This window comes from Leiobunum rupestre, chromosome 6 (assembly GCF_980474605.1).
Source record: "Leiobunum rupestre chromosome 6, qqLeiRupe1.1.hap1, whole genome shotgun sequence".
NCBI classification, from domain to species: Eukaryota; Metazoa; Arthropoda; class Arachnida; order Opiliones; family Sclerosomatidae; genus Leiobunum; species Leiobunum rupestre.
In genome coordinates, this window is record NC_143389.1 from 11,892,329 (window position 1) to 11,964,417 (window position 72,089).

A 72,089-nucleotide genomic window follows, 5' to 3' on the forward strand; every position below is an offset into this window, starting at 1 on the left:
ATCTCCAGGTGCTCTCGCCGCTGGCGACATTGAAGACGTACTTAATGAACTCTTCCGTGTCAACAGCTTGACGCGAAATGACTCGTCAATTTTTTGATAGTCTTCACACTAGCATCGGCCTACTTGTTGACATGGTCAGAGATTTACAGGGTATGGTCAATACACTTGTTAACGACAATGCCTGCTTGAAAAATGTTATTGGTGTTCAATCTAACGAAATTTCTAATCTAAGGTCTGACCTTATATCTCTTACTTCTCCAATAACCAGCCCTATCAGAACTCCCACATCTATTTCTAACCCCCCACCCCCTTCACAGCCAAATCCTCATCTTCTCCTGTTCAACTAGTTACACACAATCTGCCTAATAACCACATTTCTTCTCCTCAGCACATTCCGGTCATTCTGAATAGTAATCACAATGTTCCCAACCTACCTTTCAGCTCTAGCACTAAACGTGTACGCGCTAGTTTTAAAGGCCCTAAGAATGAATCTAAGCTTAAAGTAGCAACATAGTCATTTAAGCGAACCTAGAAAAATTCTTTTTGTTACCAGACTAGAGCCAAGTCTTTCTGATAAAGAACTCCTAGAAATACTGCTAGACGAAACTAATCTTCAATCTATTAAGTGCACAAAATTAAAAATTAATTTTGACACCTATTCCTCCTTCCATATTAGCTGTATTATTTCTGAATTTGAAAGGTTGTCGCTCTGGTCCGAAAGTTTCAGCGCGGGTTTTTGTTTGAATAATAGTTGGTCCAGAGATGTCGCTCTGGTCCGAAAGTTTCAGCGCGGGTTTTTGTTTGAATAATAGTTGGTCCAGAGATGTCGCTCTGGTCCGAAAGTTTCAGCGCGGGTTTTTGTTTGAATAATAGTTGGTCCAGAGATGTCGCTCTGGTCCGAAAGTTTCAGCGCGGGTTTTTGTTTGAATAATAGTTGGTCCAGAGATGTCGCTCTGGTCCGAAAGTTTCAGCGCGGGTTTTTGTTTGAATAATAGTTGGTCAAGAGATGTCGCTCTGGTCCGAAAGTTTCAGCGCGGGTTTTTGTTTGAATAATAGTTGGTCCAGAGATGTCGCTCTGGTCCGAAAGTTTCAGCGCGGGTTTTTGTTTGAATAATAGTTGGTCCAGAGATGTCGCTCTGGTCCGAAAGTTTCAGCGCGGGTTTTTGTTTGAATAATAGTTGGTCCAGAGATGTCGCTCTGGTCCGAAAGTTTCAGCGCGGGTTTTTGTTTGAATAATAGTTGGTCCAGAGATGTCGCTCTGGTCCGAAAGTTTCAGCGCGGGTTTTTGTTTGAATAATAGTTGGTCCAGAGATGGCGCTCTGGTCCGAAAGTTTCAGCGCGGGTTTTTGTTTGAATATTAGTTGGTCCAGAGATGGCGCTCTGGTCCGAAAGTTTCAGCGCGGGTTTTTGTTTGAATAATAGTTGGTCCAGAGATGTCGCTCTGGTCCGAAAATTTCAGCGCGGGTTTTTGTTTGAATAATAGTTGGTCCAGAGATGTCGCTCTGGTCCGAAAGTTTCAGCGCGGGTTTTTGTTTGAATAATAGTTGGTCCAGAGATGTCGCTCTGGTCCGAAAGTTTCAGCGCGGGTTTTTGTTTGAATAATAGTTGGTCCAGAGATGGCGCTCTGGTCCGAAAGTTTCAGCGCGGGTTTTTGTTTGAATAATAGTTGGTCCAGAGATGTCGCTCTGGTCCGAAAGTTTCAGCGCGGGTTTTTGTTTGAATAATAGTTGGTCCAGAGATGTCGCTCTGGTCCGAAAGTTTCAGCGCGGGTTTTTGTTTGAATAATAGTTGGTCCAGAGATGTCGCTCTGGTCCGAAAGTTTCAGCGCGGGTTTTTGTTTGAATAATAGTTGGTCCAGAGATGTCGCTCTGGTCCGAAAGTTTCAGCGCGGGTTTTTGTTTGAATAATAGTTGGTCCAGAGATGTCGCTCTGGTCCGAAAGTTTCAGCGCGGGTTTTTGTTTGAATAATAGTTGGTCCAGAGATGTCGCTCTGGTCCGAAAGTTTCAGCGCGGGTTTTTGTTTGAATAATAGTTGGTCCAGAGATGTCGCTCTGGTCCGAAAGTTTCTGCGCGGGGTTTTGTTTGAATAAATAACTCTTTGACGCGCACGCGATGCCGTTAATTTCCGCCCCATCCGCCCAACCCCCTTAAAGGGAGAGTGACCGAAAAAAACCTTTGACGCGCGTATTTTAAAATTCACTTACATAATTCTTTTTTTTTTTACTTTTATTTGAAAATATGCTTCCCAATAAAATGTCAAATAAATAATCGCAGTTTGAAGTTTATGTATTAAAGCTATTTATTTTTATAACATACATTAACGATGTAGACGCGCGTATTTTAAAATTCACTTACATAATTCGTTTTTTTAGCTTGTATTTGAAAATATGCTTCCCAATAATATGTCAAATACATATATAATCGCCGTTTGAAGTTTATGTACTAAAGCTATTTATTTTTATAACATACATTAACGATGTATTGAGCTTTGACCAATGCCGTTAAGTAGTATATTAACAAATATAAGTGCAAATGCATTAATATTTAAATATAAAACTGTCCTCCCATTCCGTTATTCGCGGGCCGAACAGTACGTCGTTTGCTTCTTCCTCCTCCATTTCAATCGCTTCTCTCATAGCTCTGTCTATATTTTCTTCTATAATATCTCTCTTGATGGCTTCAAAATCTTCCTCGAACATGTGGGCTTCTCTAATCCACATACATTTGAAATTAACGAAACAAATAAAAATTATCATACTAAATATATTTACGGTTCGTTTTCCATTTCCTAATTCTATGCTTGTCGAATACCTTGTCTTCTTCTCACTAAAGCCTGGTTCACACTATACAATTAATTGGTTCAATAAGGAAGGCGGAATGTTTTCCAAAATAGCGACACTTTGGCGCTTCTCGATTTCGGATCGAGGTACAAAGCCCTTTTGTCAAGTAACCCCCCGTCTTTCTTGGGAATTATTGGAATACTTTGATGAGAGCATGGAGAAAATGGGGTGAAGAGGAAACGAGTGCGTTTTAATACTTTGAAGCTTGAACCAACGAACGGCCCGCGCGAGTGGAGTAATTGACTCCATATTCGACCATTCCCTAAGATTCCCATTGTGTGTAGGGGAGTGATGACTCCGTAGGCCTAGGGGTCCCGCTTCCCCGCTTTCTTCGCACCGAAGTCGTTCACTATTGTCCCCTTAAAGCGATAGCTGCTGCTGTCTTTCCCCCTTGCGTAAAAAGTAATGCAATTGTATTTACAAAGTATTTCTACCGTAAAATGAAGCTCACATGTGGCCATCTCCTTATCTTTCCTTAACCCCGCGACTACTTGTTCTTTCTTAAACTTCTCTAAACATGGTTTGCCAGCGGATTTATAAATGTATCCTAATGTTGAAAAGTGTCGCGTATGTTTCCCAAATCTTGAAGGTGTACCGATGGTACTGTGTTCACCATATGCCAAGAGAATGTCCACGTGTGTGTCCCAGGTGTAAGGCGTGTGACCCCTTCAGCAATTGGGTAATAAAAGGTCAGCCCCTTGCCACGATTAGGTAGGAAAATACGTGGGAGGCTGGCGCTTCGCTATATAATTCATCCTCCTAGCGAGAACCCTACAGGGTTGCCGTTTGGTGATTTTCAAGCCCAATTGGGCTTTTTTCAAGAAATTTATAATTGTGCTGTTGGGCGATTTTTGGGATTTCGCTCTTTCCCTTTCTGTTGAATTACTATTTTTAGTAAATATACATTATTTTTTGCCAAAAAGAATGAGACATCTAGCGCCTTTCGGAAATCGTTATTGCCACGCCTTCGGTTTGCTACATGTTCATAAAATAATTATAAATATTTAAAAACGTATTGGCTAAACATTTCTTAAAGTTGTATTTTTGGGCTGTTTCACAAATATTTATTGTTTTTTGGTTAAAATTTGGGCAACTTTCTTCAGGGTTGCCACAAAATTTTCAGATTCAAATTCCCTGACTATTCCCTGTTTTCCTTGACCATTTTAAGAGATTTTCCCTGACTTATTAAGGGCAAAATTTTTCTTTTATATTTTACTTTTATCAGAAGTTAATAAATTGGGATGGACTTATATTTCAGTAAAAACGTTATTGCAATGTTGAAAAAATTAGCCAAACATTCAAGGAAATAAATGATAATCGTGTAATTTGTCATACATCTAGAGATTTAAATTACCTTCAAAAAGTGCCCAGATAAAATTAAATTCCCTGACTTTTCCCTGAATCTTTACAAATTCTTAAAATTCCCTGACATTTCCCTGACTTTTTAGGCCCATTTTTAATTTCCCTGACTTTTCCCTGATTTCCCTGTTTTCCCTGACGTGTGGCAACCCTGTTCTTAATTTGAATGGCCGAAATTTTGGGCTAGTTTGAAATTCAGGTTTTCTTTCTTGGGCTGGAACTTGGGCTACACATCAAAGATTTTCTGGCAGTCCTGGACCTATACTAAAAGGTGGTTCCTGTGTTGTTTATGGTTTTAGACCTTAAATCGTTCGCAACTATGGCCAACGCGAATTCGTCCGTTGTGATAGAAATGGAGGGAATTCTATATTAAGTTTTTCCATATTTAAATTTATCTATAAGTTTTACATCACTTGGTTAGTGTGATATTTAAACCGTTAATTTTAAAATTATTATCACTCTCTACAGCAATTCATGAGGTGAACGAACCCGAGAATGGCTTACAATTACTCCCTTCACCAATAAATGAGGAGAACGAACACAAAAGTGGCTTCACTGGCTTAAAAGCCACAGCTGATCAAACACAAGGAAGGGAGAAGTCGGACGTTGTGGCATTTCCCGTTAAGCATGGTGAGTAACATAAGCTGTAAAACGCAAGTAGTGTTAATTGTATATTAAGAAGAGAAGTCAGTATACTAAGTCTAAATACATATTTTCGTAATTAAGCAGAATATTATCAAGTAAAATTGCAATATTATCAAGTTAATTGCACTCATACCGGTCATTTTTAAAATTAATAATTCCGACTCGATCATATTTTATCACGAATAACATAGTGTTTGTGTGACTTATGCACGCCACTGTATAAGAATGTAACTTCCTGCCACTGTACAAAGCTTGGTTTCCATCAACGGGCGTAAGAGCACGTCATAAAGTTAATTTTTTGTTGCGCATAACAATATTTGCACGTTTCAAAGTTGAGTGTCGCTTCTTGACGCGCGCTGGTGAAAACCAAACTTAAGAATGTAACATGTAACTTCCTTACATTACTAATTTAGTAGTAATTATATATTTTTTTAGAATTTGCGAAACGTTTGGTAATACTACCATAGTGAAAAAAGAAACGTCAATGTTATTTCCTAGGTAAAGTTCATTATATTTAGTATTTCGATATATAATTAGAGAAGTATATAATATTAATAATACCTTGTCTGAGAGGAAGATCTATCTAAAACATAAAAATTTAGAATGTGCCTTCGCAAGCTTGTTGCAGTTTTTAACAGGCCAACGAAAACGTTGAAATTGTTTATCCATCCAATAAATATATTTATTTTATCTTATAAATAGGCAAATTTCGTGTTTTGACATCGGTGACGTTAAAAGGTACTCCCTTAAAATGGCAACCTATTGGAAGATGAATACGGTTATATAAGATATTAGTTATATACTTCGTCTATACATGACCATTATGTAAATTACTAGTTATGAGAGTTTTATATTGTGTTTCTTATTTTTCAAGCTTGGGATATCCAACTACTCAAATAAAAGAAGAGGTCGCTGACGGTATACTAATATGCCCAAGGTACAATTTATTTATATATACTATATTATACAGTAAAACCCCTTGGGAGGAATGTACATATATAAGTCTCGTTAAAAATCTTGGACAACTATTCTAATATATACAGGGTGTTACGGCTAAGAGTACCGAAACTTTCTATATGCATTCTATGGGTCTCTGTGAGTAAAACATGGGTCCTAAAGTGCTTCGTTTAAACGATATGGGCTCCCAAAAAATACCCAAAAAAACCAGACACAGCCTTAAATCTGGCAAACAATATTCGTCCTTGAACCAAATTGTTTTCATTAAACTATCAATTTTTTTTATCCGTGAGGCGAGAAACTTTAATGACAAATGGCAAAAGTTCATTAATGTCCTTTTAGAAGTAAACTGAGTTTGAAGACAAAGCCATTTTAATTTAGTGATACGATTTTAATAATTAAATTTAAAGATACAAATGTCATAAAAATTCTAGACGGCTAAGAGAAATACAATACATCAAATGATTGTCCTGGATACGTTCCGATTAAGCTGATATTTAATCATACTAAATACTCTCGGACGTCTTTAGTCTTAACGTTCACTCATCCTCGGGATGTTCATTAAAAACCCGACGGATGTCTTAGTACTTGTCCTCGGGACGTTCTTTGACTCTGAGAAAATCAGACATTTGCTCGTATTTTAACCTCCGAGTTACGTCAATATCTCTTACTATATCCATAAATTGTAAAACATCGCAATAACTGGTCAAAATGGCAAGGCCGTACAAATTTTTGAAATGTGGTGGCGCTCCATCGTGCAAGAACCACATTCGCACTCTAGTTGCCAACGCGTCTATTTGGTAAAACCAGTCGAAATATTATTTGTATCTCTCACCAGGTTACATGCCAATCATAAAAAAACAATGTTTGAACTTGATATTTTGGACTTTTTTTCAAATAAATCAATATTTTATATCTGGTAATTTGGGAAACTTATTTACTTTGTAACCACAATTGCGATATTGATGGCACATTTTTCTAACGCTGAATACGCGAATATGCACTTGATGAACAGACGAGCCGAAGGAAGAGGAGATGTGGCCCGGAGGTAATATCAAGAACACTACCCACTAAAAAGGGTACCGAATAGGCGAACTTTTGAAGCTGTAGACCGGCGCCTACGATAGAGTGGGCAACTTCAACCGTCTCGGGAGAGAGTGCAAAACATTCCACTTTAAGTGGAAGAACAGGTAACTACCTCCGTTTATAACTACTTTTTAGTTATGCTTTTTTAACATTTTTCAGTTAAAATGTTAGGTACTCACAATTTTCGATGACGATCCGGGAACAAGTACCCGCCAAGTTGGAAAACAGTTAGGTGTCAATCATGTTATGGTCTGGAGAATTCTACGTGGTCATCGTTTTCACTTTTTCCATTTTCAAAAAGTCCAAGACTTGAACGACAGCGACTATATCCTAGACGTACCAACTTATGTCAGTGGTTTGGGAACATAGTACTGAATGACCCTCACTTCGCAAGTATTATCCTAACAGGCGATGAGGCCAATTTTTCCCGGAACGGCATAGTCAATTTGCACAATAATCATCCATGGAGCCAAAATATCCCACATGGAACTATAGTCGCAACTCTCCAAGAGCGCTTTAACCTCAACGTTTGGTGTGGCATTGTCGGAGACTATTTAATTGGATCATATTTTCTTCCGCCTTGGTTAAATGGAGAGTCATAGCTACGATTTCTTCAGGAATCGTTACCAGAGCTATTGGAGTGCGAATGTGGTTCTTGCACGATGGAGCGCCACCACATTTCAGCCGCGCAGTGCGACATCACCTTGATGCAACATTTCCTTTAAGGTGGATAGGACGAGGAGGAACTATTTCGTGGCCGCCTCGATATCCCGATTTAAACCCTTGCGATTTTTTTCTTTGGGGATGTCTGAAGGACCTTGTTTATAAAACAGATTACCGTGACATTAATGACCACCGTCAACGCATTATTCATGGATGTCAGACTATTCGGAACAAGCCTGAATTGGTCGAAAAGATTCGTCAATCATTAAACGGCGTTGTAATTTTTGTATAGCAGCCCAAGGTGGGCATTTGAGCAGTTATTGTGATGTTTTACAATTTATTAAAAGACAATAATTATTTGAAAATGGATTTTGCGTATCACTTCCGAATAAGGTTTAGCTGGCGTTATCATTAATCTTAACGAATTACGGATTATTTACACTTTTATATTTTAAGTTTATTCTACGTAAACACTAATTCTCCCATACCACCTACAACATTTACAAGCTTTAACAAAGCTGACTATCCTCGTAGAATTGACATTTGTCATTGCCCCAGCAAACCTAATATCATCTCTCCGGCGTCCTATGGACAGTACGCCGGTATATTGCATTTGTCCATGTGATGTCTCGAAAACTGGATGGAGATGGAGATATTGACGTAACTGATAGGTTAACAGACGAGCAAATGTCTGATTTTCTCGGAGTCAAAGTACGTCCCGAGGACAAGTACTAAGACGTCCGTCGGGTTTTTAGTGAACATCCCGAGCATAAGTGTACGTTAAGCCTAAAGACAACCGACAGTATTTAGTATGGTTAAATATCAGCTTAATCGGGACGTATCCAGGACGTTCATTTTAAGTCTTGTATTCTCTTAGCCGTCTATCTACAGACTCAAACGCCAGTCGATCTGATACAAGTCTTTTAGGAATCTACTGCTGGTTGAATCTTTGAGCTTCTAAACCATTTTTCTTGAGCCCGTCCATGCAATGAGCGTTCCTAGACCAATGTGCCATATTAGCTAGAGAACGAATTAGACAATTTAAAAACCATTCCTTTAGAAATTTTATGACAATTGTATCTTTAAATTTAATAATTAAAATCGTATTACTAAATTAAAATGGCTTTGTCTTCAAACTCATTTTACTTCTAAAAGGACATTAATGAACTTTTGCCACTGGTTATTAAAGTTTCTCGCCTCACGGATAAAAAACAATTGATAGTTTAATGAAAACAATTTGGTTCAAGGACGAATATTGTTTGCCAGGTTTAAGGCTGTGTCTGGTTTTTTGGGTAGTTTTTTTGGGAGCCCATATCTCTGAAACGAAGCACTTTAGGACCCATGCTTATTATACATGTTTTGCTCACAGAGACCCATAGAATGCATATAGAAAGTTTCAGTACTCTTATCCGTACCACCCAGTATATATATACACCAAATGTGTTATTTTGGGACCTATTTCTTAATGAATGCTTCCAGTGAAAAACAAGTTGGTAGGGGAGAAGGGAATGGTATGCCTTGGGGGGGGGGGGGGTGGAAATAAGTTAAATTGAACAAATAACGCCGCGTAGTGAGGAACGGAAGAAATATGAGCGTTGGTTAGAGCTAGTGTACTTAATGATTGTTAATCGCTCTATGGGCGACTATGGCGACTTTATCTCTATCTACCTACTAAAAAAGAAACAAAAAGGGCGAACATATATAGTCTTTTACGTGGTCGATCTCGAGTCGAGCATTCATTAAACCTTTAGCATAAGAAAGTACGTTGTCACACTTTCGTAATTATGTCACTTTTGATATATTGTATTGTTTTGTTACTATAGTCCACCGAAGAAGATTAAAGCTGGTGCCTGTGATGTGATAGACTTAACTACTTATGATAGGTAGTTTTTTTTAAATTTCAATAGGCATTTCAATAAAATACGCACTTTTTCGGTTGGTCTGTAAGCGTTTAGGCTGTAAGAAAGCATCAAAGACCACATATAGAATAGCTTATACGGCCCATACTATGTAAACTATTGACTTTATCAAGCATGAGTTAACGTTAACTAAATCCGAGAGAAAGATGACACTCGCAATGACTATCCTGATTAAATGATGAGGATAGAATATAGTTGCAGCTTCATATTCTCAGTTCCGTTAATTAATTCTTAGTTTTACCATAAGTCTATTGTATTCTCCAATAAATGTGTCACTTTGGGAAATATTTTACTAAATATAATCGCCCCTAGCGATGCGCTGTTAAAGGCTATACAAGTATTTCTTGTAACTAGCTCCCAGTAAACTAAGTTGGCTACTTATGTAATAATATTATAAACTTATGGTTTTACTAAAGGACCTATTTCCTATTATTTATATTTAGACTACAATTGCATGTAATTTTCTCATTTCTAGCCTTCCAGAATTAGACTGTATGGATGACGCTTTCCTAAACGATCTCCCAGCTGATATTATTAGGCAGCTTGACAGCTCAAGAGGTGTAAGTGCAACCGCCACATTGGAAAGCGTCAAAGAAAATGAGTCAAAAAATGAAGAGCATACAGGTAAAGATGTAGTCGAAAAATTAGAAGATAAAGACGATAAGAACTGTGAAGATTCTGTCCTTCCATAAACAAATAAACTTTTCTCTGACTGCATTTTAAGCTTTTTGTCATTTTATGTACGTTTATTTGTGAAATTAAGTTTCATTTAATAAATATTTTCACTTTATTAAGATGGCGCCTTAACATATAATGTAGGATAAGAAAAAGGGTAAAACTCTAAACATCGCTGCATCCACATAATTATAGTTCACGTTTTAAAAACAAAAGGATTCTAGCATACCTTAATTTTAAAGCAGCCCACCAGTATTAGTTTTAAAACGAAACGGTACAATAAATGTTACTTCGAGTTGTTAATGCTATCAACGTGTTTCGAACCAACCAGTGACGTAGCCAGAAATTCGTCAAAGAGGGGGGGGGGTCGAAGTATCTGAATGCTAAGAGGGGGTTGAGAAGGGGGTGCAAATTTAGTACAGTCAAAATAAGGCCCAAGAGGGATCTGGACCTAGGCCCCCCCCCCCTTGTCTATGCCACGGGAACCAACAACCGATTGTTACGCCTTCCTCCTTACGGCTACAGTGGCTCCGTTGTACCTGCTGTATACTTTCTACAGCTACTTGAAAGATGGCAGTAGTGCAAAGTGGAGTGCAATTATATTTTTCGTTACATTATTCTAATAGGGTGGGACCATGGAAGAAGAAGGGGAGGAGGGGAAATTACGATTCTTACTTAACTCCCTATCCGCGAAACCACCCTCCCACCGGTAGGGGAAGTCAAAGGTGGGAATCCTGGAGAAACATTATCACGGGTCAAATTCGAGCTGACTATTTGGCACCATCTATCCAAACCAACGGTTCTTGGACCGAATCTTGGCGCGAGATGGCGCGAGCGAGCTATTTTCTTCGAGCCGTTAGTTTGGCGGGAAGTTTGGAAGTTTGGTTATAGTAGGGAATTAATTATAATTACTTATTTTCTAAGCTATATCAATAATTAAAAGAAAAATAATTAAACATGTAACAGGATTAGTAGAAAAAGAATTAAAATACATTAGGATTATTTTGGCGGGAAGTTTGAATATACTGAGAACAAATTAAAATAAAGTGGTTTTTAATTAATCATTTATTTAAAAAATTAAACATTTCAAACAGCATGTTTGTTTTCTCGTTAGTATCCTGGCTATGACGACCTCCGTTGTTATATTCTTGGCGGTTGCGATCTCCTCTATAATTTCGTTTCGCCCTTGCACGCCCCCAGCTGTACTGTTCGGTCAAGCCTCATTTTTCGCGCCGAAGGGGTTTTAGGGATCTTCTTTGGGAATTGAGGGGTTTTTTGTGTGAAAAGTGGTGATCACCAGTTACGCTAGCGGGACTTCGAGAGCTGTTATCAAATTTTTGCTATCTGCGTTTTACTTAGTATTTCATAATTTTTTTATTAAATAATTTCGCGCGTGTATAGTTTAACTTTTATTTGTTTTCGTGTCTTCTATATATTTTTTTTATTTAATTTTGTGTTCGTTCTGCTTTTGTATTTTAAATTTTTGTGTACGTCTTATGTGCTTTTTGGTTTAATATTCCTGGCAATTGTGGTGAATCTTTTAACTGATACAACAAAGCGGGTATAATTGTCACCCTAAATTGGAACTCTTCTAGGTTTGCGTAAGTATTATGTTTAAACTTCATTCCGTAACCTGAGAATATAACATACTACGAACTTCATGAATTAAGTGTTGTTGATAGCGAGGTTTATATACAACCTAGTAATATTTATTTAATAATTTATAATTAATTAAAGATAAAAAAGGTTTTCGCTTATATACAGGGTGTCTCAATTTACTCGATCAGGCCATTTTTCTCACAATGTATTTATGCTAGGGTTCTGAAATTTACAGGGTTTATTTGTTAGGTATGTAAGGCTTTGGTTACTAAATATCAGAAAAATCGAACGATTTTGTATCGTTTTGGAAAATTTATTTTTTCACCGGTAGGTGTCACGCAAAATGTTTCGATAGAAAAGTTGTAGGGCATAGTCGAAAGTGTAAAAATAATTTTCGTTCGGTTGAAATAGACCTATTTTTCACTGAGTTTGGAGGGCGGGGGGAAAACAAGTTGTACTAGCAGGCAATAGCCTTTAACGTAAACAATCGTACATAAGCACAACACACATGTACATTTATTTTAGGGAACTTATGCTTTCAGCTATGTAGTTAATAATCAGATCTGAAAAAAGTTATTGTTAAAGAAAATTATTACGTTCAACACCTAATTAGACAAAGTAGACAAAGACCGCGTCTTCCATTTCGACGTGTTTACGAGTAAGATCATCAAACAAAGATTTGTAGACCAAAAATTACGCTTATTTTTCTTTTGTTGTTTTTGAACGTGAACTATCAATTGTCCGAGTAGTATTTAAAGCGTTTACATTTCCAAGTTAAACATTATCTCAGCTTGTCCGATTGTTGTCCAGTAGGCCTCTTTACACTCGAGATCAGCGCGCTCATATGCTAGAATTATTTTACGGAGAAGGTCGTCATAATGCTACTCTAGTAAATCAGTTATTTAGACGAAGATTTCCCAATGGCAGACCAAGTCATACGACGGTTCTAAGAGTGGTCCGTGACTTCGACAACTGGGGTAATATCAATCCGAGGTTTCGTGGTCGTGGTCTCCAGGACATCGACATGGAAAACACCATACTTGCCTACTTCGTCGCCTATTCTCAAACGAGCGTCAGGACTGGCAGCTTTGACTTAGGGTTGGATCGAAACTACGTTTGGAGAACACTCAAAAGACAGCATTTTCATCCTTATCGAGCGACACTTCACCAAGGACTGCATGACGGTGATAGACAGCGCCGACTCGACTTCTGCAATTGGTTTTGCCTCATGGCTGACGCACACCAGGATTTTCACGATCAACTACTGATGTCCGACGAATGTTCATTCGGAAGAGATGGGCTTTTCAACCGTCAAAACCAACATATGTGGGACTACGAGAATCCACACTGGGGATTTCCTCACCGCCACCAAGTGCAGTTTCGCTTAAATGTGTGGGCTGGTCTGTTAGGTGACAGAATTATTGGCCCGTTCTTCCTGCCAAATCGTCTGAACGGTCAAAACTACTTGGAGTTCCTTCAAAATGCAATATAAAACGTGTTGGGCGACATTCCTCTGGCCGAGTACAGACGCAACTGGTTCCAGCAAGATGGGGCGCCACCTCACCAATATCGTGACGTGGTTGCATATCTAAACGACGAGTTTCCTGGAAGATGGATCGGAAGAACTGGTCCTGTTCGTTGGCCTGCAAGATCCCCTGATCTAACACCACTCGACCTTTTTCTTTGGGGATTCGTAAAGGACTACGTATACCAAACACCTGTAACCAGCGTTGAAGATTAACGACAAAGAATAATCGAAGCATGTCGCCGGGTGACTCCAGAAATGGTTCGGGGTGCATTTCGCAATATGCAACATCGTGCATATTTCTGCATTGCATCAGAAGGTGGCATTTTTGAAAACATTTTGTAGGAGTCATTAAAAAACATTTGTCACTTGGGCTAATTATTATTTGTTTATTTTTCGAAATCTCATTACTGAAATGCATGTTACCTACAATTCGTTAAAGGCTATTGCCTGCTAGTACAACTTGTTTTTCCCCCGACCTCCAAACTCAGTGAAAAATAGGTCTTTTTCAACCGAAACAAAATTATTTTTACACTTTCGACTATGCCCTACAACTTTTCTCTTGAAACATTTTGCGTGACACCTACCGGTGAAAAAACAAATTTTCCGAAACGGCACAAAATCGTTCGATTTTTCTGAAATTTAGTAAACAAAGCCTTCCATACCTAACAAATAAACCCTGAAAAGTTCAGAACCCTAGCATAAATACATTTTGAGGAAAATGGCCTGATCGAGCAAATTGAGACACCCTGTATAGTTTTTGGTTGCGCTAGTGCGCAGCGGCGGCGTTCGGAAAATATTTCTGTGGGGACCAGCCTTGAAAATAAGGTTTTTTTTAAACTGGTCCTTATGACCAGTGACCCCCTAGCATATGAATTATTAAACTGGTCTTATATAAAATGTTCTATTGTTATTTATAAGCCTAAAAAACCTATACTACATGTTCGGAAGTTAGATTATGTTGGTAACATTAACTTTACACGTATTAAAAATAGTTTTGAACACATCATGGTGATGGGGATTTCATTCAAATATCCAAACGCCGCTTATTGAATAAGTTGGTCGCGTTCTTCTATTTTTCTTTTTATTTTCTCTAATATTCAGCGGAATTACTCCACCAACCGCGTCCGGCGCGTAGCCTACCGCTAAGGTGGGAGCTGTACAGATTACCTGTACAGGTCTGCAGACAACTGGAACCTGTGCAGGTCAGGTGAGATCAGATCACGATAGAATTTTTTTTTGTTGCAGGTTGCAGGTTGGACAGGTGAAAAGAGTGGCAGATACAGGTTGGGTAGATCATATTAACGCAGATTTGCAGGTTTTCCTGCCAACCTGCCATATATAAGAAAGGTCTGCTTTACTAGAGGATTGAGGATTTGAACGTAGCCTACGTAATAAACTGGACACGGTGACCAGCGACCCCCAAATTTTGAATATATAAACTATCCAGAACAATTAATTAACTGGTCTTTGACCACCTGACCACCCTTATTTCCAAGGCTAGTGGGGGGGGGGGGGGGGGCACGGGCATTATTTTTGCATCCAAAAATTCATTCACTTAAAATTTAAGCAAGAAAATGTACAGCTCTAAATTTTTAATACTATATTTATTTTTTAAAAGTGTTCTTTCTAATATTTTATCCATCAAAAACAATGAATACATTGATAATAAAAGTTAAGTCGATATCTTTAGAAAAATATCTCTGTAAATGGCTAGTTAATTGCCCGATTTCAAAATTACGTTTTTGCGCGTGACAGTACATTTACATTATGAGGTATAGCAGGCTTATTTGCCTGCTTTTATACGCGCAAAGGGAATTTTAAGATCCCACAATAGCTCTTTATATAAAACTAGCTTTAATACCCGGCTTCGCCCGGGGTCTTTTTGATTTGTACGTAATAAAAGTACGGTACCATAAAACAAAACTGTCTTCAGAAAACTTCGTATTTTTATTTCCTTCTGATGATTCTTCCTAAAAACTTTTGGGAGAGCTAACTTTGAGTTTGTTCTTTAATTAGCCGACTGAAAAGCTAACTAAGATTTAAACCTACGATTACATTTTAAGAGACTTATTTTGTACTCCTTAACCAAACTTTATTTATTTTTTCCATTTGGGAGCGACCTAAATTTTTGAGCCCTTTCACTTGGCCTTTTACAAAGGAACTGCTTTACTTTCGTTTCCTCTTTTACAAAAAAGATATACTAAAGATGACCCGCGCCGGGTTTTTCCCAATCGCCGGGCTTCTTATTTCGAAATATCCAATAGTCGAGAGCGAGAAGTCCGTTGAAGAGCCCCCAAATTGGACCACTTCTACCTGCCCGTCAATGTAGAGCCTACGGGCGACTAAGATAAGCCCTTCCCGTCAAAACCTCCGCTACCACTCCCAATTTCCACATGTGTCGGGGAAGCAAAGTGGTGGAAGTCGAGAAAAAAATTGAAAGCCGAGACCAGCCGTTAAAATAGATAAGGGAAGCAAAGAGGCGAAAGTCGAGTAAAATAAAATTGAATTAGATTAAAACCATGTCCGGTATTTGGAATTATGCGCGTTTAGTTGGAAATCAGGCCCTGAACATTGAGTTATAATTCCTAAGCTTTAGAGCTAACAATGCACGAGTTTCCATAATTCGCATTTTTATTGTTTCAGTAAATGCGCGACATTTTTCAAACCCCCCTAATATCACGTGAGATTTTCCAAAATTCGCATTTTTATTGTTTCAGTAAATACGCGACATTTTTCAAATCCCCCCTAATATCACGTGAGATTTTCAAAAATTCGCATTTTTATTGTTTCAGTAAATGCGCTACATTTTTCAAACCCCCCTAATATCACGTGAGATTTTCCGAAATTCGTATTTTTATTGTTTCAGTAAATGCGCGACATTTTTCAAACCCCCCTAATATCACGTGAGATTTTCCAAATTGCGTATTTTCATTGTTTCAGTAAATGCGCGACATTTTTCAAACCCCCCTAATATCACGTGAGATTTTCCGAAATTCGTATTTTTATTGTTTCAGTAAATGCGCGACATTTTTCAAACCCCCCTAATATCACGTGAGATTTTCCAAATTGCGTTTTTCATTGTTTCAGTAAATGCGCGACATTTTTCAAACCCCCCTAATATCACGTGAGATTTTCCGAAATTCGTATTTTCATTGTTTCAGTAAATGCGCGACATTTTTCAAACCCCCCCAAATATCACGTGAGATTTTCCGAAATTCGTATTTTTATTGTTTCAGTAAATGCGCGACATTTTTCAAATCCCCCCTAATATCAAGTGAGATTTTCCGAAATTCGTATTTTTATTGTTTCAGTAAATGCGCGACATTTTTCAAACCCCCCTAATATCACGTGAGATTTTCCGAAATTCGTATTTTTAATGTTTCAGTAAATGCGCGACATTTTTCAAACCCCCCTAATATCACGTGAGATTTTCCAAATTGCGTATTTTCATTGTTTCAGTAAATGCGCGACATTTTTCAAACCCCCCTAATATCACGTGAGATTTTCCGAAATTCGTATTTTTATTGTTTCAGTAAATGCGCGACATTTTTCAAACCCCCTAATATCACGTGAGATTTTCCAAATTGCGTTTTTCATTGTTTCAGTAAATGCGCGACATTTTTCAAACCCCCCTAATATCACGTGAGATTTTCCGAAATTCGTATTTTCATTGTTTCAGTAAATGCGCGACATTTTTCAAACCCCCCCAAATATCACGTGAGATTTTCCGAAATTCGTATTTTTATTGTTTCAGTAAATGCGCGACATTTTTCAAATCCCCCCTAATATCAAGTGAGATTTTCCGAAATTCGTATTTTTATTGTTTCAGTAAATGCGCGACATTTTTCAAACCCCCCTAATATCACGTGAGATTTTCCGAAATTCGTATTTTTAATGTTTCAGTAAATGCGCGACATTTTTCAAACCCCCCCTAATATCACGTGAGATTTTCCGAAATTCGTATTTTTATTGTTTCAGTAAATGCGCGACATTTTTCAAACCCCCCTAATATCACGTGAGATTTTCCAAATTGCGTATTTTCATTGTTTCAGTAAATGCGCGACATTTTTCAAACCCCCCTAATATCACGTGAGATTTTCCGAAATTCGTATTTTCATTGTTTCAGTAAATGCGCGACATTTTTCAAATCCCCCCAAATATCACGTGAGATTTTCCGAAATTCGTATTTTTATTGTTTCAGTAAATGCGCGACATTTTTCAAATCCCCCCTAATATCACGTGAGATTTTCCAAAATTCGCATTTTTATTGTTTCAGTAAATGCGCGACATTTTTCAAACCCCCCTAATTTCACGTGAGATTTTCCGAAATTCGTATTTTTATTGTTTCAGTAAATGCGCGACATTTTTCAAACCCCCCCTAATATCACGTGAGATTTTCAGAAATTCGTATTTTTATTGTTTCAGTAAATGCGCGACATTTTTCAAACCCCCCTAATTTCACGTGAGATTTTCCGAAATTCGTATTTTTATTGTTTCAGTAAATGCGCGACATTTTTCAAACCCCCCTAATATCACGTGAGATTTTCCAAATTGCGTTTTTCATTGTTTCAGTAAATGCGCGACATTTTTCAAACCCCCTAATATCACGTGAGATTTTCCAAATTGCGTTTTTCATTGTTTCAGTAAATGCGCGACATTTTTCAAACCCCCCTAATATCACGTGAGATTTTCCGAAATTCGTATTTTCATTGTTTCAGTAAATGCGCGACATTTTTCAAACCCCCCCAAATATCACGTGAGATTTTCCGAAATTCGTATTTTTATTGTTTCAGTAAATGCGCGACATTTTTCAAATCCCCCCTAATATCAAGTGAGATTTTCCGAAATTCGTATTTTTATTGTTTCAGTAAATGCGCGACATTTTTCAAACCCCCCTAATATCACGTGAGATTTTCCGAAATTCGTATTTTTAATGTTTCAGTAAATGCGCGACATTTTTCAAACCCCCCCTAATATCACGTGAGATTTTCCGAAATTCGTATTTTTATTGTTTCAGTAAATGCGCGACATTTTTCAAACCCCCCTAATATCACGTGAGATTTTCCAAATTGCGTATTTTCATTGTTTCAGTAAATGCGCGACATTTTTCAAACCCCCCTAATATCACGTGAGATTTTCCGAAATTCGTATTTTCATTGTTTCAGTAAATGCCCGACATTTTTCAAATCCCCCCAAATATCACGTGAGATTTTCCGAAATTCGTATTTTTATTGTTTCAGTAAATGCGCGACATTTTTCAAATCCCCCCTAATATCACGTGAGATTTTCCAAAATTCGCATTTTTATTGTTTCAGTAAATGCGCGACATTTTTCAAACCCCCCTAATATCACGTGAGATTTTCCGAAATTCGTATTTTTAATTTTTCAGTAAATTAGCGACATTTTTCAAACCCCCCCTTATATCACGTGAGATTTTCCGAAATTCGTATTTTTATTGTTTCAGTAAATGCGCGACATTTTTCAAACCCCCCTAATATCATGTGAGATTTTCCAAATTGCGTATTTTCATTGTTTCAGTAAATGCGCGACATTTTTCAAACCCCCCTAATATCACGTGAGATTTTCCGAAATTCGTATTTTCATTGTTTCAGAAAATGCGCGACATTTTTCAAACCCCCCCAAATATCACGTGAGATTTTCCGAAATTCGTATTTTTATTGTTTCAGTAAATGCGCGACATTTTTCAAATCCCCCCAAATATCACGTGAGATTTTCCGAAATTCGTATTTTTATTGTTTCAGTAAATGCGCGACATTTTTCAAACCCCCCCAAATATCACGTGAGATTTTCCGAAATTCGTATTTTTATTGTTTCAGTAAATGCGCGACATTTTTCAAATCCCCCCTAATATCAAGTGAGATTTTCCGAAATTCGTATTTTTATTGTTTCAGTAAATGCGCGACATTTTTCAAAACCCCCTAATATCACGTGAGATTTTCCGAAATTCGTATTTTTATTTTTTCAGTAAATGCGCGACATTTTTCAAATCCCCCCTAATATCACGTGAGATTTTCCAAAATTCGAATTTTTATTGTTTCAGTAAATGCGCGACATTTTTCAAACCCCCCTAATTTCACGTGAGATTTTCCGAAATTCGTATTTTTATTGTTTCAGTAAATGCGCTACATTTTTCAAACCCCCCTTATATCACGTGAGATTTTCCGAAATTCGTATTTTTATTGTTTCAGTAAATGCGCGACATTTTTCAAATCCCCCTAATATCACGCGAGATTTTCCGAAATTCGTAATTTTATTGTTTCAGTAAATGCGCGACATTTTTCAAATCCCCCTAATATCACGTGACATTTTCCGAAATTCGTATTTTTATTGTTTCAGTAAATGCGCGACATTTTTCAAACCCCCCTAATATCACGTGAGATTTTCCGAAATTCGTATTTTTAATGTTTCAGTAAATGCGCGACATTTTTCAAATCCCCCTAATATCACGCGAGATTTTCCGAAATTCGTAATTTTATTGTTTCAGTAAATGCGCGACATTTTTCAAATCCCCTATAATATCACGTGAGATTTTCCGAAATTCGTATTTTTATTGTTTCAGTTAATGCGCGACATTTTTCAAATCCCCCCTAATATCACGTGAGATTTTCCGAAATTCGTATTTTTATTGTTTCAGTAAATGCGCGACATTTTTCAAACCCCCCTAATATCACGTGAGATTTTCCAAATTTCGTATTTTCATTGTTTCAGTAAATGCGCGACATTTTTCAAACCCCCCTAATATCACGTGAGATTTTCCGAAATTCGTATTTTCATTGTTTCAGTAAATGCGCGACATTTTTCAAACCCCCCTAATATCACGTGAGATTTTCCGAAATTCGTATTTTTATTGTTTCAGTTAATGCGCGACATTTTTCAAATCCCCCCTAATATCACGTGAGATTTTCCGAAATTCGTATTTTTATTGTTTCAGTAAATGCGCGACATTTTTCAAACCCCCCTAATATCACGTGAGATTTTCCAAATTTCGTATTTTCATTGTTTCAGTAAATGCGCGACATTTTTCAAACCCCCCTAATATCACGTGAGATTTTCCGAAATTCGTATTTTCATTGTTTCAGTAAATGCGCGACATTTTTCAAATCCCCCCTAATATCACGTGAGATTTTCCGAAATTCGTATTTTTAATGTTTCAGTAAATGCGCGACATTTTTCAAACCCCCCTAATATCACGTGAGATTTTCCAAAATTCGTATTTTTATTGTTTCAGTAAATGCGCGACATTTTTCAAATCCCCCTAATATCACGTGAGATTTTCCGAAATTCGTATTTTTATTGTTTCAGTAAATGCGCGACATTTTTCAAACCCCCCTAATATCACGTGAGATTTTCCAAATTGCGTATTTTCATTGTTTCAGTAAATGCGCGACATTTTTCAAACCCCCCTAATATCACGTGAGATTTTCCGAAATTCGTATTTTCATTGTTTCAGTAAATGCGCGACATTTTTCAAACCCCCCCAAATATCACGTGAGATTTTCCGAAATTCGTATTTTTATTGTTTCAGTAAATGCGCGACATTTTTCAAATCCCCCCAAATATCACGTGAGATTTTCCGAAATTCGTATTTTTATTGTTTCAGTAAATGCGCGACATTTTTCAAACCCCCCCAAATATCACGTGAGATTTTCCGAAATTCGTATTTTCATTGTTTCAGTAAATGCGCGACATTTTTCAAACCCCCCCAAATATCACGTGAGATTTTCCGAAATTCGTATTTTTATTGTTTCAGTAAATGCGCGACATTTTTCAAATCCCCCCTAATATCAAGTGAGATTTTCCGAAATTCGTAATTTTATTGTTTCAGTAAATGCGCGACATTTTTCAAATCCCCTATAATATCACGTGAGATTTTCCGAAATTCGTATTTTTATTGTTTCAGTTAATGCGCGACATTTTTCAAATCCCCCCTAATATCACGTGAGATTTTCCGAAATTCGTATTTTTATTGTTTCAGTAAATGCGCGACATTTTTCAAACCCCCCTAATATCACGTGAGATTTTCCAAATTTCGTATTTTCATTGTTTCAGTAAATGCGCGACATTTTTCAAACCCCCCTAATATCACGTGAGATTTTCCGAAATTCGTATTTTCATTGTTTCAGTAAATGCGCGACATTTTTCAAACCCCCCTAATATCACGTGAGATTTTCCGAAATTCGTATTTTTATTGTTTCAGTAAATGCGCGACATTTTTCAAACCCCCCTAATATCACGTGAGATTTTCCGAAATTCGTATTTTTAATGTTTCAGTAAATGCGCGACATTTTTCAAACCCCCCAAATATCACGTGAGATTTTCCGAAATTCGTATTTTTATTGTTTCAGTAAATGCGCTACATTTTTCAAATCCCCCCAAATATCACGTGAGATTTTCCGAAATTCGTATTTTTATTGTTTCAGTAAATGCGCGACATTTTTCAAACCCCCCTAATATCACGTGAGATTTTCCGAAATTCGTATTTTTAATGTTTCAGTAAATGCGCGACATTTTTCAAACCCCCCTAATATCACGTGAGATTTTCCAAATTGCGTATTTTCATTGTTTCAGTAAATGCGCGACATTTTTCAAATCCCCCCTAATATCAAGTGAGATTTTCCGAAATTCGTATTTTTATTGTTTCAGTAAATGCGCGACATTTTTCAAACCCCCCTAATATCACATGAGATTTTCCGAAATTCGTATTTTTATTGTTTCAGTAAATGCGCGACATTTTTCAAACCCCCCTAATATCACGTGAGATTTTCCAAATTGCGTATTTTCATTGTTTCAGTAAATGCGCGACATTTTTCAAACCCCCCTAATATCACGTGAGATTTTCCGAAATTCGTATTTTCATTGTTTCAGTAAATGCGCGACATTTTTCAAACCCCCCTAATATCACGTGAGATTTTCCGAAATTCGTATTTTTAATGTTTCAGTAAATTAGCGACATTTTTCAAACCCCCCCTAATATCACGTGAGATTTTCCGAAATTCGTATTTTTATTGTTTCAGTAAATGCGCGACATTTTTCAAATCCCCCTAATATCACGCGAGATTTTCCGAAATTCGTAATTATATTGTTTCAGTAAATGCGCGACATTTTTCAAATCCCCTATAATATCACGTGAGATTTTCCGAAATTCGTATTTTTATTGTTTCAGTTAATGCGCGACATTTTTCAAATCCCCCCTAATATCACGTGAGATTTTCCGAAATTCGTATTTTTATTGTTTCAGTAAATGCGCGACATTTTTCAAATCCCCCTAATATCACGTGAGATTTTCCGAAATTCGTATTTTTATTGTTTCAGTAAATGCGCGACATTTTTCAAACCCCCCTAATATCACGTGAGATTTTCCGAAATTCGTATTTTTAATGTTTCAGTAAATGCGCGACATTTTTCAAACCCCCCAAATATCACGTGAGATTTTCCGAAATTCGTATTTTTATTGTTTCAGTAAATGCGCTACATTTTTCAAATCCCCCCAAATATCACGTGAGATTTTCCGAAATTCGTATTTTTATTGTTTCAGTAAATGCGCGACATTTTTCAAACCCCCCTAATATCACGTGAGATTTTCCGAAATTCGTATTTTTAATGTTTCAGTAAATGCGCGACATTTTTCAAACCCCCCTAATATCACGTGAGATTTTCCAAATTGCGTATTTTCATTGTTTCAGTAAATGCGCGACATTTTTCAAATCCCCCCTAATATCAAGTGAGATTTTCCGAAATTCGTATTTTTATTGTTTCAGTAAATGCGCGACATTTTTCAAACCCCCCTAATATCACATGAGATTTTCCGAAATTCGTATTTTTATTGTTTCAGTAAATGCGCGACATTTTTCAAACCCCCCTAATATCACGTGAGATTTTCCAAATTGCGTATTTTCATTGTTTCAGTAAATGCGCGACATTTTTCAAACCCCCCTAATATCACGTGAGATTTTCCGAAATTCGTATTTTCATTGTTTCAGTAAATGCGCGACATTTTTCAAACCCCCCTAATATCACGTGAGATTTTCCGAAATTCGTATTTTTAATGTTTCAGTAAATTAGCGACATTTTTCAAACCCCCCCTAATATCACGTGAGATTTTCCGAAATTCGTATTTTTATTGTTTCAGTAAATGCGCGACATTTTTCAAATCCCCCTAATATCACGCGAGATTTTCCGAAATTCGTAATTATATTGTTTCAGTAAATGCGCGACATTTTTCAAATCCCCTATAATATCACGTGAGATTTTCCGAAATTCGTATTTTTATTGTTTCAGTTAATGCGCGACATTTTTCAAATCCCCCCTAATATCACGTGAGATTTTCCGAAATTCGTATTTTTATTGTTTCAGTAAATGCGCGACATTTTTCAAACCCCCCTAATATCACGTGAGATTTTCCAAATTTCGTATTTTCATTGTTTCAGTAAATGCGCGACATTTTTCAAACCCCCCTAATATCACGTGAGATTTTCCGAAATTCGTATTTTCATTGTTTCAGTAAATGCGCGACATTTTTCAAACCCCCCTAATATCACGTGAGATTTTCCGAAATTCGTATTATTATTGTTTCAGTTAATGCGCGACATTTTTCAAATCCCCCCTAATATCACGTGAGATTTTCCGAAATTCGTATTTTTATTGTTTCAGTAAATGCGCGACATTTTTCAAACCCCCCTAATATCACGTGAGATTTTCCAAATTTCGTATTTTCATTGTTTCAGTAAATGCGCGACATTTTTCAAACCCCCCTAATATCACGTGAGATTTTCCGAAATTCGTATTTTCATTGTTTCAGTAAATGCGCGACATTTTTCAAACCCCCCCTAATATCACGTGAGATTTTCCGAAATTCGTATTTTTATTGTTTCAGTAAATGCGCGACATTTTTCAAACCCCCCTAATATCACGTGAGATTTTCCAAATTGCGTATTTTCATTGTTTCAGTAAATGCGCGACATTTTTCAAACCCCCCTAATATCACGTGAGATTTTCCGAAATTCGTATTTTCATTGTTTCAGTAAATGCGCGACATTTTTCAAACCCCCCCCAAATATCACGTGAGATTTTCCGAAATTCGTATTTTTATTGTTTCAGTAAATGCGCGACATTTTTCAAATCCCCCCAAATATCACGTGAGATTTTCCGAAATTCGTATTTTTATTGTTTCATTAATGCGCGACATTTTTCAAATCCCCCCTAATATCACGTGAGATTTTCCGAAATTCGTATTTTCATTGTTTCAGTAAATGCGCGACATTTTTCAAACCCCCCTAATATCACGTGAGATTTTCCGAAATTCGTATTTTTATTTTTTCAGTAAATGCGCGACATTTTTCAAATCCCCCTAATATCACGCGAGATTTTCCGAAATTCGTATTTTTAATGTTTCAGTAAATTAGCGACATTTTTCAAACCCCCCCAAATATCACGTGAGATTTTCCGAAATTCGTATTTTTATTGTTTCAGTAAATGCGCGACATTTTTCAAATCCCCCCTAATATCAAGTGAGATCTTCCGAAATTCGTATTTTTATTGTTTCAGTAAATGCGCGACATTTTTCAAACCCCCCCTAATATCACGTGAGATTTTCCGAAATTCGTATTTTTATTATTTCAGTAAATGCGCGACATTTTTCAAACCCCCCTAATATCACGTGAGATTTTCCGAAATTCGTATTTTTATTGTTTCAGTAAATGCGCGACATTTTTCAAACCCCCCTAATATCACGTGAGATTTTCCGAAATTCGTATTTTTAATGTTTCAGTAAATGCGCGACATTTTTCAAACCCCCCCAAATATCACGTGAGATTTTCCGAAATTCGTATTTTTATTGTTTCAGTAAATGCGCGACATTTTTCAAACCCCCCTAATATCACGTGAGATTTTCCAAATTGCGTATTTTCATTGTTTCAGTAAATGCGCGACATTTTTCAAACCCCCCTAATATCACGTGAGATTTTCCGAAATTCGTATTTTTATTGTTTCAGTAAATGCGCGACATTTTTCAAACCCCCCTAATATCACGTGAGATTTTCCAAATTGCGTATTTTCATTGTTTCAGTAAATGCGCGACATTTTTCAAACCCCCCTAATATCACGTGAGATTTTCCGAAATTCGTATTTTCATTGTTTCAGTAAATGCGCGACATTTTTCAAACCCCCCCCAAATATCACGTGAGATTTTCCGAAATTCGTATTTTTATTGTTTCAGTAAATGCGCGACATTTTTCAAATCCCCCCAAATATCACGTGAGATTTTCCGAAATTCGTATTTTTATTGTTTCATTAATGCGCGACATTTTTCAAATCCCCCCTAATATCACGTGAGATTTTCCGAAATTCGTATTTTCATTGTTTCAGTAAATGCGCGACATTTTTCAAACCCCCCTAATATCACGTGAGATTTTCCGAAATTCGTATTTTTATTTTTTCAGTAAATGCGCGACATTTTTCAAATCCCCCTAATATCACGCGAGATTTTCCGAAATTCGTATTTTTAATGTTTCAGTAAATTAGCGACATTTTTCAAACCCCCCCAAATATCACGTGAGATTTTCCGAAATTCGTATTTTTATTGTTTCAGTAAATGCGCGACATTTTTCAAATCCCCCCTAATATCAAGTGAGATCTTCCGAAATTCGTATTTTTATTGTTTCAGTAAATGCGCGACATTTTTCAAACCCCCCCTAATATCACGTGAGATTTTCCGAAATTCGTATTTTTATTGTTTCAGTAAATGCGCGACATTTTTCAAACCCCCCTAATATCACGTGAGATTTTCCTAAATTCGTATTTTTATTGTTTCAGTAAATGCGCGACATTTTTCAAACCCCCCTAATATCACGTGAGATTTTCCGAAATTCGTATTTTTAATGTTTCAGTAAATGCGCGACATTTTTCAAACCCCCCCAAATATCACGTGAGATTTTCCGAAATTCGTATTTTTATTGTTTCAGTAAATGCGCTACATTTTTCAAATCCCCCAGAATATCACGTGAGATTTTCCGAAATTCGTATTTTTATTGTTTCAGTAAATGCGCGACATTTTTCAAACCCCCCTAATATCACGTGAGATTTTCCGAAATTCGTATTTTTAATGTTTCAGTAAATGCGCGACATTTTTCAAACCCCCCTAATATCACGTGAGATTTTCCAAATTGCGTATTTTCATTGTTTCAGTAAATGCGCGACATTTTTCAAATCCCCCCTAATATCAAGTGAGATTTTCCGAAATTCGTATTTTTATTGTTTCAGTAAATGCGCGACATTTTTCAAACCCCCCTAATATCACATGAGATTTTCCGAAATTCGTATTTTTATTGTTTCAGTAAATGCGCGACATTTTTCAAACCCCCCTAATATCACGTGAGATTTTCCAAATTGCGTATTTTCATTGTTTCAGTAAATGCGCGACATTTTTCAAACCCCCCTAATATCACGTGAGATTTTCCGAAATTCGTATTTTCATTGTTTCAGTAAATGCGCGACATTTTTCAAACCCCCCTAATATCACGTGAGATTTTCCGAAATTCGTATTTTTAATGTTTCAGTAAATTAGCGACATTTTTCAAACCCCCCTAATATCACGTGAGATTTTCCGAAATTCGTATTTTTATTGTTTCAGTAAATGCGCGACATTTTTCAAACCCCCCTAATATCACGTGAGATTTTCCAAATTGCGTATTTTCATTGTTTCAGTAAATGCGCGACATTTTTCAAACCCCCCTAATATCACGTGAGATTTTCCGAAATTCGTATTTTCATTGTTTCAGTAAATGCGCGACATTTTTCAAACCCCCCCCAAATATCACGTGAGATTTTCCGAAATTCGTATTTTTATTGTTTCAGTAAATGCGCGACATTTTTCAAATCCCCCCAAATATCACGTGAGATTTTCCGAAATTCGTATTTTTATTGTTTCATTAATGCGCGACATTTTTCAAATCCCCCCTAATATCACGTGAGATTTTCCGAAATTCGTATTTTCATTGTTTCAGTAAATGCGCGACATTTTTCAAACCCCCCTAATATCACGTGAGATTTTCCGAAATTCGTATTTTTATTTTTTCAGTAAATGCGCGACATTTTTCAAATCCCCCTAATATCACGCGAGATTTTCCGAAATTCGTATTTTTAATGTTTCAGTAAATTAGCGACATTTTTCAAACCCCCCCAAATATCACGTGAGATTTTCCGAAATTCGTATTTTTATTGTTTCAGTAAATGCGCGACATTTTTCAAATCCCCCCTAATATCAAGTGAGATCTTCCGAAATTCGTATTTTTATTGTTTCAGTAAATGCGCGACATTTTTCAAACCCCCCCTAATATCACGTGAGATTTTCCGAAATTCGTATTTTTATTGTTTCAGTAAATGCGCGACATTTTTCAAACCCCCCTAATATCACGTGAGATTTTCCGAAATTCGTATTTTTATTGTTTCAGTAAATGCGCGACATTTTTCAAACCCCCCTAATATCACGTGAGATTTTCCGAAATTCGTATTTTTAATGTTTCAGTAAATGCGCGACATTTTTCAAACCCCCCCAAATATCACGTGAGATTTTCCGAAATTCGTATTTTTATTGTTTCAGTAAATGCGCGACATTTTTCAAACCCCCCTAATATCACGTGAGATTTTCCAAATTGCGTATTTTCATTGTTTCAGTAAATGCGCGACATTTTTCAAACCCCCCTAATATCACGTGAGATTTTCCGAAATTCGTATTTTTATTGTTTCAGTAAATGCGCGACATTTTTCAAACCCCCCTAATATCACGTGAGATTTTCCAAATTGCGTATTTTCATTGTTTCAGTAAATGCGCGACATTTTTCAAACCCCCCTAATATCACGTGAGATTTTCCGAAATTCGTATTTTCATTGTTTCAGTAAATGCGCGACATTTTTCAAACCCCCCCCAAATATCACGTGAGATTTTCCGAAATTCGTATTTTTATTGTTTCAGTAAATGCGCGACATTTTTCAAATCCCCCCAAATATCACGTGAGATTTTCCGAAATTCGTATTTTTATTGTTTCATTAATGCGCGACATTTTTCAAATCCCCCCTAATATCACGTGAGATTTTCCGAAATTCGTATTTTCATTGTTTCAGTAAATGCGCGACATTTTTCAAACCCCCCTAATATCACGTGAGATTTTCCGAAATTCGTATTTTTATTTTTTCAGTAAATGCGCGACATTTTTCAAATCCCCCTAATATCACGCGAGATTTTCCGAAATTCGTATTTTTAATGTTTCAGTAAATTAGCGACATTTTTCAAACCCCCCCAAATATCACGTGAGATTTTCCGAAATTCGTATTTTTATTGTTTCAGTAAATGCGCGACATTTTTCAAATCCCCCCTAATATCAAGTGAGATCTTCCGAAATTCGTATTTTTATTGTTTCAGTAAATGCGCGACATTTTTCAAACCCCCCCTAATATCACGTGAGATTTTCCGAAATTCGTATTTTTATTGTTTCAGTAAATGCGCGACATTTTTCAAACCCCCCTAATATCACGTGAGATTTTCCTAAATTCGTATTTTTATTGTTTCAGTAAATGCGCGACATTTTTCAAACCCCCCTAATATCACGTGAGATTTTCCGAAATTCGTATTTTTAATGTTTCAGTAAATGCGCGACATTTTTCAAACCCCCCCAAATATCACGTGAGATTTTCCGAAATTCGTATTTTTATTGTTTCAGTAAATGCGCTACATTTTTCAAATCCCCCAGAATATCACGTGAGATTTTCCGAAATTCGTATTTTTATTGTTTCAGTAAATGCGCGACATTTTTCAAACCCCCCTAATATCACGTGAGATTTTCCGAAATTCGTATTTTTAATGTTTCAGTAAATGCGCGACATTTTTCAAACCCCCCTAATATCACGTGAGATTTTCCAAATTGCGTATTTTCATTGTTTCAGTAAATGCGCGACATTTTTCAAATCCCCCCTAATATCAAGTGAGATTTTCCGAAATTCGTATTTTTATTGTTTCAGTAAATGCGCGACATTTTTCAAACCCCCCTAATATCACATGAGATTTTCCGAAATTCGTATTTTTATTGTTTCAGTAAATGCGCGACATTTTTCAAACCCCCCTAATATCACGTGAGATTTTCCAAATTGCGTATTTTCATTGTTTCAGTAAATGCGCGACATTTTTCAAACCCCCCTAATATCACGTGAGATTTTCCGAAATTCGTATTTTCATTGTTTCAGTAAATGCGCGACATTTTTCAAACCCCCCTAATATCACGTGAGATTTTCCGAAATTCGTATTTTTAATGTTTCAGTAAATTAGCGACATTTTTCAAACCCCCCTAATATCACGTGAGATTTTCCGAAATTCGTATTTTTATTGTTTCAGTAAATGCGCGACATTTTTCAAATCCCCCTAATATCACGCGAGATTTTCCGAAATTCGTAATTATATTGTTTCAGTAAATGCGCGACATTTTTCAAATCCCCTATAATATCACGTGAGATTTTCCGAAATTCGTATTTTTATTGTTTCAGTTAATGCGCGACATTTTTCAAATCCCCCCTAATATCACGTGAGATTTTCCGAAATTCGTATTTTTATTGTTTCAGTAAATGCGCGACATTTTTCAAACCCCCCTAATATCACGTGAGATTTTCCAAATTTCGTATTTTCATTGTTTCAGTAAATGCGCGACATTTTTCAAACCCCCCTAATATCACGTGAGATTTTCCGAAATTCGTATTTTCATTGTTTCAGTAAATGCGCGACATTTTTCAAACCCCCCTAATATCACGTGAGATTTTCCGAAATTCGTATTATTATTGTTTCAGTTAATGCGCGACATTTTTCAAATCCCCCCTAATATCACGTGAGATTTTCCGAAATTCGTATTTTTATTGTTTCAGTAAATGCGCGACATTTTTCAAACCCCCCTAATATCACGTGAGATTTTCCAAATTTCGTATTTTCATTGTTTCAGTAAATGCGCGACATTTTTCAAACCCCCCTAATATCACGTGAGATTTTCCGAAATTCGTATTTTCATTGTTTCAGTAAATGCGCGACATTTTACAAACCCCCCTAATATCACGTGAGATTTTCCGAAATTCGTATTTCTATTGTTTCAGTAAATGCGCGACATTTTTCAAATCCCCCCTAATATCACGTGAGATTTTCCGAAATTCGTATTTTTAATGTTTCAGTAAATGCGCGACATTTTTCAAACCCCCCTAATATCACGTGAGATTTTCCGAAATTCGTATTTTTATTGTTTCAGTAAATGCGCGACATTTTTCAAATCCCCCTAATATCACGTGAGATTTTCCGAAATTCGTATTTTTATTGTTTCAGTAAATGCGCGACATTTTTCAAACCCCCCTAATATCAAGTGAGATTTTCCAAATTGCGTATTTTCATTGTTTCAGTAAATGCGCGACATTTTTCAAACCCCCCTAATATCACGTGAGATTTTCCGAAATTCGTATTTTCATTGTTTCAGTAAATGCGCGACATTTTTCAAACCCCCCCAAATATCACGTGAGATTTTCCGAAATTCGTATTTTTATTGTTTCAGTAAATGCGCGACATTTTTCAAATCCCCCCAAATATCACGTGAGATTTTCCGAAATTCGTATTTTTATTGTTTCAGTAAATGCGCGACATTTTTCAAACCCCCCCAAATATCACGTGAGATTTTCCGAAATTCGTATTTTCATTGTTTCAGTAAATGCGCGACATTTTTCAAACCCCCCCAAATATCACGTGAGATTTTCCGAAATTCGTATTTTTATTGTTTCAGTAAATGCGCGACATTTTTCAAATCCCCCCTAATAACACGTGAGATTTTCCGAAATTCGTATTTTTATTGTTTCAGTAAATGCGCGACATTTTTCAAACCCCCCCCTAATATCACGTGAGATTTTCCGAAATTCGTATTTTTATTGTTTCAGTAAATGCGCGACATTTTTCAAACCCCTAATATCACGTGAGATTTTCCAAATTGCGTATTTTCATTGTTTCAGTAAATACGCGACATTTTTCCAACCCCCCTAATATCACGTGAGATTTTCCGAAATTCGTATTTTCATTGTTTCAGTAAATGCGCGACATTTTTCAAACCCCCCCAAATATCACGTGAGATTTTCCGAAATTCGTATTTTTATTGTTTCAGTAAATGCGCGACATTTTTCAAACCCCCCCAAATATCACGTGAGATTTTCCGAAATTCGTATTTTTATTGTTTCAGTAAATGCGCGACATTTTTCAAACCCCCTTATATCACGTGAGATTTTCCGAAATTCGTATTTTTAATGTTTCAGTAAATGCGCGACATTTTTCAAACCCCCCCTAATATCACGTGAGATTTTCCGAAATTCGTATTTTTATTGTTTCAGTAAATGCGCGACATTTTTCAAACCCCCCTAATATCACGTGAGATTTTCCAAATTGCGTATTTTCATTGTTTCAGTAAATGCGCGACATTTTTCAAACCCCCCTAATATCACGTGAGATTTTCCGAAATTCGTATTTTCATTGTTTCAGTAAATGCGCGACATTTTTCAAACCCCCCTCAAATATCACGTGAGATTTTCCGAAATTCGTATTTTTATTGTTTCAGTAAATGCGCGACATTTTTCAAATCCCCCGAAATATCACGTGAGATTTTCCGAAATTCGTATTTTTATTGTTTCAGTAAATGCGCGACATTTTTCAAATCCCCCCTAATATCACGTGAGATTTTCCGAAATTCGTATTTTCATTGTTTCAGTAAATGCGCGACATTTTTCAAACCCCCCTAATATCACGTGAGATTTTCCGAAATTCGTATTTTTATTTTTTCAGTAAATGCGCGACATTTTTCAAATCCCCCTAATATCACGCGAGATTTTCCGAAATTCGTATTTTCATTGTTTCAGTAAATGCGCGACATTTTTCAAATCCCCTAAATTATCACGTGAGATTTTCCGAAATTCGTATTTTTATTGTTTCAGTAAATGCGCGACATTTTTCAAACCCCCCTAATATCACGTGAGATTTTCCAAATTTCGTATTTTCATTGTTTCAGTAAATGCGCGACATTTTTCAAACCCCCCTAATATCACGTGAGATTTTCCGAAATTCGTATTTTTATTGTTTCAGTAAATGCGCGACATTTTTCAAACCCCCCTAATATCACGTGAGATTTTCCGAAATTCGTATTTTTATTTTTTCAGTAAATGCGCGACATTTTTCAAATCCCCCCAAATATCACGTGAGATTTTCCGAAATTCGTATTTTTATTGTTTCAGTAAATGCGCGACATTTTTCAAATCCCCCTAATATCACGTGAGATTTTCCAAAATTCGCATTTTTATTGTTTCAGTAAATGCGCGACATTTTTCAAACCCCCCTAATTTCACGTGAGATTTTCCGAAATTCGTATTTTTATTGTTTCAGTAAATGCGCTACATTTTTCAAACCCCCCTAATATCACGTGAGATTTTCCGAAATTCGTATTTTTAATGTTTCAGTAAATGCGCGACATTTTTCAAACCCCCTATAATATCACGTGAGATTTTCCGAAATTCGTATTTTTATTGTTTCAGTAAATGCGCGACATTTTTCAAATCCCCCTAATATCACGCGAGATTTTCCGAAATTCGTAATTTTATTGTTTCAGTAAATGCGCGACATTTTTCAAACCCCCCCTAATATCACGTGACATTTTCCGAAATTCGTATTTGTATTGTTTCAGTAAATGCGCGACATTTTTCAAACCCCCCTAATATCACGTGAGATTTTCCGAAATTCGTATTTTTAATGTTTCAGTAAATTAGCGACATTTTTGAAACCCCCCCCTAATATCACGTGAGATTTTCCGAAATTCGTATTTTTATTGTTTCAGTAAATGCGCGACATTTTTCAAATCCCCCTAATATCACGCGAGATTTTCCGAAATTCGTAATTTTATTGTTTCAGTAAATGCGCGACATTTTTCAAATCCCCTATAATATCACGTGAGATTTTCCGAAATTCGTATTTTTATTGTTTCAGTTAATGCGCGACATTTTTCAAATCCCCCCTAATATCACGTGAGATTTTCCGAAATTCGTATTTTTATTGTTTCAGTAAATGCGCGACATTTTTCAAACCCCCCTAATATCACGTGAGATTTTCCAAATTTCGTATTTTCATTGTTTCAGTAAATGCGCGACATTTTTCAAACCCCCCTAATATCACGTGAGATTTTCCGAAATTCGTATTTTTATTGTTTCAGTTAATGCGCGACATTTTTCAAATCCCCCCTAATATCACGTGAGATTTTCCGAAATTCGTATTTTTATTGTTTCAGTAAATGCGCGACATTTTTCAAACCCCCCTAATATCACGTGAGATTTTCCAAATTTCGTATTTTCATTGTTTCAGTAAATGCGCGACATTTTTCAAACCCCCCTAATATCACGTGAGATTTTCCGAAATTCGTATTTTCATTGTTTCAGTAAATGCGCGACATTTTTCAAATCCCCCCTAATATCACGTGAGATTTTCCGAAATTCGTATTTTTATTGTTTCAGTAAATGCGCGACATTTTTCAAATCCCCCTAATATCACGTGAGATTTTCCGAAATTCGTATTTTTATTGTTTCAGTAAATGCGCGACATTTTTCAAATCCCCCTAATATCACGTGAGATTTTCCGAAATTCGTATTTTTATTGTTTCAGTAAATGCGCGACATTTTTCAAATCCCCCCTAATATCACGTGAGATTTTCCGAAATTCGTATTTTTAGTTTAAATACGTTAAGGCCCAAACACAAATACGGTTCGCAAGCGATTTCACCTGTGAATTTTCACGCACGCGCCCATGCGCCATGACTTCCATTCTATTTAAGTCACGCGACGTGACGCGATTTGCCAGCAAACTTTCGCGCGAAGGCTATGTGTGCATCCGCCTTTAATCTGCGTTTGATTGCGTTGGACTTATATATTTATGCGCAAAGGTGTTATTGTGTAGGATTACGCATGTTTTACTTAATTTCAACCAGTTTTATCACAATTTTACAGTTTCTTGCGGGAAAAAATTACGTGATATTTGTCGAAACCCCCCTCTCCTCCACGTGAGATTGGGTAAGATTCAGCTTGAGCCCCTCCCTCCCCTAAACGCCTCACGTAATTTATGGACGCTCTCCTACGGGCGACTCATATAAGCCGTTTCCGTCAAAATCTCCAGCTGATAGGTGAAAGTCCAAAGTCGAGTAAAATAAAACTGAATTAGATATAATCAAATTGAATTAGATTAATAACCATGTCGGGTATTTGGAATTAGGCGCGTTTAGTTGGAAAACAGGCCCTGAACATTGAGTTAAAATTTCAAAGCTCTAGAGCTGACCGTTCTCGAGTTTTTAGGAACATGACATACAAATAAATAAATAAATAAATGAATAAAAGGACAAACTTTAAGACTTTAGTTATAATATATAGATACGAGAGGTCACGTGATAACGTTAGATTCATCGTGCAGTTAAAGTTAGAGAGTGCGCGCATATTTTTGTTTTTGTCGAGCTAGGGCGAAAACGCACGAGACCCTCTACACGGAAATATTTAAGAAAAAAATAACAATTTTTATACATGTATGCGTATATATTAGTTATAGAAAGAGCTATTAAGCCCTTCTTTGCCACATACTTAACGAAGGTATTTTAGGTAAAATAGGGTACACGACTGGGCGATTTTCTGTTTGGACGTATCTATCGAAATAACATTTACGGTTATATCGGCTTAATTAATGGTACTTTCATCTGCAATCTGAAAATAGCTTCTCTAAAAAGACTGAATTCGGACCCAAATAAAGGCAGTGAGATTATAAATTTTTCCCGGATTGCTATTTTTCCTCAATTTCTATTCTGTGGGGGCTCTGCCCTCATTTGTTTTTCCCTGTGGGGGCTCAAGTCCCTGAGCCCCTATGAGATCGCTGTCACTGCTAGTGCGCCGCGGGCGTGAGAGGAAAATGTGGAAAGGGGGAAGACATTGATAGACTCAGCTAGCACGCTTGTTAAAAGTCTACCACTGTCTTCCCCCTTTATTAAATTTTTCAAATTCGAAACATATTTATTTATTTTGTTTTTTCTGATAGGTTGAAGGCCCGAAGTTTTCCACTGTTCATTCTTATTCGTGTATGGTTACACCAAGAAAAGATTTATTTATATTCAGGGGGAATGAATATATTCCTTCCGTCCGCGAGCTCCATGGACGGGTTAAGCTTTCTCCATGGGAGGCGGGAACCAATGAATTGTCACCTAGGATGGCATCATTTCGACGCGGGACGGGGCCGCGGGGGAAAGAAATCGTGTCTGGAGACCGGGAGGAGATAGGAGGCGGTAAGCTCCTGAACGTGAGGTGGGATGGAGACTAAGCTGAAAAGCGTCTCAATTAATTCATTCCCCCTGAATATAAAAAAATCCGTTATTGGTAAAACCAAATAATGATGTAACCTTATTTTTAAACTGAAACAGGTTTAGGAACTAGGCGGTGAATTAATTATTAAATTAACAATTAATATTTTTAAACCAAACATTGTATCTTATATAAAACTCTATTTTTTTAGAAACTAGTATTTTTGTTTTAATGTTAAATTATGGGTGTATTATCTCTTTTTAATTTCGAAACAGAGTGACGGATGTTTCTATTCTCAGGTGGCGATTTTTAAATAAGATGATGTATTTCATAATTTTAACTTACGTTTAAAACTTTTATTCCAGCCGTGTTTTCTGCACTACTGGCAGCGAACCAGGGAAAAAACCAAACGCACACACGAGAAGGTCGTAGTACCGTAAGTGTTAACGAAGCGGCAGAAGGGTTAAGCCCGTAACTGCACACACGAGAAGGTCGTAGTACCCAGTGTTTCTTTCAGAAAATTTTCTTCGGGTTGGTTTCCCAGACATCCGGGGGTGCCGGTATCCAGTGGCGAGCGTAGCACTCCCTGCACGCCTGGCAGTGGCGTCGGAAAAAGGGGAAGCTCCGGGGGAGGGCGGTAGACCTTTACTTACTGGTAGTACCGTAAGTGTTAACGAAGCTGGAGAAGGGTTAAACCCGTAACTACACACACGAGAAGGTCTTATTACCGTAAGTGTTACCTGATTGGAAAAATTGGAGCTATAACCGATTTTGAGCCGTGAGTTAAATGGCTGACGACCAGAAGAGAGAGGAGAAAAGAAAGAAGGACAGAGAGAGGATCGCGGCCCAAAGAAAAGATCTTCAATACAGAGAAAGAAAAAAGGCCCAAAGAAATAAAAGGCTTTCTGAAGATGTTCAGCCCGATTTAAACCTTCCCTCTACATGCGCTGATATATCAGGGCATAGTGTTAGCTCTGAAAATAAGAGCATGTGTGACTTGGGCTTGCAGCACCTGGTACCAACTCTGGATAGTCGGGCGTATCCGCTTAAGCCACATTAGGTATCCAATACTGCCGAAAGTCGTTTTGAAGAAAATATGGACAGTAGCGAAAGAAGTGAACCGCTATGGCTCATAAGCGGCTCGATTCCGAGTATACATTTTTTGGCGGGAATTTAACATGACAAAGGCTTAACATAAGTTTGTAACTCTCTTTTAACGGTTATTATATGAACTCTTAGTAATTTGGAAAATTCACGTGATTTGGCCGCCATCTTTAATGTCGCATATTCAAACGGGTTCTGTAGGGTGGCCATCTTTGTTATTTTTTTTAGGAAATTTACCATATTTACGTCAATTTTTTTACGCTTTTTAAACAAGTTGTTCCTAACGAATTTTTATATCGTTACGTACCTAGATGACTTGAACTTGATTATTATGACATATGCATCATATATTACCGTCACTTAACCTTTAATAACGACGCAAGGGAAAGCTTTCTAATTTATATTGAATACATTGCCACTATACGAAATATTTACATAAATTAAACAAGGTCGGTTCGCGCTCATGAAATTTAAATAAACGTAATAAGTAATTACATTGGTATAATAACAAACAAAACGGGTTTTAGTTCTTTAACAATTAATCTAGTTTACATCTAAAAAACCAACTGATACCGTCAATGTGTGTCTTATTTGAATAAAATTGATAATGAAACTTTTTTACAAAACTCAAAAATGAATAATACAATGTTATAAAATAATTTTCAACTCTGAACCTGAAATTAAATATGTTTGTCAAATTGTTACATTTTTTTTTAAATTATCTTACATCCTTCTATGTTTAAAATAAAAAACTATGATTTAAATTTAAAACTTTATTAATATTTTACAACATTTGTTGTTGACACAAACGAACTATCGTTAATAACATTTAACACGCTATCAATAAAAACCACTAACTCGTCTATCGCCTTTAAGAATCCAGTTTTTGGGGGTCGTTCCAAATGCGTTTCTTGAGAATTATGCTCTTTTTGAAAATATCTCATTCTTTGTGCAATCAAATCCATTTCAAGTTGACGATTCATTTTTTCAATTCTTTATTTATATGTTTAATCAGTTCATAGTCCTTGTTTTCTTTATAAGTCATTATTCCACAACAAAAACAAAGCGAAACTAGTTTGTATAAAACGCGATGTGGTTGGTTTTTCTCTTACAGGTCGGACACAAAGGAATCTGATTACCGCGACGCGAAACAAATAAACTGAATAATTCAAAAGATGTTATCGAAATTGATTATGAAATTTTAACCAAAAATATCCGAAAAGAAACGTGGAACTCAGTTTTTGAAGTAAACGACCCTAATGAAGCCTCGAAACTATTTGTTGATGTATCAACAAACTTAGAAAATACCTTTAGGTTGTTTCAATGTTAAATTCGTTAACCTCGCATGGTTTAAAAGTTCTCCACTTAAATATACGAAGTTTGAGAAAAAACTTGGATCAATTTTGTGTTTATTCACAATCAATTAACATATCATTAGATGTAATTATACTAACTGAAACTTTTCAAATTATGGAAAATAATGAGTTCTACATAAATGGTTATAATTACTGTTTTACAAAAATGTGTTAAAACCGAAACGGTGGCATAGTTATTTCCGTAAAAAATTATTTAAGTTTTGTTGAGAATGTATTTACGATAGCCGAAGCTACTATCAAAAGTATCGACGTCCAATTAACTAATAATAAAATTTACAGGATTATAGGATGTTACCGATCTCCTAGTAACAGTGCTCTAGAATTTATTAGTGATATGAATTCCAAATTGTCTTATTATACGAATATTGAAAATTTAATTTGGGCTGGAGATATAAATATAGATCTTTTATTGCCACGCGAGAAAATAGTTACTGAGTACCTAAACGTACTACACGAAAACGGCTTTTTTCCATGTATAAATAACCCTACTCGAGTCAGTGGCGTAGCTGAGAACTTAGAGCCCCCCCGCCAAAATCTCTATGAGGCCCCCCTTTTTAATTATTTTATGGTTAGCGGGGCCCCCTCCGAAGCTCGAGGCCCTCCCCGAAGCTCGAGGCCCCCCCGCACCGCGGGCCCTGCGGACCATCAGCTACGCCACTGACTCGAGTAACTTCCACTACTAAAACGAGTATGGACCACTTTTTCATTAAGCAAAACGTAAAAAATGAGGTGTTATCCACTACTCATATAGTTAATATTACAGACGACTACCCAATTTATATTAGTGTCCCTAACATACGCGAAACAAATAAACTGATAATTCAAAAGAAGTTATCGAAATTGATTATGAAATTTTAACCAAAAATATCGGAAAAGAAACGTGGAACTCAGTTTTTGAAGAAAACGACCCTAATGAAGCCTCGAAACTATTTGTTGATGTATTAAAAAAACATATTAATCTAACGTCATATTTCTTTCTCTCATAAAAAAAATAAAACCTTGGATAACAAATTCAATAATTGTATCGATAAGGAAAAGAGATGCATTAGCTAAGCGTATTAAAAAAGAACCATTTAACGTTGCATTATATAATTGCCCTTCTTAGTAACATTTCTAAAATATTTGAAAAAGTTATAAAAAATCAGTTAATTAACTTCCTGGAGAGCTCAAAATATTGATCGAAAAATCAATACGGTTTTAGAAAAGGTCTATTTTTGAGCTAGCAGAAATGCTATATAAAACTATTGATCAAAATGTAAAATCTATTGGCGTGTTTTTGGACTTAAAAAAGACAATCGATACTGTCTCCCACCCTATATCAATACAGAAATTAGAAAAAGCTTGTATACGTGGAATTGTATTAGATTGGTTTAGAAGTTATTTACTCGAGAGATATACAATAGTTAAAATAAATAATACCATAAGTAACTCACTAGCAATGAAATTTGGTACACCTCAAGGTACAATTATTGGCCCGATATTGTTTTTAATATACATAAATAATTTATGTAACATCGAATTTGATGAGAAACTCGTATCGTTTGCGGATGATACTGCGGAAGCAGTTGGGCAGAAGTTTTTTCCAAGACACAAAGGGCTCTAAATAGAGTTTATATGAAACTTAAGGAAAATTTATTAACACTCAACATAAATAAAACTAATTACATTTGTTTCTCCTCGAGAACGACTATAGATTTGTTACATGAATTTAAAATTCACGAAAATAATAATTGTAAAAACTGCACTGCAAAATGTTTAAAGTTAGAAAGAGTAAATAAACTAAAATATCTGGGGGTAATAATAGACAGTAATCTAAAGTGGAATGAACATGTGACCTATATAACTAATAAAATTCGACTATGTAAAAATTCCGTGAAATTAAAAACTTTCTAGAAATACCATGGTTAAAAACAGAATATTACACCCTAATTCAATCAATTATATCATACGAAATAATCGGCTGGGGTGGTACTTATGATACTACAATCGTACCATTAGAAATATTACAAAGAAAAATTCTACGCATATGTACGAAATTATTATTACCCAAATCAATTACTATATGATGAATTTAAAGTTTTTCTGCTAAAGAAATTTTATTATACCCTTTCAAACACAAACAACTTATTGACTTGACTAAAACTTACGACAACAGATATGTAGAAGTAGGAAATTTATTTACGCCAAGATCCTATAAAACGATCGGTCAAAAACATGCTCGCTATCTAGGCCCTAAAATATATAAGGCAAAAAGTTTTGATAAAGTGTAACAAAAGATGATAAATTTGACTAATGAATAAACGGGCTGTATTCAATTGATTGCTATTCCAACATTTTTAAATTTTCATGGTTACCTTCTCTGGTTTTATTTAAGAAAATAAGATGTTAAATGGTTGCAGATTGTTAAAATGTTAAGGTGTTGGTTGCACGAAAAACCTTTAGCGATAAAAACGAATGAATGCCCTGGACGTTCTCTTTAAAAAAATGTCGTTGTCGAAACAAATTTCAAGTCTAAGTGTACTAGTAAGTGTCACACTTATTTGTTATTTCAGGTCATACGTTGTAAGCATCGCGTATTACTCCGATAAGGTGTAAAGTTAATCTAACAATGCCTCACGTACATAAATCGGTTTCGTATACATTAAACTATTATAACGGAAATGTAATATTTTACCCTTTGGGGATTTTCATGTACACTGTTTGAAAATATATTAAAAAACATTTATTAGTTTTTGAATAAATCTTGGGGTTTTTTCATGTCATTACATTTATTAGTTTGAATAAATCTTGGTAATATTTTAAACAATTTTATATCCCTATTACAAATTGCTTATCAAATAATTGTTATTAATTTTTTTATTTTCATGTAATAACATTTTCTTGCCATTACACATCACATGGGATAATATTTTTTCACAGAAATCAACACCTAAAAATGTGTTATTAATGATTGTAGAAGTGATATCGGAATAACTTAAATTATTAGCTGCATTTAGGAAATTAAGTTCCACTCGTTCATCCCACGTTAACATTAAACAATCGTGTTAGATTTGGGATGGATGATCAATTTCGCAACCGTTACACTTTTTCGTATATAACCCTCTCGATTGGTATAACTAAAAGGTTATACGTAAACTAATATAACTAAATGTACACAATGTAGGTAAAGACATTGTATACAGTGAAACATTTATAAGGCCAGAGCTGCAAATTGTATACCAAGCTGATTCTTAATATAGGGACAACTTGTTTCAAACTGCGAGGTTAATAATAATAATTTCGTACATATGCGTATAATTTTTCTTTGTAATATTTCTAATGGTACGATTGTAGTATCGTAAGTACCACCCCAGCCGATTATTCCGTATGATATAATTGATTGAATTATGGCGTAATATACTGTTTTTAACCACGGTATTTCTAAAAAGTTTTTAATTTCACGGAATTTATACATTGTCGAATTTTATTAGTGATAAGGTCACATGTTCATTCCACTTTAGATTACTGTCTATTATTACCCCTCGATATTTTAGTTTATTTACTCTTTCTAACTTTAAACATTTTCCAGTGCAGTTTTTACAATTATTATTTTCGTGAATTTTTAATTAATGTAACAAATCTATAGTCGTTCTCGAGGAAAAAAAATGTAATTAGTTTTATTTATGTTGAGTCTTAATTAATTTTCCTTAAACTTCATATAAACTCTATTTAGAGAACTTTGTGTCTTGGAAAAAACTTCTGCCCAACTGCTTCCGTAGTATCATCCGCAAACGATTCGAGTTTCTCATCAATTTCGATGTTATATAAATTATTTATGTATATTAAAAACAATATCGGGCCCATTTTTGTACCTTGAGGTACACCAAATTTCATTACTAGTGAGTTACTTATGGTATTATTTATTTTAACTATTGTATATCTCTCGAGTAAACAACTTCTAAACCAATCTAATACAATTCAACTTTCCTTATCGATACAATTATTGAATTTGTTATACAAGGTTTTATTTATTTTTATGAGAGAAAGAAATATGTCGTTTTTGACGTTAGATCAATATGTTTTTTAATACATCCACAAATAGTTTCGAGGCTTCATTAGGGTCGTTTTCTTCAAAAACTGAGTTCCACGTTTCTTTTCCGATATTTTTGGTTAAAATTTCATAATCAATTTCGATAACATCTTTTGAATTATTCAGTTTATTTGTTTCGCGTCGCGGTAATCAGATTCCTTTGTGTCCGACCTGTAAGAGAAAAACCAACCACATCGCGTTTTATACAAACTAGTTTCGCTTTGTTTTTGTTGTGGAATAATGACAAGGACTATGAACTGATTAAACATATAAATAAAGAATTGAAAAAAAATGAATCGTCAACTTGAAATGGATTTGATTGCACAAAGAATGAGATATTTTCAAAAAGAGCATAATTCTCACGAAATGCATTTGTAACGACCCCCAAAAATTGGATTCTTAAAGGCGATAGACGAGTTAGTGGTTTTTATTGATAGCGTGTTAAATGTTATTAACGATAGTTCCTTTGTGTCAACAACAAATGTTGTAAAATATTAATAAAGTTTTAAATTTAAATCAGAGTTTTTTTTTAAACATAGAAGGATGTAAGATAATTTTAAAAAAATGGTAACAATTTGACAAACATATTTAATTTCAGGTTCAGATTTGAAAATTATTTTATAACATTGTATTATTCATTTTTGAGTTTTGTAAAAAAGGTTTATTATCAATTCAAATAAGCAACGCATTGACGGTATAAGTTGTTTTTTTAGATGTAAACTAGATTAATTGTTAAAGAACTAAAACCCGTTTTGTTTGTTATTATACCAATGTAATTACTTATTACGTTTATTTAAATTTCATGAGCGCGAACCGACCTTGTTTAATTTATGTAAATATTTAGTATAGTGGCAATGTATTCAATATAAATTAGAAAGCTTTCCCTTGCGTCGTTATTAAAGGTTAAGTGACGGTAATATATGATGCATATGTCATAATAATCAAGTTCAAGTCATCTAGGTACGTAACGATATAAAAATCCGTTAGGAACAACTTGTTTAAAAAGGGTTAAAAAATTGACGTAAATATGGTAAATTTCCTAAAAAAAATAACAAAGATGGCCACCCTACAGAACCCGTTTGAATATGCGACATTAAAGATGGCGGCCAAATCACGTGAATTTTCCAAATTACTAAGAGTTCATATAATAACCGTTAAAAGAGAGTTACAAACTTATGTTAAGCCTTTGTCATGTTAAATTTCCGCCAAAAAATGTTTTTATTATATAGCTACAAGGTCACACATTCCCCGAGTCTCTAACAGCGAGCGGGGTAACCTAGCAACGGCGCATTCCTCGTACATTCTACACCTGCTCAATCAATCAAACCTGTCACCACTTTAACGATGGAAAACGGGGACCAAGTATAGCGAGCCTGGGAATTCCTTTAAAGGAGTACTGACCCCTTTTCGAGCCAAAACGCCAACCAATCAGCGCCATTTTGAATAATTTCGCGCCAGCCAATAAGCGCGCAGCACACCCGCCGCGTAGTAACCGCGTGGTAACCGCGCCAGCCAATCAGCGCGCAGTACACGCGCCACTCTGCGGAGGTCAATGACCCGAGGGGAGGAAAATGTTGACCCCCCCGCGCCACCTGCCGGAAGGGGGAAGGAAGCGGGGACTTCCGGTGCCGACCCCCTTTCTACCTGTACATTGAAAACCCTTGATGATTGGGGACACTCCTACTCAAACGATACTTTATTGTTTTCGAGTGAGGATTATATATCGCCGGCTGATTTGCCGCCTCCGGGTGATGTCGTAGTCACGATAGCCCCTGGAGAAGGTCGTAGACCAATTGCGGTTTTATTCGATGAGGATGGAGAATGGTTATATTTAGCGTGAAAGTTACTTATGCTGATAAAGTGAAATGGGAAATGCTAAATGTCGATCGCCAAAGACAATTCGAAATTGTTTTACTCATTCTTGAAATTAGAATTGCGGAAAATAAGTTCAGCTATTCAAATTTGTATGTGCAAAACCAAATCTTCCGATGGACGGGTGATTACTGCTGGGGCTGTTAGGTCAGACGGTGGCTTAGATTTATTAGTCAAGCAAGACGACGGCTATAGGATCTTAGAGACTATAAGATCCAGCCCTGCATACCGGCAACACCGCCATAAAGAACTATTGGCTATGTTGAGGCAATTAGGCATTCCTACTATTTTTTCACATGCTTTGCGGCTGAATCAAGATGGCCAGAGTTAATTAACGCACTTTTAAAGACAACGGGAGAAGCGTGTTAAGTGCGGAAGAGATAAAACAAATGGTTTTTATGGAAAAAGCCAAACTTATACAGAACGACCCAATTACTTGCGCTAGGTAATTTTACTATAGGTTTATAGCTCTAATGAAGCTATTGAGAAGAAAAATGGCACCTTAAGGCATTATAGTAGACTTTTACTACAGCACAGAGGCATTCCTCATATTCATTCTTTGCTTTGGGTCTCGGGTGCGCCAAAACTAAATTCCGACGGCTCTAATAAGGAAGAAATTGGAAGGTTTATAGATAAGTTTATTTCTTGAGCTAAGTTAGAAGGTGAAGAATGGGAAGAGTTGTTAAAACTCCAAACCCACAAACACTCTCGGACTTTGCAAAGTAAAAACAGGTGGAGATCAAAATCCAACTTGTTGATTCGGGATTCCTTTCCCACCTATGCCCCGTACGGTCATTGTCGATCCCGAAAATCGAGATTGGTCGGAATTGTACGGCAAACAAATTCAGGAATTTGTTCCTAAGGTATTGAATGCAATTGCAGATATAAACCCGGGAAATGCACCCGAGACATTTGAAGCCTTTTTGCAGGCTTTAGCTGATTATTATTAAATCTCGGAAGAAGAATACGTTGACACGGTGTCTTTCTCGTTGAAGAAAAAGGCAGTTTTGCTTAAACGTCAACCAAATGAAATTAGGTTAAATCCCAACAATACAGATATTTTGCGCCTTTGGAGGGCTAACATGTATCTCCAATACGTTTTGGATCCTTACGCTTGCGTTGTCTATATTGTCTCCTATATTGGGAAATCGCAACGCGGTATGTCTTTGCTTCTAGCCGAAGCTTGTAAAGAAGCTAAACGAAAAGGTTCCAATATCAAAGGCAAATTGAGAATTATTGGCAATAAGTTTATGAATGCCCAAGAAATAAGCGCGCAAGAAGCGTCTTATGGTGTTTTACAAATGCCCGTTTCTAGATCTAGCCGTGCGTCTATCTACGTAAACACAAGTCCCCCTGAACAAAGGATGCATATTTTAAAACCAGTTTCTGAATTAGAGGAACTCACGGAAAATAGTACAGATATTTATGCGACAGGCCTCATCGAGCGATACTCGGTCAGGCCTGACAACCTTAATATTGTTTGCTTAGCTGAGTTTGCAGCTTGGTACGAGTTCTCCAAGAACAAGGGTGCGAGTAAACAAGCTCCAGTTGAGAATTTAAACGTAGACCACCAGCCCGAAGATGAATTAGAACCCGTATCTGGTTGTTTCTTGCCCGTATCGGGTCGAAAAGGTTACGTACGCCAACGTACGCGAGCGAAAGTCATCGTTTCCGGAAGTACAACATGCAGGTAGATCTCGATAATTTCTACAGGTAACAGGTTATGTTGTCTCACCCATGGCGGGATAAAAACTCGGATATAATAGAGAAATATCTCAAAGGGTTATACGACTTGAACCTGCTAGCAATATCTGCCAAACGACAGAAGTTTTTTGGAGATACCGACGAAGGAGCAATTGAAAAGGCTCTTCAGGACTTCCACGAAAATGAACTAGTCGTGAATCTTGACAATGTACAACCAATGTCTGATTACCAGGATGCCAGGGATCGTATTTTCACACTTGATGATCCACACTGAAGGCGCTGATATTGGGCTAGAGTTGGACGCAGTTCGCCCAACCGGCGTCACAATGGTAGCGCAAGTGACGTGTTTGGGAGATTCAGATTATGTTTCTCTGCTTCGCTCATTAAATCAACGGCAACGATAAATTTTTAATTACCTTTTGGAGCATTTTAAAAATGCCATGGTAACCCCTTTGCGTTTATTCGTGAGCGGAGGTGCCGGTGTAGGTAAATCGGTGCTTATTAACGCTATTTACGAAGCAGTGACCAAATATTTTTACAAAAAACCCGGAGTTGATAATTCCAGTGTTATTGTTTTGAAAACAGCTTATACAGGGAAAGCTGCTTTTAACATAGGCGGCACAACTTTGCACTCTGCCTTTAGCCTGCCCACGGCGCAATATAAAGGCCAAATGGCACGTTTGCAATCAGAAGCTTTGAGTAAAATGCGAGCGGTATACAATAACTTGAAATTATTGATTATTGATGAAATTTCAATGACTGGAGTCAAAAGAATTAACCAAGTTCACGACAGAGCGCAAGATATCATGGGCTCGCAAAAGACTTTCGGGGTCTTTCTGTACTAGTGGTAGGCGAATTCAATCAGTTGCCGCCTGTAATGGACAAACCGATTTTCCAATCCCCTCTCTCCACTTACGGCGCCTTAATTGATAGTCCGTGATGGGAAGATTTCCGATACTTCGAATTGACTGAAATTATGCGACAGAAAGATGATAAACCGTTTGCTGAAGCTTTGAACCGAATGGCTGTCGGCGCTTTGACAGTTCAGGATGTGTATCTGTTTGATCGTTGTATACTTTCTAACTTTAGGATACCTCCCGAGGACGCTATTCATCTATTTCATACGAATGTGGGGGTTGATGTTTTTAATGACGCTAAATCCAAAGCCTGGCTACTGAGAAAGTAAAGTCTGTATCTTTCGATTCGGCTACAGGTGACGTTTCACACAACGTTAAAGAAAAGCTACTAAATAAAACTAGAGATCTTCCTGTCACAGTAACGAAGGGTTTAACGAGATAAATTTGTTTAGCTTGCGGTGTGCGATATATGATGACTTGCAACATTGATATCTCAGACGTGTTAGTCAATGGGGCCACAGGATGGCTGCGCCAAATTGACTATGGTAAAACCAAAAAAGGAGATACAGTTCCTTTAAGGATTTGGATGCATTTTGAACAAACCAGAGTTGGGCAAGTTTTACGTTTGAAAAATCGTTCGCTCAGTACAATGATGGAAACTGCTCTAGATTGACTCCCATAGAAAGGTTTCCAAATCATTTGTTCGTAAACATGGCCAGAAAAATGTGTCAATTACCAGAACTCAATTCCCGTTGAAAATAGCAGATGCCATAACCATACACAAGAGCCAAGGTGATACATACGCTTCAGTCGCTGTTCACACCTCAGACAAAAGATTAGCCAGAACTCATATGTACGTCACTTGTAGCAGGGCTAAAACAGCAACTGGTTTGTTTTTACATGGGAATTTAAAGCCCCACTGCCACCGCGAGAAAATGACGGGGTTGAAAAAGAAATGACGAGGCTAAGATTAGAAGCTTCACTTTCGCTTCCGTTTTCGGACGTCAGACCCGCTATTTGTTTCCAGAATGTCCAATCGTTAGGTGCGCATATTACGGATATCTGCCACGACGCTGTTATGATAGGCGCTGATCTGCTTTGTATGGTTGAGACATGGGCCAAAGATGGTGACGATATCTCACTCCCTGGCTTTGCGTACTTTGGGGGTACTACGTTAAAGCGTGAATCTTTAAGGGTCGCATTCGGTTCGTTAATTTACCAAAGGTCATCAGTTTTTGCTACGAACCTTTCAGAAAAGGTGGAATATGGTCTCCTCCCCAATCGAACTCGTTATGCTAGGGCTCATTTTGAGGGACTTTGGTTCGAATGCACTCTGTGAGGCGAGCGAGTCGAGGTTTTGTTCATTTACAAGTCCCCAGCCGCTAGTTTGAAATTGGCCCATTGCTTGGCCAAAAGTATAGAAACTCAATTCTGACAGTCATCGTTGACGATTTCAACCTGGATTTCTTACAGCGGCGGACAAAACTTACGGAGCTTTTCTGCCCATATGGAGTCGGGCGTATGCCTGGTTTGAATGGTAAATTTTCTACTGACGGAGACACACAAAAAGACTTGACATTCGGCAATAAGCTTTTACGCGAAAAATATTTCGCTCTATACCGTGAGAGTTACTATTCATACCATAAATCGATTTGTTTTTATAACAAGAGCAGTCGAGGAAACGTTTTTTAATGGCCCTAATGTATCAATTTTATAAATGTTTTGGACAAGCCAAGGTCTGAATATGGGTATGAAAATGGGCATGAAATGTTTATTGTTCAAATAACAGTTATGATGACAAACGGCGACTTGATCGTAGCAGATTGCTTTAAAGGGAGTAGGGACTGCAGATTTGATGGTGGACCAACGATTTTACATTGTTTTACTTATGGGTTAAAAAAAACTAAAGAAGCTCCTATTTTTACTGCTTTATGCAAATTTCCTAGCGTATTAGCTATACGTGGCATTTTCACGAGTAACCTCAGCGAAAAATTTGAAAGTAAAAATTCTTACAACCGATTATCAGCGAACACTCTTAAATCGCCGCAAAAACATTTTTACCAAAAATGTGGTCTACATGGATGTTTTATAACCTGTAGTGCTTTGGTAAGCCTGGAGAGTCGGCCCACTTCCAGTGCGTTTGACTTTGCTAAGCCTGGAGAGTCAGCCCACTTTCAGTGGCGTTTGAATTTGCTAAGCCTGGTGAGTCGGCCAACTTTCAGTGGCGTTTGACTTTGCTAAGCCTGGTGAGTCGGCCCACTTTCAGTGGCGTTTAACTTTGCTAAGCCTGGAGAGTCAGCCCACTTTCAGTGGTGTTTGACTTTGGCAAGCCTGGTGAGTCAGCCCACTTTCAGTGGCGTTTGACTTTGCTAAGCCTGGAGATTCAGCCCACTTTCAGTGGCGTTTGACTTTGGCAAGCCTGGTGAGTCAGCCCACTTTCAGTGGCGTTTGACTTTGCTAAGCCTGGTGAGTCGGCCCACTTTCAGTGGCGTTTGACTTTGCTAAGCCTGGAGAGTCAGCCCACTTTCAGTGGTGTTTGACTTTGGCAAGCCTGGTGAGTCAGCCCACTTTCAGTGGCGTTTGACTTTGCTAAGCCTGGAGATTCAGCCCACTTTCAGTGGCGTTTGACTTTGGCAAGCCTGGTGAGTCAGCCCACTTTCAGTGGCGTTTGACTTTGCTAAGCCTGGTGAGTCGGCCCACTTTCAGTGGCGTTTGACTTTGCTAAGCCTGGAGAGTCAGCCCACTTTCAGTGGTGTTTGACTTTGGCAAGCCTGGTGAGTCAGCCCACTTTCAGTGGCGTTTGACTTTGCTAAGCCTGGAGATTCAGCCCACTTTCAGTGGCGTTTGACTTTGGCAAGCCTGGTGAGTCAGCCCACTTTCAGTGGCGTTTGACTTTGCTAAGCCTGGAGATTCAGCCCATTTTCAGTGGCGTTTGATTTTGACAAGCCTGGAGAGTCAGCCCACTTTCAGTGGCGTTTGACTTCCTGGACTCCCTGGAGAGTCAGTCCGCTTTGAAAATGAGCCCTTTTAAAAATATTTTAATTTTTACAGCTTTCCTCTTCAATTTCCCCTGCCTTTACCCTTATGTATATTTTTTTAACCCAAATTCATGTATACTTTTAAAATTTAGATAAATAGTAATGCCGATATTATACGATTTTAACTTGCCCATTTTTAGTTGAATTTTTGAAGCCGAATAATTGAAAATGGGCTGCATTTCCCATAATCCCTTTGGAGTCTCTCAATGTAAATACTTGTGCCGCGATCCCATGCGCGTTCCCAATACGACCATTTTCCTCTATCAAGTTTCATAAAAGGAAGAAAATGCTAAGCCTGGTGAGTCGGCCCACTTTTAGTGGCGTTTGACTTTGCTAAGCCTGGAGAGTCAGCCCACTTTCAGTGGTGTTTGACTTTGGCAAGCCTGGTGAGTCAGCCCACTTTCAGTGGCGTTTGACTTTGCTAAGCCTGGAGATTCAGCCCACTTTCAGTGGCGTTTGACTTTGGCAAGCCTGGTGAGTCAGCCCACTTTCAGTGGCGTTTGACTTTGCTAAGCCTGGAGATTCAGCCCATTTTCAGTGGCGTTTGATTTTGACAAGCCTGGAGAGTCAGCCCACTTTCAGTGGCGTTTGACTTCCTGGACTCCCTGGAGAGTCAGTCCGCTTTGAAAATGAGCCCTTTTAAAAATATTTTAATTTTTACAGCTTTCCTCTTCAATTTCCCCTGCCTTTACCCTTATGTATATTTTTTTAACCCAAATTCATGTATACTTTTAAAATTTAGATAAATAAGATATATTTTTTAACCCAAATTCATGTATACTTTTAAAATCTAGATAAATAATATATATTTTTTTTACCCAAATTCATGTATACTTTTAAATGTTAGATAAATAATATTTATTTTTTAAACCCAAATTCATGTATACATCATGTTTTGAATTTCAGGATGCTCGAAGCAACTAGCTGAAGCTCGCCAGTAGGGCGGGCCTTCGGCTAGTAGAAATATAAAATAGGAAATACCATACGCACTATCTTCTTTATCATTGCACGTTTGAGCTACGCGATTTACACGTTATTTATATTAATTTACTGTTGTGAACCATCTTTTTCGTCGCGTTGCATTGAAATAAGTTTATTATTCAATTTGTAATTTCTTGTTTTTTTCTATTGTTTGTTTGTTGATTAACATAAAAATTATTTGATTAGAATCATATTTTGTTAATTATTTATGTTATGGAAAAATTTTAGATATATTTTTGTTTAAGTAACCTTTAGTTGCAATTTTCGCTTCATTGATTTGTTCTTGAAAATTTACTAATATAAGTAATGCCGATATTATACGATTTTAACTTGCCCATTTTTAGTTGAATTTTTGGAGCCGAATAATTGAAAATGGGCTGCATTTCCCATAATCCCTTTGGAGTCTCTCAATGTAAATACTTGTGCCGCGATCCCATGCGCGTTCCCAATACGACCATTTTCCTCTATCAAGTTTCATAAAAGGAAGAAAATGTTTTCGGTATAGGCCTATCACACAAGATTGTACTGGATGATACTTTTTATAACAGACGTAAAGCTATATTTAAAATTCCTCCTTTCAAGATGGCATCATTTATCTTCAGTCTTGCCATGAATTTTGTTTTTCTGATCATAAGTAAATAATAGCTCGATTTAAATCTTTTCTTCCTTTCTGGAGAAAACTATTGTTTTTAAATCTTGGAAATTATTTCACAAGGTTGAAAGACAAACTAGTCTAAAACTTCAGTGATAAACTCAATCAACGAGAGACATTAAAGAACTTCGTCACCCATTACACCACACAAAAAGGTTGAATGACAAATTAAGAGCTCAATCCATTCTCCTGACGAACTTCCTTTTGGGTAATAAAAGCCATAATGGAACCATAAAGAAACAATAATATATTGGAGTCACCATCGAGAGAAGATATTAGATTATTAAGAACACGCGTACGCTTAAAAAGTTAAAGCATTGAAGACTCTATTCCCCTTCACACTTACGTACCGCCATTATTAATTATTGGACTCCCATACTCATCCAAAAACTAGGGGCATTCGGGCATATGTAGTTTTATATCTATGTAGGTAAATTTTTATTACGGTAATTTTTGCCGTATATTAACTTACAAGTTCACGTAAAGACTACCCGTTTATAGCTCTGCCACAAATAGATCGAAATTCAAAATATTACTTTTTGTCAGATTACCTTGCAAGTTAAGTCAAAACCAATATGCATTAATCAAGAATGTATTTGTGTACTAAGAATATGGGAGACCAAAAAATCCAAAGCAATCGGACTTAAGCTTAATTACATTCGCGGGTATCTTTTTATGAATATGTGAAATTATAAGAATTTTGGTGCTTTAACCATACCCAAATGTTTGATATGAATTTCCAAAAATAAACACATTTGATTCAAAGTTTAAGTATTGATTTAAATATTATTTCCACTAATTTTAATTATTTAAAAGAATTATGTTCATCATGTTTTGCTTAACCATACTTTGTGTCGATGTGAAACTAATATTCCGGCTGGGCCGACTTGATAATTATTCTCCTCTAACGAATATTCATGTCTAAATCCTTAACAATTGGTTATCAAAACGCGGGCGGTTTACGCACGAAGACCGCCATTTTCTTTGACAATATTAACCTTACAAATTTAGATATAATTGGTATCACCGAAACATGATTCAATGACAGTCATTTTGACGAGGATTACTTCAGTGGTAATTTCAAAGTATTTCGAGCAGATAGAGACATTTCTACTGATCACGATGTTCGCGGCGGCGGTGTGCTTGTTGCCGTAAGGAATACCCTCGCAGTTATTAGGCGCATCGACCTAGAGAAAGTGCCAGAATGTGTCTTCGTTGAAATCAAACCTAATGCAGTGTCTTCTCTACTAATTGGTACTGTCTACTTCTCTCCAAGTTTAAGTGAAAACATTTTCGAAGATTTTTGCTCCCACTGGATCTCGCAGGTCCAGAACATACCTAATGACACAATTCTCTTAGGTGATTTTAACCTACCCAAAGTAAACTGGCCTAACCTAAGCACACCCGACTGCAACTTTACCACCAGAACAAAATTTAAACACATTTCTGAAATTTGCTATATGAGTAATCTTCGTCAAATAAACACGTTAAAAACGATTGAGGTAACATACTCGACCTATATCTCACTAATGTAAATTCTGTTACCATCCTGTAGAATCATTCGTCAAAAAGCACAAACGTCACCCACCTTTTTACGTTAAATATTATGCAGTACTTGATAAATCCATTCCTAACACTTCCAAATCGTTAAACTATCGCAAGGGCGATTATCTTAAGTTATATACTCACCCGCGCGACTTCGACTGGAAAGATTACTACAAAAAGATGTAGATATTTGTGCTGACATACTAACCAGCGCCGTAAAAACTGCCACGAATGCTTGTATCCCTACCAAGATCCATAAGACTAAAAAAAATTCCCTAACTGGTACTCCGCTAAACTAATATCTACCCTGAAACACCAGAAATACAAACGTACTCAAACTATCGAAGACTACAGGCAATACAGTAATCTACAAACAATATCTAAAAATTTAATTCGAAGGGACAGTATCGAGAACACTAAAAAAAATTGTGAGACGGCTTTAATTCACCCCCGGATGTTCTGGGGATACGTTAACAAAAACCTTAAAGGGAAGCCCATGGAAGTTCGCCTAAAGCTGGAACAAAATCTCATAACTAATCCTACTGACCTCGCAAATGAATTTGCCACTATTTTCTCAAACGTTTCCACAGATAATACCAAAATTGATCAACCCTTTGAATACAACCATACCTTATATTATTCGGACACCTATAGTTTTATACAAATTAATCACTCTGACATTAAAGAAGCAATTTTAAAATTAAAACTTACTTTCTCTACTGGAATAAACACTATTCCAGCTTTCATAATTAAAGGCTGTGGGGACATTTTTATCCCATTATTAGAACACATTTTCAACTTGTCCATCAGTACTGATAAATTCCCATCGCTATGGAAAACCTCCGTAGTTAGCCCTATATTCAAAAGCGGATTTTCTGGGGATTCGAAAAATTACCAACCCATTACCCTACTATATGTATTTTTGCAAAAATCTTTGATTCCATTATCCATAAATATCTTTTAAATTTGTTTAATCGTTTTCCAAATTCTCCTCAAAATGGTTTTCTGACGGATTAAAGCGTAGACACCAACCACGTTAATTTTTATCTGAAACCTCGAACGCTGTCGTCAGCCAACAAAAATTTGACGTTATTTTTCTGGACCTTGCCCATGCGTTCGATAGGGTTTCCCACCCCCTGCTTCTCAAAAAACTGGATCTTTTCGGCATCCACGGCAATCTGCTGCGCTGGTTAGATGATTATTTACTAAATAGGTCCAACGCAATCAAATGCAATGGTGTTATAACCGATGTGACTTACGGCGTTACTACCGGGGTCCCCCAAGGGTCCTCGTTAGGACCGCTTTTATTCAACATGTATATTTACAGTTTGTCATAAAATATTCATTACTGTATCAATTCGCCGATGACCATAAATTTTTTAAAATAATTAATAATTCAGGAGACGGTGACAAACTTCAAGACGATCTGAACAGAGTTTCAGAATGGTGCTCGGACAATAACCTACCAATTAATCCTACTAAATCCGCCCTTGTTTCGTTCTCCCGGAAAACCGAGATCATGAGGCACTCTTACAAAGTCGCAAATAACTTGGAACCCGGGAAAAAGATAATGAAAGATCTTGGTGTTACCATCGACGAAGGGCTATTTTTCCTTGAAAATATTCAGATAACAATTAACCGCCGTATGAGATTGCTGGGTGACATCCTGAGGCTCTGTAAACATATCAATTCCGCAAAACATTTTATACTTTTATACCATAGCTTAGTTCGATCTAGAACAATATACGGTTTCCTAGCTTGGGGAGGGTCAGCTCATATCTACTGCAACTAACTGAAAACATCCAAAAAAAATTGTCGAATATTTGCACACAAACTTTCTGATATCTCATAATTACAACTATTTGAAAATTCTTTCCGACCTTGGTATTGACACCCTAGCTGATACTCGGGAAAAAAACGAATTAATTTTTCTGTATAAACTAGTAAATAACAAGATACCTGCCGAAAATATTTATTTCCCAAAGTACAAATTAAGAAATAAGCAAATGTTCAAAACAACAAAAAACTTACTTAACCCTACAAACCGTCTTCAAATGACTGCAAATAAATACTTGTCTCTTATTGATTTATACAACTGTACAAAATCTGAAATTAAAAATCTCCACCTCTCTAAACTATAATAAGTTGTATATTTAAGCATTGCTTAGCTCTGTTTTATATTGTATAATTCAATCTATATAGGTACATTTCGCATTTACTATTGTAAATTATATCCTCAACACATGCATAATCATCTCCCCATTGTAATTAACTTTACAATTAACTTTCTCTCTTTACCATTTGTATAATTTCTTTCATTCTTTACGCTGTGTAACAACTAGCTGACCTTGTAACTAGGGTTGGTTTGCTATACAATACACTTCATTCGTCCATTCATTCATTAACTCAGTGTCAAAGGGCGAAGCATATGTGTAAAAAAACTTCTCAGGATCTATAACTCCTTTGTCTCATAGCTGCTCGTTAAAATTAATCCTTTGAATTATTATTCCATTAATGAAATAAACCTCAAAATCACACCATGAAAGTCCAGTTGTAGCCTTTTGTCCCATAACTTGGTAGAAGTAACGATGTTAGTTATCAATTCAGGTTTGCCATGGTTATTTTTCATAAAAAAATCCACAATTTCTATGACTTCGCTGGGGTTCTTTATTCGATATTTATATGCGCATTTCACCTCCAATAAACCATAATTAGGGATTTCTTTTGGGTCGAATACCACACGGTCTGGGGAAGATGCAAGCCACGGTTTTTTTTCACCAATAACCAATCCTGATGTTAACATTTTAACGTGATGTCCAAGATTACTAAGAGCATCTTGATATTTCTTAACCACAATAGGTTCAATTGCATTTCCATATCGAACAGCAGGAACTTTGTCAAGATTTTTGGGCGCAAAAAAAACCTTTTAAACCAACCTCGGGGCATTCCGATTGTCTATTTATAATTAGTCCAAAGTTAGACGCAGTTAATCTTGTTTTACGATTATTTAGCCAAGTCTGGCTTTTTGATTGAGCACGGCTGTTTTTCTCCACAGTTTCTGCTTCTTTGATCAAAATAATTAAATTAAAAATTTTATCTTCAGCTTCCGGTAATGGAAAGTAGCATCCAGAAGCATCGTAATCTATTTTCACATGACTAGGGTAACTTACTTCGTGTGTAGGCTTTAAATAGTTATGGGTAAATGGATATTTTATTAATGAATGTAACATTTCATAACCATCTTCTACAAATGGCATCTGGTGACTAATCGTTGATTCATTTGAACATGGGCCTAGTTTTGATATTTTCCATGGTTCTTTGGACTTAACTGTGCTTTTTTAAATCTTTCCAAATATGGTATTTCCCGATGTTATCAGATTGTTCACCAATGCACTCGCATGTTCACCGTATTATTTTTCAGTTCGTTGACACTTTTTAGATTCATAATATTTGGCACACATGTTTCTTTTAGATGAACTATTTGATGGATTTGAAAATCGACGTTATCTGCCCTAAAATATCAAATACTGGGTCCTCGAGGACGATGCTATATTTGAGCAACATCAGTATATGTCAGGTGGTGCTTCTTTAAAACCTTTGGATTGTAGCACATTAACTAACTTTAACAGTGCGATGAAATGCTCACAAAGTTGTCCTCTGCCAATGGCAAACCACGAACACTGTCTTGAATTTCCCCTGTTGGTATTTTGAAAGCCACCAATAGCTTTTACGGTGCATCATTTTTCCTCTTATAACATTTTGCTTTCAAATAGCAGAGTGCAAGACTCCTAATGATTTAATAAAATTTACAGAAAATGAGAATATATCTTTCCTTACCTATTCGTACTTGTTTCCAAGAAGCTTCTACTAAAAGACTTTCGCTCGTTGCAAAGTGTCTCGTAGTTTTACTTCTAGAGCTAATGTTTTTATTGGAAAGAATTGGTATATCATATATTAAATTGCTGTATCCAGTAATGGGACAAATAACCCCATTCTGGTCAGGTAACTGAGATAAGACATTAGTAGAAGGAAAGTAAGGTCGACACGCCGATCCCGGGGTCGGGGTCAGGTTCGGGATCCGGGATTTAAGGGGTGAAATGGGGGTAAAATCATCGAAAAGTCAATGTATTTAGGGTATTTCTCGCGACGATTTGTTTTCTCATATATCAACATATTATGTCCAGGCCAACTTGTTCATTTATCTACGCTTATCTCGAAAGATACTTGAACATATATCTTATCGCGTTTTATCGTACGGAATAAGTTGAAATGATGTAAAAATTGATAACCTAGGCGGCGCGCGTGCGCGGATTACCCGGGGGACGCGGTTAATTTGAATTTAAGAGTTTTTTGACGTCATGGAATATGGGACGCGGTTAACGTGCGCGGATTGGGGCGCGGTTAATTTGAATTTAAAACATGGATTTGAGTGTTTTGACGTCATGGTATATTCGTTGTTAAAATGACGTAGAATGGAAATATTTTTAAACTTTATTTTAATATCATTGTAGTACTTAAATATGTTTGACATTTGAACCTTTCTCACGAGTATTTCAAACGAATATCTAAAGTTTAAGTATGAGAAACGTATCGTTCTCAAGTATTGTAATTGTACACGTGATTCCGTATGAGGACCGGGTAAATTCCTATATACGTAACGCGATACACTTCAAAATGCGTATACGTAGAATGGAATTAATTTTAAACTCCATTTTAATAAATAAGATATCGAAGATAAATAATTTGAGAGTATAAAAAGGGAAAACCGTATAATAGTAAGACCATATTTAGAAAGTTCACCATCTGAATTGTATTGGAAGTAACTCCGAGGAACCTTAAAATGTAAGTAGGAATACGCAGTGATAATTCTTAACTTTGGCTTAATGTATTTATTTTATAGGAATTGTTCATTTCCGGTGTCTGCTGACAAAGGGTTAATCGTTTATGCAGATGAACCCACCACTGCGGTCTATTAGATTTAACAAAGGGTATCAAACTAACAGAAGCGGAACTGCAAGAGCTATGGACAAAGAAAGATGCCATTGAAGCTTATTTCAATAACGAAGCTGAAACTTCGTGGGTTTTCACAGGTTTTGAAACCAAACGGTTTTCGGTTCATAGATTTGTCGAACAAAAGGTTTTAGATGTTAGACAAATGTACCATGGTTATGGAGTAAACTATGGAAAACTGTTACCGACTAAAGAGGGGGTAGCTTTCGCTCAATCTTCTTGGTTGAATTTCCTCGACCAGTACGAGTCGATTCAGAAGTATTTAAAGAAAATCAAGGAAATAAAGGAGGCGATGACTAACGTTGTAATTAAACAATTACACGAAGCTCTGAAGAAAGCGTGTAATGGCTGTCAAATTGATCATCCATCTCAACTCCAGCATGATTGTATCATGACGGATTATTCTAAGCGTGTCGATTTGCATTTGTATGAAATAATTATGTCGGTAGATTGTGAAAATATTATTGAAATGTTTACTATTCGCTGTGAATTGTCAAAAGAAATTTTAAATAATATAATGTTACTAATAATATGCAATGCTAAAAACTTGTTAAAAAACTAATAAAATTGATTGCACTAATGTTCCGATTCTCATTTACCATTATGGATTTAAGCTTACAACATCCAATGAATGGGATTGTAGCCGGGTCCACCCAATGCGGAAAGTCATTCCTGGTGGGACGGTTGATTCAATATAAGAAGACCTGTATATCCCCTCCTCCGGAGAGGATAATTTGGCGTTATACCGAGTATCAGCCGAAACTATTTCAATCAATATTAGAACACACACCTTCAGTCGAGTTTCACGAAGGGTTACTCGATGTTAATATATTAAACCTGCAAATTAGGAATTTAGTTATTTTAGACGATTTGTTATGCGAGATATCTAATAATAAAGATGTAACTAATTTATTTATTCGTGGATCTCATCACAGAAACACCTCCGTACTAATTTTAATGCAAAACCTTTATTACCCCGGAAAAGAAATAATAACTTTAAATTTAAATGCTCATTATCTATTTATTTTTAAATCACCACGAGATAAATCAACAATTTATCATCTCGCGAGGCAGATATCTCCAACCAATAGCAAATACGTTATTGATGCGTTTCAACAAGCTACGTCACGGAAGTTTGGGTATTTATTAGTTGACTTGAAACCTCACACCCCAGATCAGTATTTACTACGAACAGGTTTAATACCGGGTGAAGAATCGGCTGTCTTTATTCCAAAATGAAGTGTAATATAGAAGGGAATTTTTTTAGGGTTAATCGAGAGTGGATTATTAAAGAATTAGCTTACGTAGTATTAGAAACTGAAGAATCGGAAGTGTTTACTTTCAAACGAAGATAAAAGACAATGCAGATGGATATCTCATAACATTTGTCATCTTCGATGGGATGACGGCGAACGTCCTTACAGAACGAGACGTGACATTGGCAATCAGATAGCGGAAAAAGCGACTTCGTTTTTCACCAAAGGTTTAGAAAAAGCTGCAGTATTATCGACACTCCTCGGTGTTCCAGTAACTAACATCGAAGATACCGGTTGTCCTAAATTATCAGAACTAGAAGACGTTGAATTAGACCGTCCTTTTCATTCCGAAACTGTTCATTGCGCTTTAAGAAAGGCTAAGAAAATCTATAAATGGATGTCTCAAAACGAGTTAAGAAAAACATAGACTTTCTACGTTTCCTATCATCCTCTAATCTAAATCAAAGAAAGACAGCTATTAAATACGCTAGCAAGGAAGCTATATTGGCTCTCGTTGAATGTTGTATAAATGTATTGCACGGAACAATTGAACTGTCAGAACGTCATCGTAAGCGGTTAAAGAAACATAGCGCGGTTATACGAAACGTGTCGAAGAAGAACCCTATATCAAAACGACGAAAGATACTGGTACAAAAGGGTGGTTTTCTTCCATTTTTATTAGCGCCACTGCTATCTATCGTTAGCTCAGTCGCCGGAAGTGCAATAAGCCGAGCTATAAACCGATGATGGCTCGAAAAATGCTTCTAGTACCTGAAGATGTAATGGAGAGATTAAAAAATAATACACCTTCCAAAACAGAAGAAACACCTGAACTTCAAAAAGAGAAGACACTCGATGATGAAATGAAATCTATTCTAGATAATCCAGATTTAAACGAATCAGAGAAATTAGCATTATACAATCAAACTCTCCAACGACGGTTAACTTACGTACGTAAAGAGCAAATCTCTCCCGTTATTGAAAACTCTGAACGACCTAAAACTTGGTTCGCGCAAATATCTTATTATCTACCTCCAACTTATGTTAGTGATGCAATTTCATTATACCGAGCGACTACGGAAGATCCGAGATATATTAGATGGACTAACTCAGGAGAGCTTTCTATTCGAGGACAAGTGATTGGAGGATCTAATATAATCGATCTTTTGTATGACGCTGTGAGAAAAACGCCTGGAACAGTGATTGATCCTTTAGGAGTTAGAGTTTTACGAGGGCATTCATAAGTCAAATATTTCAAAACGTTTAATTAAAAATCCTGTAAGATTGACACTGTTAAAAACATTCGCTGTATTTCATACACCACCAAGTAGTTCAATGTTATCATCATCTTCACCTAGTCCTCTAAGACCTTGGATACATACTAAATAAAATATATTAACCTGATAATTTTGTTCTCATTTCATAGTATAAGCCTACAATGGAAGGTTGTACAGAAACGGTCTCTTTAGGACTTTTAGCCTATTTATCACAATCATTTTCAAAATCACCGAAAATTATCACAGCTGTATTAATTATCATAGTTATTATAATATTATAATTATTTAATTTCCTTTTTTGGCGTTACATGCCATTACATCAAAATATTACCCAATATGGAGAAAGAACTTGAGCAGATCTATACTAACCCCGCAGACCCAGGGTCATTCGCTGGAGTTCGAGCGCTCTATAATTCAGCTCGACATAAAGGTTTAAAGGTTTCATTGGAAAAAGTAAAACAATTTCTAATAAAGCAGGATACATATACGCTGCATAAACCTGCTAGAAGACGATTCAAACGAAATCGAACTATTGTTTATGGAATTGACGAACAGTGGCAAGCGGACTTGGCAGATTTTCAGAAGCTGTCTAAATATAATTCACGATCTCGCTATGTATTATGTATTATCGACATATTTAGCAAATACGCTATGGCTGTAGCGGTTAAAAATAAGAAAGGTGTAACAATTTTAGAAGCGTTACGTAACGTTTTTGAAAAAGGCCGTCAACCGAAAAGAATTCAAAGTGATCATGGAAACGAATTTGTCTGTCAAGAAGTGCAGAGTTAATTACAACGAAGGAACATTAAATTTTTCGCTACCCGATCAGAAATGAAAGCGTCCATTATTGAAAGATTCATTAGAAGTTTTAAATCTCGTTTATATCGCTATTTCACGCAGAATAACACCCTTAAATATATCGACGTTTTAGATGATATTATAAACGCTTATAACAATAGTTATCACAGATCAATTAAATGTAAACCCGCGGAAGTTACTCTAGATAACTCTGCTAAAATATGGAAAAATCTTTACGGTTCGGTAATTTTTTCTCCTCCGTTAACATACGCGTTTGAAATTGGAGATATTTGTAGAATAAGTAGATATTTATCAATTTTCGATAAGAAATATAACCCGAATTTTACTACAGAATTGTTTAAAATAGCTGAGAGACTACCACGTGACCCACCTGTATATAAGCTGATGGATTTTAATTCTAACCCCATTTTAGGAGTATTCTATCGAGAGGAGGTTCAGATTGTTACTTCATAATCGAAAAAGTAATAAAAAAGAGGAAAAAATCGGACGGCCGCGTAGAACTGTATGTCAAGTGGCAAGATTACGACCCTACATTTAATTCTTGGATACAAGAAGTGGATTTAAAATGAGTTTTTACGTAACGCTACCTTCAGATTCCTCGTCATTATATTACCAAGATAATAGCGTTGGTAAATTTCGAACGTATTTAGCTGAACCGTTAAGATTTGAGGAACAGTACGAAGTTGGGTTAGCGGAAATAAGCTATCCTCGGACATGGCATAACGTTCGAAAACCAAATCTATTGGTTATTAAAGACCCTCTAGAATATGATAAAATGACTGATAACCCTCTAGTTAAAAACCCTCTAGTTAAAGACCCTCTCGAATATGATAAAATAATTGAAGTTCCCGCGGGTTTTTATAAAACTCCGGAAGAACTATTACATGTTATGAACGTCCACAACCAAGAAGAAGAACAAGTTACATTCGCTTATTTAAATTATTCTAATCGAATTAAAGTTAAATTGCAACCGAAAATCAGAGCTGTAATTGGCCCCGATCTATCGATTTTACTAGGTTTTAAGGATAGAAGTGATAATGATAACCCCCTACCCAGTTGATATGAACGCTGGGTTACATTCCTTACTCGTGTATTCTGATCTGGTTGAAAATAGCGTTGTTGGAGATAGTTTAGCACCTCTATTACGAATCATAAGCGTCGAAGAGAAAGCCGAGTCTAATGGGAAAACAGCTACCAAAATATTTTCACAACCTCATTACCTACCAGTCGTGTGTAATAATATTAAGACTATAGAGATTAATATAACAGATGATTTAGGTGAGCCAATACAGTTTCATAGTGGAAAAGCTCACGTTGTATTACATTTTAAACCCCGTAAAATGTGGAATTCACTATAAACCTTTAATCATTCAGGACACACCCTCATTCTAGCTTAAGAGAGCAAACAGTTAACATCATGAGGTCTGAATATTCACCTTCCAGAACTGATTATGAAAGTTACTATTTAAACCAGGTTGGTTTCGGTGGAATACCTGTATATAGAGGTTTAGCCGTGCAAAGAGGACATGGACTAGGAAATATATTATCTTCAGCGTTTAGATTCGCGGTACCTTTACTGAAGAAAGGCGCTTCTTACTTGGGGTAAAAACTTTTAAGTACCGGAGCGAAAGTAGCGACCGATGTTGTTAGCGGAGTCCCAATTAAAACAGCGCTTAAATCGCATTCTATTAACACTGGAAGGAAAACTTTAGCTTCAGCAGCTGATGAAGCCATGAGACTAACATCTTCAGCTACGGATCATATTAAAAGAATGACGGGTTCCGGAAATAAAAGGAAACGAACTCAGACGAAAAGCGCCATTTCAACAGCAGGCAGGATAGCGAAAGGACGGATCCCTAATCGTTCCGATATATTCTCATAATGTCCCTTTTACACCCGCACTCAGTTGAGTGTATAAATTCCGAGCTAGATTTGTTTCAAGTACCTATGACACAATCTTCGATTATTGGTGGAGAATGGGTTGAGTATAATCCAATATAAAATAAAGTTGATAACGCATCAATTACATTTTCTATCAACGGTAACTCTGAAACGTATATAGACCTTTCACAAACTTTGTTGCACGTTCGAGTAAAGGTAACTAAAGATAATGGTCAACTACCGCAACCCGCAGTTCCAGGTGTTGCGGGTGGGGCCGCTGGAACTCCAGCCGACAATATCGCCCCCGAGAATTTGTTTCTTCATTCGCTTTTTAGCGACGTCCACGTATTTCTTAATGAAAGATCAGTAACACCTTCCAGTCAAAATTACGCTTATAAAAGTATGATACAAACTTTATTAACGTTCGGAGATTCTGCGAAAAAAAGTTATTTAACGAGTTCACTTTTCTATCGGGATACGCCTGGAAAGTTCGATTCATTTTTCGAAAACGATGGTTTCTCTAAACGAGCGAGTTTAGCGCAAAAAGGGGCGATTGACTTGTTAGGCGTAGTCCATACTGATTTATGTCAACAACCACGCTTTTTATTAAATATGGTTGATTTGAAATTTAAATTCGATAAAAATAGAGCAGCTTTTTGCGTTCAATCCGACGTAAAATGTAAAGTGGAGATTTTATCAGCTTCCCTTTATCTGAGGAAAGTTAAAGTGATACCGGCACTATCGCTCGCTCAAGCCAAGGCGCTACATTATGGAACCGCTAAATATCCTGTAACTCGTTCGGAGTGCACCTCATTTTCTATACCCGCTGGTCTTATGGCGACTCCGGCTACCCGCCTCAGCAGCATCCTCCAAACCCTGCGGGTTGAAGAGACATTCACCTTCTTGGATTAAGGCGAAGCTGAAAATATACATTATTATTAAAAACCCCAGCCAAAATCGAAAAAAGGTTTATTTGGGAAATAACAAAATAACATTTAGAGATCACCGAGCTAAACATTGATAAAAACTCACATGTCGACGTCCTCATCCGAGAACAGAGGCGATGGACTTCTGGAGGAGGTCATGATAGCAGAAATGTGATGTCTTAGGGATCCAGTCCCAGGTTTTTTTTACCAAAAAAGGACCCCCATACACACTTTGAGGGGCACCCCCATACGTAGGGGCCATTTGGGATGTAAAAACAAAAATCTATGAGAATCCCTCATAGTTTAAACTGAAATAGTTAAGAGGATCTATTCCACATAGTTTTTGGGGCTCCATAAAATTCTACGCGCAACAACATTCATTTATAACCATTTTTCGACAACACGTTTGTCCCCAAAAAATATCTAACACTTTGAAACGTCTTTTTTTAAAAAGTTTTTGATTATATGACTGTCACCTCTTTTACCATGACCATCCTTCTACGCTTAAAAACAGCTGTGGAAACAATCGCTTTTTATAAACATTTCGGTGCGCAAAAAAAATCACATTATTTTAACAATACCCGATTTGACGCGTCATGTTAATTCAGGAGTCGCGCGTGGATCAAAGACAAACTTAATTTGCATCGTAAAAAAGGTTAGGGTTGACACAAAAAAAAGAGCCCTAAACCATTTTCCCTTCAAAGAAAAAGACCGGTGGGGCCTACATCGTTCAATTAAGACTCGAGCGGCGTGGGCCCAAAGGATTCCACCCTAAGGGTTTGGTGTCTAATAAAACAGCGGCTCGTAAAAAAAATTGGCCGCAGGGCACCGTCAAAAAGTTTTTTTTCGTATATTCATCCAGCTTTGTCAAAATAGGGTAAAAATGTTTTTCGACGGCTCTTTTTTGAAAAACAACTTTTGTCAGCGATAAAAGGATGAACCGCCACCAAATTTATGGGGGATGGGGCTATCATTAAAGTAGCCATTGATCACTATCCATCCTTAAATTTATAGGCTTAAAAAACATTGGGCCCATCTTTTAGAAAACAATCGAGCTTTATTTTATACAGCCCCAAAAGATACGTATAAATAGAGCCCGATCGGCCAAAGAAACTTCACTAATCAGCGGAATTCTCAAGTTGGAAGTCGTTTTCTTAGCGCCTAGAAAAAATGGATAGCGAAAGCTTATGTTGGTTTCTAGACGATTTGGCGGTAAATAGACCCTGGTCCGTACCCCAACTGCTGCAATTTTATTACGGAATATGTTTATTTTTAAATTTAGAGACGGGGTTTGCACCAAATAAGTTACCCGAAATTTTTAGCCGTCTGAGTTTTAAATTAATTTTGACGGTCATTGAAATTTTTGAAACTGTTCAAGCTATCCCTTACGTTCCAGAAGCGTGCCAAACGGTAGCCGAACTCCGATTATTTAATCAAGCATTACCGTCTCGGTTAGGCGAAATTATTGAAGCTAGATATAATAAGCGGGAAAAAGAATTACTCGAACTCGAGTGGGATGCTATGTTGGGTGCCGAATATGACGAACCTGTGTTGGAATATTTGAAGAGTTTTTTTCTCTCGTACCGCGTATCAAAAATATATAAGAAATTAAAAATATATATTTATTTTTTATAGACACCCCTGAAATTGTCACGGTCGATGATGCTGGAGACCCCGAACCGCGTGAATCCGCCGAAATGGTGGACGAATATTTCAACGAGCTACTTAACCAAAACGGTTACGGGGAGAAGGAGGGAAATTTCCCAATTGTAGGGTATATTGAATTTGACGACCCTAATTGCGTAATTTTGGGTCAGCACGAAAAACAGTTCCCGAACTTCAATACGACGGGGATTGAATTGGAAGCTGAAATATCTGATAATATAGCGGAAGGGCTTGCCAGGGTCACTGAACGGGTGTTACGTGATGTAAGTCCCGCTGTCATGGTAGTAGTAGTTCGGCGCTGGGGGCAGCTCATCCCGATATAACCATTTCATTTAGTAGACGTGACCAAATTGATATTGAGGCCCTTCTCGACGAGGTATCCGAATCTATATACTCAGATGAGGAAGAAGCTTTTTTCATGGCCCCCGTTAATTTAATTTTTTCCATTGTCCGTCTCCCCCAGGGCGGTGGCTGGGCAAAACGGAAACGACTAGAGACATTTGCCATGTTTTCTAGGAATAGACAATCAATTGTCCGTATTGCGAACAGCGACTCAATCGGTCTCGCTAGAGCTCTTTGCGGTGTAGCGCTGTGTAAATACCAGAACGAACCCGAAAACAAAAGACTAAAAACGGTCTATGAAACTTTGTCGCATACCAAAGAAAACAAACTGGCCCAGCGCGCCGAGGCGCTCCTCCTATGCGCCAAATCGGGTGTCCGGGCTAATAAAGAATGCGCGTCGCCAGAGTCGATTAGAAAATTTAGAACGTACCTCAAAGAATACGATATTTTAATCTATCAAATTAAAAACAGCTGGCCGACCTTGGTGTACGATTCTTGAATACGGGCAGGTATGGACAGAAAACGTATTGTTCTTTTAAACGAGGGCGACCATTTCAATCTAGTTAAAAAGCTGGCTCCCTTATTCGGGAAAGAAAAGTTTTGTTCAAAGTGTCTAGAGGGGTACAGACAAGATAGATCCCACGCGTGTTCAGACTATTGTTTCGCGTGCTGCAGGGCCATAAAATGTACCGGAGATATAATAAAGTGTACCGACTGTTTACGTAATTTTACGGGTGTTGATTGCTACGCGCATCACAAAATAAAATTAACCGGCGATAAATTATCATTGTGCCAAAATGTATTTCATTGCTCGGAATGTTCGATTCTAATCGATTTGACTAAACGCGACGGCCAGCGGCATTCTTGTAACGAACAGTTTTGTACCGTTTGTCGTGAGTTTTCCCCTCGGGACATCAATGTTACATCCAAGTAATAAAAGACCCGCGACGCCCCTCACCACGTTTCGATTCCAACGGTCAGCCTACGCAAATGTGGATACTTGACGATTTTGAAACGGTCCAAGCCAAACGGCACCCTGATAAGAAAAACTGTTATATTCATCAACCCATTTTGTTCGTGTCGGAAACTTATTGTTGCGCGTGCGTGAATACCCCCGACGTAGCCTGTAGATTTTGCGGCGTTCGCCAAAGACAATTTCTGGGTTCAGATTCCTCGCGAAAGTTTTTCGAATATTTAAGAACACTGGCCGCGCTGGGACATAATGCGAGTAACTACGACACGCAACTCCTATTGCAAGTTATAATGGAGAGTGCCGACTCGTTTGAACCCGATCCGATAATAAATGGAACTCGCATCTTGCAACTGAAACTACACAATTTAACACTATCGGATTCGTATAATTATATACCAATTCCTCTGTCGAAATTCGCGGATACGTTCGATCTGGGCCGCGAATATACGAAAGATTTTTCCCTCATTTTCTATTCAACGTAGTTGATAATAATTTTGACATTTACAAACCCGAGCAAACAAACTACGTCTCGGAGAACGCGCTGCCCCCCTTACGGTGCCCAATATTTCACGGTGAAAGACCGCGAAAGTTTTAACAAATGGTACGCTCTCGAAAACGAAAAGAGTTCGGGGTTTAATTACCTCGAAACGTTAAAACTCTATTGTTCTAGAGATACCCACATATTAGCTAGAGGCTGTTTAAAGTTTATGAAACTATTTCAGGACTTGTGCGAAGTTAATCCGTTTAGCGTGGGTGTGACTATCGCGTCAGTGTGTAGTTACGTGCCAAGGAAATTTTTTTTGGAGCCAGAAACGATTGGCATAATACCGGCTAATTTATATCGGTTACCCGAGCCTCAATCCACCGAGGCATTAGAATGGCTGGCTTGGGAAGCCATGTCCGGAATGTTACCATCGTATCAACGCTGAATGGCCAAGAACCGCGTGCTGGAAAAATTAAAATTGATGGTCTAATCGGTGAGAAAAACGCTATACAATATCAAGGCTGTTGGTAAGTATTATTTTAAAAAGTTCGAAGAGCTAAAATATAAACAGTTTTTATTTCACTAAAGGTTTCACGGATGTAGGACTTGCTTCGGGGACTCGGTAAATAGGAACCAGCCCTTATACGCTAACGCGAGCGATACCCTTAATACACGATTTTCCAACACTATGAGGACAACCAAAAAACTTAAAGAAATGGGTTATACCGTCATTCAACAGTGGGGGTGCGATTGGATTTTGGAAAAACAACAAAATCCTGCCATAAATGAATTTTTTAAAAATTCTAATGTTTCGGAAACTTTAACTGAGCGTTTAAATACCCGAGCCGCTTTTTTCGGCGGTCGAGTATCAGCCCTACGAACGTACTGTAACGTTGAAGGGACCGACGATAAAATTTTCTACGTGGATATTTGCAGCCTGTACCCTTATATAAACAAACGGTATTATATTAAAAAATATATATGACGAAAACAAATATTTAAGAGTTTTTTTCCTTTTTTATAGCGGCAAAGTTCCCGTTGGCCATCCGACAATTCTGCTCGGTACCGATATTCCAGCCATTGACAATTTTGAGGGATTATTGTTATGTAACGTGCTCCCACCAATCAATTTATTCCATCCTATCCTTCCGTATCGGACCGTTAACAAGAAGTTAACATTTACCCTATGCCGGACGTGCGCCGATTTACGGTACCAGGGTGACTGTGAGCATTCTGACGACGAAAGAATGCTTAAAGGCGTTTGGGTAATCGATGATTTAAGATTGGCAGTAAATCGCGGATAGAAAATTATAAAAAAAATCGAGGCCTGGTCGTACAAGGTGACCCAGTACGATCCTGCAACGGACAGCGGTGGGATTTTTCGAGACTACGTCGACCGTTTCCTAAAAACCAAGGTGGAAGCGAGCGGATGGCCGTCAGAATGTCAGACTTCCGAAGTCCGGGCCGAATACATTGCGGCTTTCGAGCGTCATGAAGGGGTCAAATTGGACCCAACCAAAGTATGTTAAATTCCATGTGGGGGTCTGTATGGATTTTATTAGCCACGTGGTGGCTTATAAGTCATATTGGGTAGCGTGATAGATAGAGAGAGAGAAAGAGAGAGCGAGAAAGAGAGAGAGAGAAAGAGCGAGAAAGAGAGAGAAAGAGAGAGAGAAAAAGAGAGAGAGAAAGAGAGATTTCAACGTATTTTAATCAACTTCACATTTTAACGAGTTTTACAATGAGATGAAATCGACTTCCAATGCAATTCATAAAACTATAATAATAAAATCATATAAATATAAAAATAAAACATACGGTCCAGTTGCTAAATATGATATACAATTGGTCAATGAAATTTAGAGTCGGGTATACGAAAGAGAAGGCATTACATTTCAGTCTAAATTAAAAGATAAAATGGTTTATGAGCGGGAATTAAATGAATTTGAATGAGATCAAACTAGGATTACATGGTGTAAAATATACTGAAAAGTACAAACAGGGAAAGCAATAATATATATAAGCAAATTACAATAAATATAAATTTGGTGTATGTACATGGATTGCATATGATTGTTCAAAAAACATTCTCAGAAACAGGTTCGTCGAGGCGGTGGGAATTTATGGGGGGAAGAAATTTTGAACGTGACCGGCGCTAATGCCCCAGTTGGCCTCGAAAGCCGAAACACGACTGTGGGCTATGGACCAAAGATAATCGGAACGGATTACTGTCAGAAAACGAGCTCGGACTTGGCAAAATAGCCGAAGAACAGATGGGAAAAAGTCGGGGGCTCCGTCTCGAAGACAGTCACCGACGAGTCCGCGACGGTAGACGGTGTCCTTAAACGTGACAAAACCATAATTGCATAGTGCATGATCTGCCGGTGGCAGCAGAAACCAATAATCGATGGTAGAATGACCGGTAAAATTATGTAAGAAATCGAGTAAAAGATGGAGCGCCGCGGAGACGAGTGGACAAGAGAAGTACATGTGAGGGGCATCGCCTATCGCGGGACAGTATGGGCAACATGGCGACGGATACTCAGGGTCGAGATGTATGAGACGACGCGGGATCGGCAGCGCGTTATGCAGCAAACGCCACTGAGTGGCGTTGGCGAGACGGGTCGAAAGACGATTGGCCCGGGTGACGTCCCAAAATCGAAAAGTAGTGGGAACGAGTACACCGTGTGGACGGCAAGGATCGGGAAGATTTGCCTTTAGAGAGATCGCCACGTGGTAGATCGAGCGAGCAACGCCTTTGCCAAGCAAAGGTGATGCGGAGCTTAAGGGAAATTGACAAAACCGTTACGAACGCCGTGAGTGTCCAAAACTAAAGGATAATTACGACAAAGTGAGGCGCGTAAACTAGCGTGCGCTTGAACTAGAAAACGTGAGGGGCGAGCGTCAATGACGAGGAAATCGCCGAACGGCCGCCACCAGAGTGTGAGAGGGTCAAGTAGATTCGCAACGGTAACTAGACCGGCGTTGATGAGATGAGTATACAAAGCGCTGTTGAAGGAGAGACCATCGCTGGCAGGGATGGCAGGGTTGTTAAAAACGGGGATAAGATCTAGAGCGTCATGATCGCAAGCGTCGAAGCAGATACGAAAATTGAAATTTGACCAGGAAGTGATGAGTGACTCGAAAAAGGGACTAGAGATCGATGGGCGTGATCGAGATAAAAAAAAGAGCGGTAAAGAGAGGGTGTCGCAGATGGAAGCGGCGGTGGTAGCGCATGGCGCGGAAAGAGAAGATGCTTCGAAAAGACGCAGGCCTTGCGACACTCTGAAACTGTGAACCTTTGCTGGCAAATTGAGCAGCGCGAGACCACCAGCCGCGCGAGGCAAGATGCAAGCATCTCGCGCGACCCAGTGGACTTGATCCCACAGGAAATCGGTGAGTAGACGCTCGCAGCGTCGGATAAACGATGGCGGTGGTTCGAGAACTTGAAGCCGGTGCCAAAGTACGGACGCGGCGAGACTATTCGCGATAAGAACTCTGCCAAAGAGAGAGCAGTGACATTTAATGGGGCACCATCGAGCTAAGACTCGCGCGAGCCTTTCTTCAAGGTCGGACCAGTTACGGTTTAAAAAACGCAGCGTTGTTTCCCAGAAAAACACCAAGAAAGCGACAGCCGTCCGAATTAAAATTGAGACCGAGCGGGGAGTCGTTTCTGCCAATCCAAGAGCCGCACCAAAGACCGACCGATTTGGTGCCATTAACGCGTGCACCGGAGACACGGGAAAAGACGTCGAGACATTCGCGCAGGACGACGAACTCGGGATCCGACCTGATCAGGGCGGTGAGGTCGTCGGCGACTGTGGAGTTGGTCAAAGCGTGATGAGGTTTCGGAGAAAAAGGCCGCGACAGGCGTCTGTCTAAAAGGCGTAGAAGCGGTTCTAAGGTAATAACGTAGAGAAGACTTGATAGGGGGCAGCCCTGACGGATACCCCGTTGAAATGGAACCGCGGTGGTAAGGCAATCGTTGACGCGAATATGAACGCGGGGATCCGTATACAGTAAGGTGATGACGCGTACGAAAAAAGAAGGGAACCCCATCGTGGAAAGCACCCGGCGAAGATAGGCGTGATCGACTCGATCAAACGCCTTTTCCTGATCGACATTGACTAAAGCCAAAGGTTCGGCGTTAGCGGCGGCCAAATCAATGACGTCGCGCAGGACATGGATGTTATCGGAGATACGGCGACCGGATATTGAGCACGTTTGTGAGGGTTAAATAATATCGTGGAGAATCGGGCCTAGGCGAATGGAGAAGCACTTTGAGAAGATTTTATAATCGGAATTAGGTAGCGATATGGGTCGTTTGTTAAGCAAAGAGCGCGGATCGCCGGATTTCGGGATAAGGCACACTACCGAGGATGAGAAAAGCGGAGCGTAACGACGATCGTCGGGATTGCAAAGGAGTTCACGATACACCTGGAACAAAACGAGACCGATAAGATCCCAGAACTTGGCGTAAAATTCAGTAGGAATACCGTCCATACCCGGTGCGCGACCCTGCGGCAACGCACTCAGAGCGCGGGAAACTTCGTCGAGTGGTAAAGCTAAACCGAGAGAATCGGCCGAGGCCTCCGAAA